We start from the raw sequence: 72,089 nt of genomic DNA on the forward strand, positions 1-72,089 counted from the left end.
TCCGATATTCTTTCAGGAGATTCTTCAGGAAATTCTATAGGAATTTTTCCAAGGGATTCCTCCGGAAATTCTTTCAGGTTTCCTCTAGGAATAAATCCATGAATTTCAACTCCAGGGATTTCTCTAGAAATCCGTCCAGGAGTTATTTCACGGGTTCTTCTAGAAATTCCACCAGGAATTCCTTCAAGAATATACCAGAAATTCCTGCAGGGATTCTTCTAAGGATTCTTCCGTGAGATTCCTCCAAGAATTCCTCCTGGAATTCCTCCAGAAATTCCTCTGGGAATTCTTCTAGAAGTTTATCTTGGAATTTCATCAGAAATTTCTCTAATGCTCCAGGCATTACTCCAGGAACTTCTCCAGGGATGCCTCCTTCAGAAATGTATCCATTAACTTTGGAGCCAATGGCTGAAAATCTCTTTAAAAAAGACAAATCAATCAATCAATCCATTAACTTTTCCAGGGAATCCGCCAGGAATTTGTCCAAAAAATTTTCTAGGATTTCCTCCAGAAATCCATTTTGGAGTTGCTGAGAAAATTTGCTTATGACTTCACAAAAAAAAAAATGTGCCTATGATGCTTCGTTCTATGATTTTTCAAAGTAGGTGGTGTCTGTGGAAAATGTTTGATTTTCACTGGAATTTTCCGGAAAATTAGGCAACCCTGATTTTTTTCAATTTAGTTTTTCAAATATACATATATGATCCCTACCTTATTTCATTAACCTTCAGAAACTTCATACCAATTAATACGATAATAAAAAAAATCCCCTAATGCTCCAGGCATCAGTCCAGGAACTTTTCCAGAGATTCCGCATGGAATTTTTCCAGAAGGTTCTCCCGGATATCCTCCAGAAATACATCTAGGAACTCCTCCTGTGATTTCTTGAAGAATTCTTCTAAGGATTCCTCCAGGAATGCATCCAGACATTTTTTAAATTATTCAGCGGTTAGTTGACAAATTTCAGTATTCCGTTCATAATGTTTTTCAGGGAATCACCTCAGTGCTTTTTCAGGATTACTTGTAGATTTTTTGAATAATTTGAAGGATTTCTAGAGGAATTCCTCCAGCGATTTGTATTGAAATTCTTTTAGATAATTTTAGAGGGGCATAGAAGCCAAAAAAATCTCCAAGAAGTCATCCAGGAATTCTTTCACAATTATCTCATGAATACCAAGTCTTTTACAAGTCCAATCATGAATACCTTCAAACTTACGATTACATCTTGCAGCACCAGCTTTTAAATATATTAAAACTTCCTCAATGACCATTTGAATTTGTGCGTTGTTTGATAGACGCAAAAATACCCCTGGCCCACGAAATAAAAGTAATTAATAGTGTTTGACTAGAAATCACCTCCAGCATGGTTTTAATGAATACACTCGCGTTTACGCTTCAGCTACGTACATCTATTCTCACTAGGAATTCATAAACTTTTGCTGGAATTCCATTGCAAATTCAACCAGAGTTTTATTCCCACATGATACTTGATTTCCATAAAGAAGCACTTAACCATATTTTGCAGTAATGCTGCTAGAAAATTCAAAGATTCTTAAAGATACCCATCCAGGAATTCCTGGAAATTATCATTTAGATTTAATTTCTCAGCGATTTAAAAAAGAAGATGTACAAAGTATTGCTTGTCTCCAATAACTGTCAATTTATGTACATATTATGCCAAATAAATTTCTATTACTGTACGTGCAGTTGGAATCCGGAATTTTCGACTAGCGAAGTTGGGTTTTTCTCCAACTTCGGAAGTGGTGTGCTGTATAGCTGTTTGCTATACAGCGCACCACTTCCGAAGTTAGGTCCGACGCACGGATTTGGAGAAAAATCCAACTTCGCTAGTCGAAAACACCGATTTTCAACTAAATTGAGAATATAGATCTATGTTTGTCACCACGACAGTGGTTTTCAGATTTTTTTCTAATTTCCATATATAAAGTCATGAAAAATTTCTGGGGGGGGCCTGGCCCCCCTGGCCACCCCTCTAGTTACGCCAATGCGGAAGCTATACCTACGGTGGCAGCCCCACAACGGTGGATGGGGGGCCTTAGGCCAACAACCTACTGTTTCCGAAACCCAACAAACCGTTACTGAAACCGAAAATGAAAGTTTACGATGCAACGTACCTAGAAGCCATTGTAATGCCAGAAGACAGTGGAAAGAACTGCATGCGAACGACAACAGAAGTTGAACAGAAATTTAAACTAACAAAGGGCCATTGTTGAACAACACAATCAACTCAATCGCTCTGTTTGCGGAATTACATGTTAGATTTTCCAAAACTTATAAAGTTGAGCACTGTATATCCACTCGCGATGTGTACAATCGCCCATGCACTGATATGCTTTGCTATGCGTATACTATACATTAGTATGGGACACGCTTGTATGGGAAAAATGAATCCTCGCTCCAGTCGACTTTTTAGATCCCATTTAGGTCCCATATGAACTGTACAAAATTTCAGCGCAATCGGTGAAACTATAATTTAGCGCAAGCGGTTCAAAGTTTTCATAGGATTTACTATGGGAAAAGTTACACTTTCAGATAAAAAATCCTAGAGGTCACCCTTTGTCTCCTTAATTCAAATCGATTAATGCATCTTGTAGAAAAAATATTTATGAAACTTTCCTTCGAAGACCGCAAAACGATTGGATGCTTGTGGAAAAAGTTATTGATTTATTACCGATTAGTGATCCAACGAACGGCTTTTTGTTTTGTTTTATCAGCAGCACTGCTGCTGTCGTTGTTGCATGGGGTGGCGGGAGGCACCACCACCCCCAGAAACAGCAGCAGCCAAGGCAGCAGCTGCAGTGCTGCTGATAAAACAAAACAAAGTGGAGCGGACCTGGTGTGACGGTTAGAACACTTGACCATCACGCCGAGGACCTGGGATCGAATCCCACTCCCGACAGAACTCGCAAAATGTGAGTTCTTCCTTCGGAAGGGAAGTAAAGCGTGGGTCCCGAGATGAACTAGCCTAGGGCTAAAAATCTCGTTAATACAGATAAAAAAAAAAAAAACAAAACAAAAAGCCGTTCGTTGGATCACTAATCGGTAATAAATCAATAACTTTTTCTACAAGCATCCAATCGTTTTGCGGTCTTCGAAGGAAAGTTTCATAAATGATATTTCTACAAGAAGCATTGATCGATTTGAATTAAGGAGACAAGGGACAACCTCTAGGATTTTTTATCTGAATGTGTAACTTTTCCCATAGTAAATCCTATGAAAACTTTGAACCGCTTGCGCTAAATTATAGTTTCACCGATTGCGCTGAAATTTTGTACAGTTCATATGGGACCTAAATGGGATCTAAAAAGTCGACTGGAGCGAGGATTCATTTTTGTCCCATACTACTATACATTGTATACATACAGGCTATAATAACTTTTTAACGAGTTTTCGCATCAATAAGGTAGTGCCATTCCGGGGTCTGTGACATAGTTGGCAGCATGTTCGCTTCATAAACGGACGGTCATGGGTTCGATTCCCAGCACCGACAAACGACGAGAGGTACTCCCAAGTAAATTTTTTTAGTCATATAGAATGGAAGAGGTTCTTAGAACCATCATAAAACCAGAATGAACGATGAAAGGTTTTATGACGGTTCTTAAAACGTCTACAAGATTGATTAGTCATCAAAATTTTACTTGAACTGACACTATGTGATATTTTGTACGAATTGACACTGCGGTAGACCCCATCCCTGCTTTTTTAATGTTACGTTATTTTTTACCGGTTTGTGGGTTCTGACTTTCGGAATCAATGAACGATTTATGCCGTACATGGAAAAATATAATTTATTTTCTTCTCAGTCTTGATCTATAATACATGGGTATCAAATACACACGCACACTTCATCTAAAGGAATCGGTCAAATTTTAAATTCATTTTCTTCAGGGCACACCAATCAATAATTCCTTCCAGGTAGATACAATATACATCTGAGCTCCCGTCCTCTTTTCTCTAATCACAAAATATATACAGTAAAATACACGCGCACACAGTCTTCCAGTCTCTGAACTTAAGCACGAACCTAAACCATAAATACCACAGTTAATCTTCAACTTGCTGTCCACGAGGCCAGACTCCGTCCGTTTCATCTTCCTCATCGATAGGACGCCCATGATTGGTTTTTCTCGTTCTCGTTCTCCACCATGCAAATTTGAACTCGGAACAAACCGCCGCTGCTGTCACCGCCGCCGTCAGTGCCTTTGTCAGTGTGCTCATCCAGCGGCGATCCTCCATCGGAAATAGCTTCTTCTGCTTTGGCGTGCCCGTCGGTCACAGCGGGATCCGCAGCGGACGTCGTCCCTCGCCCAACGAAGTTGTAATGGATTTCCTCGAAAACGGTGACATTGAGCCAATTTTCCGGTCTCGATTCGAAGAATTTCACCACCGACTGAGGATGGACACTACTGACAGCGCTGTTGTGGTTGCTGCAGGCTGACCTCGGCTTTTGGACGGCCGTTGCTGGATGGTAGCCAGAACGTGATTGCTGCTGCTGGCGGACGATGTGGCGCACTGCGTCCTCGTAGCTGGGCAAACCGGATGCAATTGTGTAGGAGGGTAGGGTTTCAATGTCGTACGGGGGTGGCGCCTCGATGTCCACGCTCGTAAGGGTTTGGCAGGTGGCCGACGAAACTGCAATAAATGGGAAACAGAATAATGGAATTTAGTATGTTTAAGAGGAAACTTTGTGCAATACATGCTATGCGCTGAAATATGAGTATTGTGGGTGTGCCAAATGATATGTATTTGGCGCAAGCTTGTTCTCTATTCATTGGATAATGGTAGGATTGAATCAATGTTCATAATTTAACGAACGTTTGGCAGCCGATATGGTAATGTGTAGTTTGAAACATAAGAAATTCAATGTAAATGCATTTAATATTTCAACTCAACAAAACCTGATGAAATTTTGTCACAAGTTATAAAAATCACTTTAAAGGAATGATAAACCACTAGAGTGCAGGTGGACTCAAGCGATTGCTAACCAGACCTTGTGTTTCTCCGAGGCATTCAGCTGCCCTTCTTTGGTCTCAAACTGGATGAATAAGGGTAGGGATATGAAGATGTTGTTAATTAGTTTAAATTATCGCCCATATGGTTTCGCATTATGCGATTTACACAGTGTATTCTGTGTATCCTCGCCTTGAGCGTTTTCCAATCAATCTGGTTTTATTGCTGCTTTTCTTTGTTGTAAAGAGTTCAATCTTGCCTAATTTGGGTAGTGACTACGGTTAGGATAGCTCAGATCAATATGCGGCATAAAAGAACAGCAACGACCAATCTTTATGCAAAATGGTACAGCTCAAGTGGCCTTGATTCACTTTTGTAAGGGGAATTTCTATCTAGGAAACCATGAGAATCCAGTGTTTGCTGCTTTTGGTAAAAATGAAATGGCAAACTCGCGTGTCATGCCTCGAGCCTGTGTGCTTGTCAACATCGCAATTGTTGCTACACTCATCTCTGAACCAACCACCAGAGATGTATGTGCTATCACAATTGATGTATCTGTTGGAAACCTCAGCAGGAAATACGATCGGTTTATTCAATGCATGATGAACCATCCCCTACGGATGATTTCAAACAAGTCATCGCATACTGTACTTCAGAAGACCTTCCGCTAATTGTTGGCAGTGATGCTAATGCTCACCATATCATCTGAGGCAGCTCAGACATTAACTTGAGAGGCTCCAGTTTGATGGAGTACTTAAGTAGTACAGATCTTGCATTACTTAACATAGGCAACCGCTCAACCTTCATGGTATCTGCTAGAGAGGAAGTGTTAGATATAACGCTTCTGCTCTAGCAGAATTAGTCACGAGCTGACCAATTGGCATGTGTCAGATGGAGAATCTTTATCTGACCATCGCTACATCTTTTTTGAACATTTAAATGTTACTTCGCAAACATTGCGTTTCAGGAATCCCCGGCCATATTTTATGGATACTCACCATCCATTGACACTCCAAGTGATTTAGATGATGCCGTTCATCATGGAAGCTTTTGAAGAAGCATGCCCTCTACGGTCTGTGAAGATCACAAGAGGAACCCCTTGGTGGAACTCTGATCTGGCGAAACTCAGGTAACAATGTAGAAAGAGTTGGAACAGACGACGTTCGGCTGGTTCGGAGGCTTTCAGGTCGGCTCGCAAGGCCTACAGGAAAGCTCTCCGGTCTGCTGAACGATCCGGCTGGAAAAACCTTTGTACAAATGTTTCCAGCTTGAGTGAAGTCAGTCGGTTAAATAAAATCCTTGCGAAATCTAAGGATTTCCGAGTGAACGAACTTCGTTCGCCAAATGGCGATCTGACTTCCTCTGATGAGGAAGTTCTGGAATGCTTATTCAGCACACACTTCCCTGGATGTGTGGATATCACATCTTCGGATGAACCTGATGTCTTTTCTTGTAGTTACGATTCCCTGGCTTCGGCTCGGATTATCGTTACTATAGAATCGATTGAGTGGGCATTTAATAGCTTTGTTCCTTTCAAATCTCCTGGGGCAGATGGGATTTATCCTATTTTGCTTCAGAAGGGATTTGATCATTTCAAATATGTTTTGAAAAACATACTTGTTTGCAGTTTTGCTACAGGGTATATTCCCAAATCCTGGTGGGATATTACTGTGAAGTTTATTCCGAAAGTGGGTCGTGCGTCGTATGCAGAAGCAAAGAGTTTCAGACCTATCAGTTTGACCTCTTTTCTTCTGAAATGCTTAGAACGCATTGTGGATCATCGCGAACGTGCCTCTTCATATGAACCAACATGCCTACCAACCTGGTAAGTCCACTGTGACGCTTTTACACAAGGTTGTTTACGATATCGAGAGAGCATTCGCTCAAAAGCAATCTTGTTTGGGTGTTTTCTTAGATATCGAGGGTGCCTTTGACAATGTGCCTTTCGATGCCATATTGGAAGCCGCACGAAGTCATGGTATATCTCCAATGATTTCCAATTGGATTCATCAAATGCTCAAAAACCGACATCTCTCTAGCATTGCGTACAGCAGGGATTAGGAAATTGAGTGTGGATGCCCCCAAGGGGGAGTCTTGTCACCGCTTTTGTAGAATCTCGTAGCAGTACGCTATTGAGGCAACTCAATAATAGCGGGTTTCCTACTTATGGTTTCGCCGACGACTACCTAGCATTGTTAGTTGGTATGTGTATCACCACCCTTTTCGACCTGATGCAAAGCGCCCTTCAGGTAGTTGAGGGTTGGTGTCGCCTATATGGCCTATCGGTTAATCCGAGTAAAACATCTATTGTTCTTTTTACGGAAAGGCGAAACCGTAATGGCGTTCGACCTTTGCGTCTCTTTGATTCTGAAATCGATGTGACTGAACAGGTAAAGTACGTTGGAGTCATTCTTGATTCTAAGCTTTCCTGGACACCTCACATTGAGTTCAGAATCAAGAAAGCTTGTATGGCCTTCGGGCAATGCCGGCGAACCTTTGGTACAACTTGGGGTCTAAAACCCAAGTATATCAAATGGATCAACAACAGTTGTGTATTGTTCGGCCAATATTGGCCTATGGATGTCTTGTGTGGTGGCAAAAGGGCGAAATGAGAACGATCCAGTCAAAGTTAGGCCATCTGCAAAGGATGTGCTTAATGGCGATGTCTGGAGCGTTCTCTTCAACTCCCACAGCAGCGCTCGAAGTTCTCTTTGACGTTGCTCCACTACACATTCATCTCAAACAAGAAGCACTTTCTTGCACTTATCGTCTACGGGTACTCGGTCTACTAGAGGATACTCCTGTGAACCGCACATCAACACACACCTCGTTGTTTCCACTTTTGGTGAATTGGGACAAAATTGTCCTTGCTCCAAGTGATCTTACAAATGCTTGTATTTTCCATATAGGACATTTTCCACGAAATTCCCTTCCCGGGAAGAATGGACATCTGGATATCTGGAAAGAAGTATTTCAGACGGTATCGTATGTTAAACTGATGGCTCGCTCCTCGAAAGTCGAGCAGGTGCTGGTGTTTATTCTCGTGAGCTGAGGCTGTATCAGTCTTACTCACTTGGTAGACACTGCACCGTTTTTCAGGCCGAAATATTTGCTCTTATATGAGGAGTGTAATCAGCACTTCAGCAGCACGTAATGGGCAAAGTAATATACTTCTGTTCAGATAGCCAGACTGCTATTGAAGTATTGAAGGTCGAAGATAGTTATCGCTTGTCGAACTCTAATCGAGGAGCTGAATTCAGCAAACGTTGTTCACCTTGTATGGGTACCTACACTGAACGAAATCCCCCGCCGTATAAAGAATGATTCTTCATTCGGTACGGTTCAAATCTGCAGAATCTGAATTTTGAATGATTTCAGTGCAGAATGATTTTACTGCGTGTTATCGAATATAAATCATCCTGTCATAATATTAAAATTAACACAGACAATGAATGATTTCTTGCTTGGGGTTTGTTGTGACTGATTATCATCACAAAAACATCTGAAAGCATTTCCATCTATGTCCTATATCGAAAATCATTCAACTTTAGACCAACAGCTGTCTTTCTTAAAAAAAAAAAACAGTATGGCGATGTTGGAGTTTGTCAAAAGTATTTTGTTTCCGGAGAGATCCGTTGGTGGAGGAAATTCAACAAATTGTAGCCCACACGTCAAGAAAGGTAAGAATCGACTATTTTGCCCAAGTAACCACAGTGCTGAAGCCTTATTGCATGCAGATATTCGGTGTATTTAGTGCAATCATTACTTTACATGCAAACTTAAAGTTGATTTAAAGTGGAAGTGGGCAATTATAGACTCAAATTAGGATTATACTGGTATAATCTTGAAGCAGTCGCATAATTGCCCATTTCCACTTTAAATCAACTTTAAGTTTGCATGTAAAGTAATGATTGCTCTAAGTACACCGTATATCTGCATGCAATAAGGCTTCAGCACCGTGGTTACTTGGGTAGGCCTATCAAATCATTTTCCAGATATGATTGGGCGAGTAATTAATATTTATTTACAGGAGGTATGCGTCCAAAATGACATCCAGCGATATGGCCAGATCCACCGAGGGATCCACGCACGTATATTCTCGCGTTTATTAATGTATTTAATAGTATAATATAGTAAATGAATGAAGTGAAGAAGTCTATTTGAAATTGGTGTTTTCAGTTTACTTTTCAATAGTTAAATATTTGTACTATATAAAAACAGAACCCATACCAAAATGAGCCGGAAAAGGAATGAATATCATTCATATATTGGCTTCATAAGTATCAATGATAATCACCCTTTTTCAGGATGGTAAACATTCAAATTGTTTTTACTTTGATAGAAGCTGAATCGAATGAAAAATCATCCAAGTCTTGGCTGATAATAGGCATGGGGCTCGGATGAGGCAAAAATCATTCAATACATGGCGGGAGTTTTCGTTCAGTGTAGCCATTCTTCCATCGCTGGAAATGAAATGGCTGATGAGTTAGCTCGCACTGGAGCATCACTTGAATTTATTGGTCCTGCCTGAGCCAAGTATTCCGGTATCGAAGTGTTGGATAAATCTTCAAAATTACACCTTGGCTGCCACTCAACACAAATAATACTGGAATAGTTTGGAGTCATGTCGTTAAACTGTACTGCACCATCTCCAAGGGTGGGAATAGTAGTTTACGTAACAAGGTGCAGAATGACGATTTTTACAGCACGTTATTACGACGAGTTCTGCACCGAGTTGCGTACAACGTTTTTTTGCAATTTCATAAATTACCCTTGAGGATAGTTTTCAACAATACTTTTTCATCAAACTGCACACTTATGTTCATAGCCAATGTTTAAGAAAATCTGATCATAATAGGTTATAGGGGAAAGAGGGGCATAACGCCCCGGCTAAGCATATGTTGCCATAAGCCTCAAATGATGCTAATTTAATGGTCATATTCTGCTTTGGAGAGCAGTTTACTTCATTGCCTAAGAGACTTCAACTTTTGACCTGCGTGCCCTCAAAATTTCCCATTCAAATTAACAATTCGAAAAAGTGTTACTTTTTAGGTGCCGGAAAACTGCAGGAGGCAAAACGCCTTTTTGGGTGAGGCAAAACGCCCGCTGGCATTTCCCGCTTTGACTTATTGTGAAATACCAAGGGTCTCCATCGAACTCTTCCCAGCAGCAAATGAAGGAGTAGGAGGCGCGTGGTAGTTTCATGGCTTGATTCCATATAATCAGCGCGCAATGTCTTAACTTCTGTGCGCTGCAAATTAGGAAATCTTTCCAAATGTGGAAAATCGTCGTTTTTCACGCTTTTCTTTCGACAATAGCAGCTGTTCTTGGGCTTAACCTGCTCAGTTTGAGTTCTAGTTTGCTTGCATCTAACGAAAACCTCCACAATATGATGAAATCGCGTGAAGGCGTTTTGCCCCCGGGGGGCGTTATGCCCGCAGTTCCCCTACTGTGCAGTTGTCACAATTTTTCAAAACTGCGTCCAGAAAGCATCAAGAAGTTGACCAAAACTGAAAACAGTGCTGTAATGGTTCATTACGCAACGCAAATCAGTGCTGTAATGAATCATTACAGCACTGTTAATTTGGTGTGGGAAAGTAGGCCTTTTCCTGTCAGATTTGCGTGAGGAAAACAGCCTATTACGATGAGAAATTGCAAAATAGTAGTTTACGCAACAAGGTGCAGAATGAAGATTTTTACAGCACGAGTCGTACATTTGTCCAACGAGGCTTGCCGAGTTGGATAATTACGACGAGTGCTGTAAAAATCGAGTTCTGCACCGAGTTGCGTACAACGTTTTTTGCAATGTCATAAATTACCGCTTGAGGATACTTTTTAACAAAACTTTTTCATCAAACTGCACATTGATGTTCATAGCCATGTTTAAGAAAGTCTGATTATAGCATGTTACACTGTGCAGTTGTCACATTTTTCAAAACTGCATCCAGAAAGCATCAAGAAGTTGATTAAAACTAAAAACAGTGCTGTAATGGTTCATTACGCAACGCAAAACAGTGCTGTAATGAACCATTACCACACTGCTCATTTGGTGTGGGAAAGTAGGCCTTTTCCTGTCAGATTTGCGTGAGGTAAAATAGCCTATTACGATGAGAAATTGCAAAATAGTAGTTTACGCAACAAGGTGCAGAATGAAGATTTTTACAGCACGAGTCGTACATTTATCCAACGAGGCTTGCCGAGTTGGATAATTACGACGAGTGCTGTAAAAATCGAGTTCTGCACCGAGTTGCGTACAACGTTTTTTGCACCTTCATAAATTATCACTTGAGGATAGTTTTTAACTAAACTTTTTCATCAGACTGCATATTGATGTTCATAGCCATGATTAAGGAAGTCTGATCATAGCAGGTTATACTTTGCAGTTGTCACAATTTTTCGTACCGTCCAGAAAGCATCAATAAGTTGATCAAAACTGAAAACAGTGCTGTAATGGTTCATTACGCAACGCAAATCAGTGCTGTAATGAACCATTACAGCACTGTTAATTTGGTGTGGGAAAGAAGGCCTTTTCCTGTCAGATTTGCGTGAGGTAAAATGGCCTATTACGATGAGAAGTTGCAAAAAGTATCTTACAAATCTGTCAAAGCAGAACTGCATCATTTTGGTCAAAGGGTTGACTGGCCACTGTCGACTCAGCTATCACATGTGCTGGTGATGAGGAAAGAGTCACCGATGTGGAACATGCGGGAATCGCAAAATCCCTTAGCGTAGGACGGTGTTCCGAACTTGGCCTTAGAAGTAGCTATCGCAGAGGCTCCCGGGATGTTCAGGTCTGCTATGCTCAAACGCCTGGACGAGGGAGTTTTACCCGAAGGTTTTTTAAGCGAAAGAGCCTGGAGAACTTACAAAGTTATTAACTGAGAGTTTTCATTGCAAATAAAGTTTAGCATTTGTATATCTTGTGGCAGTTACTGTTGTAGCAGGAATTATGCCGCAAATTTATCAATTTGAGTAATCTACTGTAATTCACTACCTATGATTCCATGACCATTCCTTTATTGGAAGCCCATTTAGATTAACCAAACAATGATGGATGCCCTTGCTCACCACTCCCCACCGATAAGCCCACAATATTGGCATTCCGTGCCCAAATGCCGATGTTATTACCAAGAATCGGTCTCACTCGCAGCACGATACGACCTCCCCTGTTGCAAGGATAATGTTCCCGTTTTGTATTTTTTTTTTGTTACCCACATGCCACAAAGACATGCATCGCAGCGCGGCGGCGGATGAGATGCTTCTGCTGCTGCTGCCGCTGCTGCTGCTGCTCTGGCACGGATCGCTCATGCATAAAAGATCGAACGCCCCCGATTGCCGCTTTTCAGGATTCAGGCCACCATGTGCACCGAATGGGAAACGAGTGGAAGGAGCGACTGGAATGGGAAGGGAAAAACCTGGCAGGATAATGCACACGTTGGTCGCATATTTGCAATTGCTCGAAGTGGGTTCCCAACTTCTGGGTCATGGGATAAAGTAAAACCCTTAGCGAAAACGCAACATTAGAAGTTGAGAACCACTGACTGTACAACATCATCTGTATGCTTATAAATATTTGTATGCATCATATGAGTGAGAAGTTCTGAGGCACACGGTGCTGCTTGCATCGATATCAATCATTTCACCCTCGCTGGGAAACTGCGAAAAGAGGGTCGGTTTTAGAGACGACCCAACCATGCGGTTTTTCTATATCCCAAGGAGTACAACATCTTTAAGATGAATAAAAGCAATATCTTCGGTAAGGAACCATTTATCACTCTTTCCATTGGACGTAGGTATGGAGGTGCAAGGTTTAAAGGAAATACGATTTGATGGGGGAGAGATTACATATGAGATGTGGATGTTTTGGCAAATCAAATGGATTAAGGAATTGCAAAATAGGTGAAGAGGATTCATGGATGCCTTCGGATTACATGCAATAAATTTTCATGCTATTTTCAGAATCTACAGGGGATGGCCAAAATGTTTGGGATAGGCAACTTTTTTTTCTCTCACAAAAAAGTTCAACATGCTATAATTTCATAGAGCGCATCAAAAAATCTCAAATTTTGACTGTTTGTCAACCTATTATGTGTGCATCATCGGTACAAATTGGGCTTGATTGATTAATATTTCGCAAAGTTAGAACCGTTCGAGTAAAACACTATTTTTTAGACAACTCATTTTTGAGCTGTCATATCTCGGAAACCAGTGAACCGAATTGAATGAAATTTTGAACGTACACTAACAATATGTAAATGCTTCACAAACTATTGAAACAGGTACTTTTTAAACGTTGAAAAAAGTTATAATAGATTGACACTTTTTGGATTTTTCTCGAAAAAATGTAATTTGTTTACATGAATGTCAATAAATTTTAGTGTTGATATCCAAAGATTTTCCACTTCTGTTTTCAAGTTATCTCTAATCAGATATATTAGAGCCAATTTAGATTGAAGGAAGAACACATTTAGTAATTTTTGTGTGGTATTGTAAATTTGACCTATTTTCCTCTCTATGGATAAAAATTTCAACCTGGTATAACTTAATTCGTTGTGAGAAAATATTACATTTGATAACGCCGTATTAAGTATCAATATATTGTTGATAAACGTTAAAAAATTCATTCAATTCGGTTCACTGGTTTCCGAGATATGACAGCTCAAAAATGAGTTGTCTAAAAAATAGTGTTTTACCCGAACGGTTCTAACTTTGCGAAAGATTAATCAATCGAGCCCAAATTTGTACCAGTGATGGGTTGACAAACAGTCAAAATTTGAGATTTTTTGATGCACTCTATGAAAAGTTACAGCATGTTGATTTTTTTTGTGGGAGAAAAAAAAGTTGCCTATCCCAAACATTTTGGCCATCCCCTGTATAGGGATTGAGTTTTGGACGGTTGAATTTAAAGGAGTGGGTATTCAGCATGGCCATGCTGAGGATGACGGGTTCGATTCCCGATCTGGCCAGGAACTTTTCGTAATGGAAATTATCTTGACTACCTTCGTGTCTGCCATACGATGTATACATGCAAAATGGACATTGCACTATGGGTCCAGAGATGCCTTAACAAAGACAAAAATGTTTGTACATCAACCTTTAGTTTTAGGTGCATGGTGTCTCTGGGAAAATTTGTATCTTATTTTTGGACCCTTATCTTCATCATTGTGGAATAAGGGTTGTTCCTCTAGTTTTGCTGATCCAAACATCTGCTTTTTAATATTTTTAAAAATGTCTATAAAGTATTCCACAAAGTGTTAGAAGAACTTGTTTGGAGCAACTTTGCCGAAGAAAACATTTTGCTATCTCTTATGGTTACAAACTTAAGCTTATTTTAAATAAGTATGTTAGGGTGATCCCCATAATTCAGATTTTTTACAATAACTTTTGATACATTTGTTTCTCGTAAAAGTGCCCCGAGCTATTAACGATGCTTTTTTTTCTACAAAGCTTAATATTCAATCTACTATAGTGAAATAGTTAACTGCTTACTCTTTTTCAATAAGTTATTTTAAAAAAGAGCAAACAGGTTTTCAATCGCTTGAATACATTGGAAAACACACTCTGTTCTATTCATGGTTGATTTGATTGATTTGTCTTTATTTAAGAGACTGTCAGCCCTTAGCTGGTTCGCTATATTCTATTCATGGTGAAAAAACTGCGAATACGTTTTTATTTTTCTTTGAAGCTTTTAATTTAATTTTGAGTGTCCAGAACAAAGTATTGCAAAAAAAGCAACACATAAAATTATATTGAATGAAACCGATTTTCATATGGACAATTTAAGCAAATTCAGCTCGTCTTAGTTAGATAGATTGAAGTGGCCTGGTCGAAAACAGTCCGAACTTGTTTATATTCCTAATTCCGTCAATTAACTTAACTTAAAACGTGATTTTGAACTAATTTCCATTAATTTTCCAAAAGTAAGAAGATGCTTTTCCAAAGACACCATGCACATAAAATTGAAGGATTAGGCACAATTTAATTTTATCTTCATAAATACGGCTCTGGATGTGATATTCAGGGTGATTTTATCCAGAGAAATTTAAAGGTGTTTAGGAGATTTCAAAGAGGCTCTCGGGTGCTTCAGGAGATCTTGAAGTAGGTTTGAGAGGGTTTTCAAGGCGTTCAAGCATGTTAGAAGGCTTCAGAAGGTTTTATTGGAGTTTTAAGGGATTCCACAGGCTTTCAGGTGGAATCTATGGCAACAGGTCGCAAGAACAAGCAGTCGAAACGACAAGAGGATGAAAGTACAAAAGGTCCGATGGACAAAAGGTCGAAAGGATAAAATGTACTACATTGTAGTTTCAAATAGCAGCCCACAAATTGGAGAAAGTAAAATAGTTTTATTCAATTTGGTTGAACATAACATAGAAAACGATATTACTTGAAAGAATAGCCTATAAATAAAAGAAGAACAAATTGATTAGAATATTTCCATTGAAATCATCAATCATATCTACGAAAAAAATATGTTCAAGATCAGCCCTTGAATTTGAGAAGCACAAACATCTGGGAGAAATATTAACAATCAAAACGCAATTATTAACTAATATGGTATAATTCGGAGGAACTGCTCATCAATCCAAGAAGAGATGATTACAAAGCACATCTGTTGTATGTCAATGAGTACTTCTGGAAGAACAGCTATTAAATTCAAAAAGCTTACTTCAGCAACAAAAATGAAAAAAAAAACAGCTCATAAATTAAAAAATGAAAAATATAGATTAAAAATAACCTAAAATGCCGATAAATACCACATTATCATAACTTTAAAGAACAGCCTATGAACAGAAGCAGGATTAAACTACAGGGGATGGCTAAAATGTTTGGTATTGGTACCTTTTTTTCTCCCACAAAAAAGTTCAACAAGCTGTAACTTTTCATAGGAGGCATCAAATATCTCAAATTTTGACTGGTTGTCAAGCTATGTATTAGGTTAGTAGACGTATTTTGGCCCGGGGCAGGTGTTTTGGCCCACCTTGGGAATTTTATTACATTTATCATATAATCTCTAAAAAATCTTTGCAAATAATTATTGGAAGCTCTAATAATAATTTGCCAAGATTTTGTAGAGATTATCCACTACCCTATATGTGCATCATTGGTACAAATTTGAGCTCGATTAGTTAGTCCTTCTCGTAAAACACTATTTTTAAGACAACCAATTCTTGAACTGTCATATATTGGAAACCAGTGAACCGAATTGAATAAACATTTTAAAGTTTATCAACAATATATTGATACTTGAAGGTTCTAGGGGCTCCTATACGAATGATGTTGAGGAGCACTTCTCGATGGAGGTGTGTGTCAAAAACGCAGTAGGCAGGAAGTAACGTTTGCATTAAAAAAATAACTTTTTGCTTCCATTTTTCATGAAGCTCTTTTACACTACTGTTTTGTCACATTAAAAAAATCCCCGATTTCAAAACTTGTTTACTACTTTCACTCCAATTTTTATAACGATATATGCATGTATTGTGAAGTTATTCTAATGAATGTGAAACGGTGCTGAAAAATCCATGTTTTTTTCCAATAATTTTCTACTAATCACATACAATGCATTGAAGTATATCTCTGTGCTCCATTGAGATAAACTCGTCCAAAAAAATATACGAATATATCTATGCATGGATGATAAAAAACATGGAAAATATAGATGATTGTAATCATTTCACAATATAATGGCGCTTCGAAGAAGAGCAGCACTATTAAGAAAATATGATAAAATCATATTTTTTTTCGATAGCAAAATCTCCTTTAAAAATTTGGTAATTTTTTGTATTAATTGCACCAAATGATCACGGATGATATCCTAGTTCATTCGCAAATATCATGGGGATGATGATATTCTATTTTGGCATGAATCTATAGCGACGATTAGCGTGAGATAATTATAAGTCGAAATTTGCTGTTTTTCATACTTCAGGTAACATGGGATCGCTATCCCCAATAAAGAATTTTTCCTATAAGCGAAACATATAACCTCTTCATACACAAATTTTCTTCATTACACATCTGTCTCTTCGACCTTTTATCCATTCTACCTATGACCTTTTATCCGATTGCTTCCTGGTGATTCTAGGAGGCTTCACAGGCAGCTTCAAGGAGGTTTCAGAAGGACTTTAAGTTGCCATAGGGCACTTCCGTCGGTTTCAAGGGGTTCAAATGGCACTTGAAACTCTATATGGGTTTGTGGGCATTTCAGGAGGATTCCTGGAGGCTTCAGTAGATTTTCTGTTGGGTTTGCGGGGGTTTATGGGACTTCACAGAGGCGTTTCAATGCGTTTCAGGGGGTTTCAAAAGGGTCCCAAGACGTTTCAGACAGCTTTCGCTGGTGGATTCAATGTCTTTTACTTATAATGGATTTTTGGACACCCTTGAAAAGGCAATTAATTCGCTACTTGATAGATCATAATTAATCATAAAACTCTTAGAGACAACTATAGCAACGTTTGTAGATCCGAGGACCTATACTCCGGGGACTTCTTGGAGATCCTCAAACATGAGCATGAGCGGAGATGTCCGCACAGTTGCTATTCCGTAATTGGCTTGGGACGAGCTTACCATACAAGGGCCCATATAGCCGAGGCGGTAAACGCACGGGTATTCAGCATGACCATGCTGAGGGTGACGGGTTCGATTCCCGGTCGGTCCAGGATCTTTTCGTAAAGGAAATTTCCTTGACTTCCTTGGGCATAGAGTATCTTCGTGCCTGCCACACAATATACGCACGCAAAATGGTCATTGGCAGAGGAAGCTCTCAGTTAATAACTGTGGAAGTGCTCATAGAACACTAAGCTGAGAAGCAGGCTTTGTCCCAATGAGGACGTTACGCTAAGAAGAGAGAGAGAAGCTTACCATTGTCAATGTACATAGTTCGTCGGCCACGTCCTTACGGTCATCGAGGATAGTAAGGAATGTTAGTAAGACAAACATTGTTATATAAACCGAGAATTGCTGCATCTGAAGAGTACATTGTCAGATCTGAGAGTCACCTGTGGTTGCTGATGTGATCTGACAAACAGATATGCACAAACCACTGCGCATAGTCGACTATTTTCCACGGGGAAACAAACGAAAATCCTATCACACAACCCACTCTACCAGGAAGCAGAAACCTTTAGTACATTCCACACAGAAATAAACTGAACGCGACGATAAGCTTTTAGCATATACGTACTTGGGAAGGAATCGTTAGGTCAAGATTCACCTTAATAAGTGGTATAACCTTTTGATTTAGAATCATATCATGCAGACTGCCGCGCTATTATTCACTTCACACATGAAGCAAACAATCGATCATCAACGTCAGAAGGTCTTTCAATATATAGTAGTTCATAAAGTCCTCCAACATATGTACCATGAACTCACCACTAGACAGCACATAGAGGCAAGAGGTTGTGTAAGCCTGAGTTTCATTCATAATGCTGCAATATGTCACTGATCACGCTAGTACATCTGATGTTCAATACTCCAGGAAATTCTCGTATACTCTTGCCTTTGAAAGAGGTGTGAGCCTGTGCGAGTATAAACTTCATTCATAATAGAGCGAGAGGTCTTAAGTTCAGCATGTAACTTTGTTGGCTTGCTCAAGTAAGCTTTTGGCAAATATTTTTGAGGAGCCCTAATTGCCGCAATTCTGCAAAGTGACGTAACCGACGTTTTAAATTCCGACTTCTTTAGGTAAATATCTGGTGACACAGTGCTATCTCTGTGTTATGCCAGCTATATTAGGATGTAAAATTTAATAGTAATCTAGCATCAATGAAAGAAAAGTTAAAGAATAACCTAGTATTTGAAACATAATACAGGTATTCTTCGATATAACGTACCCTCGATATAACGTACCCTCGATATAACGTACCCTCGATATAACGTACCCTCGATATAGCGAATTCGATATAACGTACATTTTGCTTCGATATAACGTACAACATTGAAAAATTTTATTTTTCCCACGAATAACCCTTAGATAAACTACGAAATTACTTAAATCAATGTTTTGTTGCAGCATTAGTCTTGTTACCCAGAATTAGCGCAATTTGGGGGAAAATTTAGTGTACGTTATATCGAAGCACAAAAAACGCAATGATTTTTTTTGTCAAAATTCAAGTTTTTCATTATTGGTTTTGTGAATTCCACCGAAATCATTATTTTGGATTAATTTCACATCGATACTAGCACATTCAATACTAGCATAAAAAATAATAAATTTTTCTCTGCTTCGATATAACGTACACTTCGATATAACGTACAAAAAGAAAACTTTTTTGTACGTTATATCAAAGAATACCTGTAACCAAAAATGTATTAAAATTGTCTATGTCACTTTGCAGAATTACGGCAGTTAAATAGTAATCTTTTGCTTACAATTATGTGTTCGATAGATACATACGTATTTCGACCTCAACTGCAAGGTCGCTTTCAGCTACTCGTGAGTGATTTTCCGGCGAATCTAATTAGGCTGATACGTGCCAAGATACGTGCAACGCAGGATGAATTAAAATCATGTAACCGTTGTTACAAGCTTCAAATAGTTTTTTTAAATGCACCATGTGGTCGAACATTCAAATATTCGAACATCATCGGCAGTCAAACTCACTTAGCAGTCCGACACGGCCATATGTAACGGCCGTTGTAACATGGCGTAACACAATTACAACAAAATGGGTCATGGAGTCTCGAGTGGGCTGAAGGGTTCGAAGGATGATTGTTGGGCGGCCATCGCCCACTTATAATCAGGCGAGCGTGTAGACCAGAAGTGCTCTGTGGAGTTGAGAATTTTTAAGAAAAACTAGTGCGAGTAGTGAATCGAGTTACGTTGGAGAGACCGTTCACCGCAGTTCAGGTAATTCAATAGCTCGAACCAATTTATGGAGCAATTATCCTGATTATTTCCTCGCCAGGACCTTTTGTGTGCCTTTTAAACAGTACGTTCTGGTTGGCGCGTCTGAAGACCGCCATTGCACGCCGGTCAAGGTGACCTCGTAGTCGCCAAGACCTAATTGTCAAGGACCCCAATACCTCTGGCCGAAGGCCATCCACGTCAAGGAGGACTGATCTCGGGCCGAGGCCCTAAACATCAAGGAGAATTCCCTTCACGGTTCGACAATAGGGCGGCCTTGCCGTCGTCGACCAGTTTAGTCTGAAGGAAGCGCCTGATCATCCGAACCAACTCCACATCGCTGAATACCGCCATTCCAGCCCACCGAAATCCGCCATTGTCTCCAAATCCCCGTTCATCGGTATCGGGGCCATCTTGCCGATCACTACAGCGTCTGAAGGAGTGACCGTGCCGCCGGAATTAGATCCGGAAACCCATCGCGAGCGCTCGCAGGACTGCAGATCATCAGGTACGTGCCAGAAATCCAGTGAAACACCCGTGAACAACACAACAACAGTTTGGCCAAATAAAAAGTGTAATTTGAACCGCTCGTGTGATAACAGATTACTTGAATGATTGAGTGCCAATTTTGATCCCGCGAAGCCCCTCCGGTTGCCCGGTAGCGCGCCGACCCTGTGACTACGTCCGAGTCTCGCGCTGCTGAGTTGTTGTCGGGCAGAACATTAGTTTCAATTGGCTCCCAGCCAAAATCGCGAAAGGCAAACGGAGGATCGAGTAGTATAAAAAATTGTTTGAATTTTTTAACACGAGCGGGAGGAGAATACACATTCAGTTTTTCACTGATTGTGCAGGATCCGCGCATTACTCTTTGCCAACACAGATTTTTAGATTGATTTGGAGAAGTTTAAAGGTGGTGGCCATTGGAATCGGTTTCGGAAGTGCTGAAAAATTTGAAGTTTAGAGCACACTACAGTCGTTAGAATTGAATTGGATTACTGACTGATAATCAATTGAATCGTTAAGCGACTAAAAGTAAAAAAAAAGGTCCTGAATGAGCACTAACACTATACACTAAAACACACAAATTAACACCATTTATTGAATTCGTATTTCCTTATTTCGATTTTTAGTTTTAAAGTTTCCTAGCGTAAGTTGATTGAATTTTTATTTGTATATATTGTGCTACTGTTTTTTGAATTTCCTTAATGTTTTATTGAATTGCTTAGTTTTGAATTACCTATTATTGAATTTTCCTTACTGAATTACTACTCAATTAACGTCACAATGAATGACGAACACGTGATGATTTATCAATCGATGAACGTTGCGCACTTACTAGATGATGAGGTCGAACATGAACTCGTCATCCGTCGGGAGAAGTTTTCTAGTGGTGATTCGAGGGACGTGAAGAGACGCAAATTGCGAGGAGTGATGAAGCTGCAAAGGGATAAGAACGATTTTACTATCTGTTTGTTGAAAGACGAGCAGATTGAGGCAGAGTTTCAAGAAATTGACGAAAAGTTGGCCAAGATTCGCGAGGCGTTAGAAAACAGATTAGTGAAGAAGGTCGATATGCCACCGTTGAAAACGCGGTTAGTTCATTTGCTTTTCCGGTTGCGTAGGTTGAAAGAAGGAAAGAAGTTCGATACGCAAGGTCTCGAGAACGCGGCGGTTCAAATGCTGAACAACTACTTCTCGTTTCTCTCGACTGACCCAGATGCAGTGTTAGAAACGCAGGAGAGATTAAGGAACGATTTGAGTAGGCTTAGTGTTCAAGGAGGGAAAGAGAATGGAGAGGACGAAGAAACAGAATCGTTGTCGGAGGAAGACGTTGTTGTAGCGCGTAGAAAGGGTAAGAAAAGGCGGCCTACAAGTACGCCTAGGAAAATTAGAAGGAGGAAGATGAAAAGCCCCGACAAAATGATGAAGATGATGATGAGCAGAATAGATAAGTACCTTGAGCAGAAGTTGAGCAGTTTGAATCTGAGTAGAGGGAATGAAATGAGTAGTAGCCAGTCTAGAGGGCCAGGGAATAGCGTCGAGGTCGTAGAATCGGTGAGCGAGGAAGAACAACCGCAAGCTGAGGGAAGCGGAGCGGTAGGAAGAATCCAGGTCCAGAAGAACAGCAAACCGACTCGTAAAACGCAGGTAGACGACCGTGCCGCGAAGAGAAGAGAGGAAACGCGTAGAGCAGAGGTTTGTGACGAAAGCAGTGAGGACGATTCGGACGGTTCCACAAGTTCGAGTGACGAGGAGGAATCTAGCAGCTCGGATGGAGCCCGCCGCAGTAAGAGGAAGGGATCGTCTCGTAGACCGCGACCAGTAGCAGATTGGAAGCTCAAGTACGATGGGAAGGACGACGGAAAGCTGCTGAATAAGTTCATTGCGGAGGTCGAGTTTATGGCGGAAGCTGAAAACATCAGCAAGAGGACGTTGTTTAAGGAGGCAATCCACTTGTTCGCAGGAGAGGTTCGTACATGGTACATGGACGGAAAGCGGAACAAGGACTTCAGGAACTGGAGCGAATTAGTCACGGAGCTGAAGTTGGAGTACCAATCGCCGGACCTGGATTTCCACTACGAACAGCAGGCTACGCAGAGAAGACAGAGGAGATCCGAAAAGTTCTCGGAATACTACAACGCGATCAAGGAGATTTTTGGATATATGTCAGTACCACCCACTGAGGACAGGAAGTTTGACATCGTGTTTCGAAATTTAAGGTCCGATTATAAAAACGCCTTGGTGGTGAAAAATATTCGGACTCTTAAAGCGTTAAAGGTCTGGGGAAGAAAACTGGATTCGGCAAACTGGTATTTATACCGGAACAAGGACAATGAAGCAGGCCAGAAGTCCGCCCAAGTGCATGAAGTTTCGAGGAAACCATTCCAGAAACCAATGGGCACTACTGGGAAGGATTGGAAGCCGAAGTCCTTTGGCAACAGGGTTCCAGAGCAGAAACATCAGGATCAAAAATTCCCAAGAAGACCAGCCGAGAATCAGAAACCACCCACACCTAGGAGAGATCCACGGAGAGAGCCGTCGCCGCAGGAAGGTAGTTCAGCAGGCACTCTAGCGAGGCAGGCTGAAATGTACCGTATGCCAGACAGTGAGGTGTGTTTTAACTGTAGAGGTAAAAACCACCATTACAAATCCTGTCTACAGAAGCGTGAGAAGTTTTGTACAAAATGTGGTTTACATGACTTTACAACGGAAAATTGCCTATTTTGTCAAAAAAACGGACGCAAATCGACGTAGGAGGTCGTCGAGTGCGGACCCAAAAACCTCTAACTGTCTTCGTGCCGTCCAATCCAGAAGTGGAGGAGTTAACTGTTCAGGTAGAAGGTGATAATCGTCCGTTTGTCAAATTTGAGGTAATGGGGATGCAAATGGTAGGGCTTTTAGACAGTGGTGCCCAGGTGTCAATTCTAGGAATCGGAGGCGAGAAACTGTTGAGAAAGCTGAACATGAAGAAGTCCCAGACGAAAACGAAGTTGTTCGCAGCTGGTGGAGAGGTTCTAGAAGTTCGTGGAGCAGTGCATCTTCCAATTACTTTCAACGGCAGGACGAGACTTGTAACGACCCTAATTGCTCCCTCACTGAAAAGAAGGTTTATCCTGGGGATGAATTTTTGGCGTCTTTTTGGCATTGAACCCACCATCAAAGAGTCGTCGGAAGCGTTTGTTGAGGAAGTCGAGGTTGAGCAAGATGAGGAGATACAGTTGACACCAGAACAGCAGGAACAGTTAGAAGCTGTCAAAAAGGAGTTTAAAGCGTTTGAAGATGGTCAGATTTTGGAAACAACTCCGCTTATAACTCACAAAATCGAATTCACCGAGGACTTTCAGGCAGCACCACCGGTCCGACTAAACCCATACCCCTGGTCTCCAGAGGTACAGAAGCAGGTTGACATAGAACTGGACAAATGGATCGAAGCTGGAGTTGTAGAACGATCGACGAGTGATTGGGCTCTGCTGATTGTACCCGTGATGAAAAAAGGCGAGACAACCGAGGGAGAAACCAGCTTGAAGGTTCGAATGTGCTTGGACGCCCGAAAACTCAACGACCGAACGCGTAGAGATGCCTACCCACTGCCGCATCAGGATCGAATCCTTGGACGATTGGGGTCTGCGCGATTCCTGTCGACAATAGATCTGTCCAAAGCATTTTGGCAGATTCCCTTGGACCCTGAATCCCGCAAATATACGGCGTTTCGGGTATTTGGTAGGGGTCTATTCCAGTTCACTAGGCTTCCATTTGGCTTGGTGAATAGCCCAGCCACTTTGTCAAGGCTGATGGACCAAGTGCTTGGATACGGTGAATTGGAACCAAAAGTGTTCGTGTATTTGGATGATATTGTCATCGCGAACGACACTTTTGAGGACCACATCCGCAGTTTGAAGGAAGTTGCTCGAAGGTTGAAGGAGGCGAACCTGTCCATAAACGTGGAAAAGTCAAGATTCTGTGTTCCTGAACTGCCATACTTAGGGTTTATCTTGTCTCGAAATGGCGTAAGGCCGAATCCGGACAAAGTTGAGGCGATAGTGAACTTCGAACGCCCAACTTCCGTTCGGTCTCTCAGGCGGTTTTTGGGCATGATCAATTATTATAGGCGGTTTATCGAAGGATACAGTGAAATAACAACGCCACTAACCGACCTGTTGAAGGGAAAACCAAAGGTGGTTAGATGGAATGAGCAAGCAGAGACAGCATTCATCAACCTGAAGGAGAGATTAATCTCGGCACCAATTCTGACGAACCCGAACTTCGAGTTTCCGTTCACGGTGCAGACCGACGCCAGTGACAGTGCAATCGCAGGAGTATTGACCCAGGAGATTGAAGGAGTAGAACAGGTGATCGCATATTTCTCTAGGAAGCTAACCACACCACAGAGAGCCTGGAAAGCAGCTGAAAAGGAGGGCTTGGCTGCCATGGAAGCGATCGAAAAATTTAGGCCTTATATAGAAGGTACTAGATTTACCCTGATCACGGATTCCTCAGCATTGTCGTTCATCATGAACACCAAGTGGAAGTCCTCTTCCAAGCTGAGTCGCTGGAGCATGCAACTGCAACAATACGATATGGTAGTGCGCCACCGAAAGGGGAAGGAAAACGTGGTTCCTGACGCCTTGTCCAGGTCCATGGAGGCTTTAGAGGTCGTCGAGCAGGATGGATGGTATGCAGGCCTGATTCGTAAAGTTGCCGATTGTCCCGAAGATTACGCGGATTTTAAGGTAGAGAATTCCAAATTGTACAAATTTGTGTCTTCTCCAACGGATTCACTGGATTACACTTTTGAGTGGAAATTGTGTGTCCCGGAAAATCTGCGGAGGTCAGTCCTTGAAGAGGAACATGATGGTGCGATGCATCCAGGCTACGAGAAAAACATCCAGCGATTGAAATGTAGGTACTACTGGCCACGGATGGCAGTGGATTGCAAGAAGCACATTAAGAACTGTAAAACTTGCAAGGAATGCAAGCCTTCAACTGTTTCCACTGTACCGCAAATGGGTAACCAAAGGCTCACCAATAAGCCGTTCCAAATCCTAGCATTGGACTTCATTCAAAGTCTGCCGAGAAGCAAGCAGGGTAAATGCCATTTATTGGTCATGATGGACCTGTTTTCGAAATGGATTCTGCTTGCCCCATTGAGGAAAATTGAAGCGAAGGACGTGTGTAGGATTGTGGAGGACCATTGGATGAGGAGGTTTGGAACACCAGAGGTAATGATTACGGATAATGCGACGACATTTGTGGGAAAGGAGTTCCAGGGACTGCTTCAACGTCGAGGGGTTCAGCATTGGCCGAACGCTAGGCACCATAGCCAGGCAAACCCGGTGGAAAGGGTAAACCGGACGATAAATGCGTGCTTAAGGACCTACATGCGGGAGGATCAACGCAACTGGGATGCGAAGATCTCTGAAGTGGAGGAGATGATCAATACGACTGTGCATGCCTCCACGGGATTTTCGCCTTACCGTATCCTGTATGGCCACGAAAAAGTCGCGAAAGGTGATCACCACCGGCTTGAAAGAGAGGAAAAGGAGATTTCAGAAGGGGAGAGGGAGCATATTCGCGCACAGATTAACGAAAAAGTGTTTAGAATTGTAGAAGAGAATCTCAAGAAAAGCTATGATAAAAACTTGAAGAACTACAATCTGCGCCACAAGAAATTTGCACCGACTTACCAAATAGGACAGCGAGTTTTTAAAAGAAATTTTAAGCAGTCGTCGGCGGTGGAGAAGTATAATGCCAAATATGGGCCAGTTTATACTCCATGCGTCATCGTCGCGAAACGAGGGACGAATGCTTACGAGGTGGCCGACGAAGAAGGTAAAAATCTCGGTGTTTTCTCAGCCGCCGATCTACGACCTGATGACTCCAATTCTCATTAATTGGGACGTGAGAACCTAAAAGAGAAACGGAGTGTTAAAATCATTTCAGCAATCAAAGATAATGAATGAATATTCACCATAGGGAAAGGAGCTGCACTGTTGCACCTGCAGAGCATCATTAGGAGGCATCGGATAGGGTCATCATTGTTCCTCGGTCGTATGTACCATCGCGCGGTAGTTCGCTCGTGAGGTAGTCAGGTCGTGAGAACGTAGGATTCATTATAGCCCCAATGTAGTGTAGGAGCCGTTCGTCCAATAGAGCAGAGAGTGAAAACTCTCTTGCTCAAGGTTGAGAGGATGAGTACCATGAGTATCCAACCTGTGAATCAAAGATTAATGACGTCATCAATTAAGAAGCTGCGCAGCGAGAAAGAGTAGGAAAGTAGGAAACAAATTTAACCCTTTTGTCGGTGAAGCCGATTACAAAAGAGGTGATGATAGATGAGGGGAAATTATAGGATAATAGAGTAGATAATAGGTATTTATAGATTAGGTATAGGCTTAAGGTAGGAAGATAAGAAAATTTAGGCTAGAAGAAGAAATGGTGTCGTTGAACTGTTGAAAACTTACCCGTTACATGTTTAGGATATCAAATTATAGCATTTTACAACGCGATGAAAAATGCTCGTTTTCAGGTTCGTTCCGCAGGAAAACCGTTGATAGGATGCTTTCAATGCGCGCCGAAAGCTTGACCAGCAGAATAGGGTCTATGTACTTCGTAGACAAAACCTGTTACGACCAGGAAGGCCACCTGGTCGAATAAACCTGAAAATAAACATATTCGTCCAGCTTAACGCATAGTAGATACATCATGAAATACTTATCGTAATAATTCCGTCCATAGCATCACCATTCGACAGCGTCTATTCCGTCCGTCGTTGTTTGTTTTGTAGCACATTTTAATCCGTAGTCCTTTGTCCAGTTTTAATAAAGAACTTTTGTAACTGTCCGGTCAACTAGAACGTATAATCGCGATCGCGTGTGAGAGGAGACTGATTGGTCATCTCAATCTCCTACTGTATGTAGGCTGATTTGTAGATAGGCTCAGAGAGAAGGAAGTAGTAGAACGAATTCACCGTAGGTGTTCATTGACATACTTACTCACTACAAAATAATCTCACGTGCTCAATTATAGCAAGTTTCTTAAGGAAATTCATGCTTTTAGTTTGCCGAAGATTTTAATGTGTTTTGATGTCCAGATGATTTTAATTGAATTTTAACTACTTCGCGTAGCGATTAGTGTATGTTTGTAATGTGTATGGCAACCCCCTTATAACTTTGATAAAGATATTTGAATTTCTGTGTGGGATTAAATAATTACGCAGTAATTATTTAACCTCGGCGGGGGGATAGTGTAACCGTTGTTACAAGCTTCAAATAGTTTTTTTAAATGCACCATGTGGTCGAACATTCAAATATTCGAACATCATCGGCAGTCAAACTCACTTAGCAGTCCGACACGGCCATATGTAACGGCCGTTGTAACATGGCGTAACACAATTACAACAAAATGGGTCATGGAGTCTCGAGTGGGCTGAAGGGTTCGAAGGATGATTGTTGGGCGGCCATCGCCCACTTATAATCAGGCGAGCGTGTAGACCAGAAGTGCTCTGTGGAGTTGAGAATTTTTAAGAAAAACTAGTGCGAGTAGTGAATCGAGTTACGTTGGAGAGACCGTTCACCGCAGTTCAGGTAATTCAATAGCTCGAACCAATTTATGGAGCAATTATCCTGATTATTTCCTCGCCAGGACCTTTTGTGTGCCTTTTAAACAGTACGTTCTGGTTGGCGCGTCTGAAGACCGCCATTGCACGCCGGTCAAGGTGACCTCGTAGTCGCCAAGACCTAATTGTCAAGGACCCCAATACCTCTGGCCGAAGGCCATCCACGTCAAGGAGGACTGATCTCGGGCCGAGGCCCTAAACATCAAGGAGAATTCCCTTCACGGTTCGACAATAGGGCGGCCTTGCCGTCGTCGACCGGTTTAGTCTGAAGGAAGCGCCTGATCATCCGAACCAACTCCACATCGCTGAATACCGCCATTCCAGCCCACCGAAATCCGCCATTGTCTCCAAATCCCCGTTCATCGGTATCGGGGCCATCTTGCCGATCACTACAGCGTCTGAAGGAGTGACCGTGCCGCCGGAATTAGATCCGGAAACCCATCGCGAGCGCTCGCAGGACTGCAGATCATCAGGTACGTGCCAGAAATCCAGTGAAACACCCGTGAACAACACAACAACAGTTTGGCCAAATAAAAAGTGTAATTTGAACCGCTCGTGTGATAACAGATTACTTGAATGATTGAGTGCCAATTTTGATCCCGCGAAGCCCCTCCGGTTGCCCGGTAGCGCGCCGACCCTGTGACTACGTCCGAGTCTCGCGCTGCTGAGTTGTTGTCGGGCAGAACATTAGTTTCAATCAAGTATTGGGATCACAGACGAAGTGTTTTGCTAAGAAGTTAGATAAATAATCAGAAAAACCATATTCTTATATGAAAGAAATGGGAACAAAATGCTCAACTCAACATATTTTGCCATGAACACTTATGTTACACCTAAAGATTGGATTAACGATGTGAAAACTATTCGATATCTTCGAAATATTAGATAAGAGAACGAATTTCTCTTACGTGCATTGGTTAAAAACAGTCTCATTCGATTCTCTAAGCTTTTTCCTTCCGGAAATGATACAGTTTGATGCTTATTGATGGCATTTATAACACACTCAGCGAAGTAAACTACCGAAATTCATCAAAATACCTTATGAAATTAAACCATAACAGTAAAGTATGGATGCCATAAGAATACCTTATGAAAATTGAACATGCTTATTATGACCTAATTACATAAGATAAACTTATGAAAAGAGCAGAAAAATCACAAAATAATGCAGACTGGGATCGATCCATGAACGTCGAGATCACTGAGCTCATGCCCAACCCATGCTATCGACGCTTGAGAATATCGTGTTTTTTTTTACTTTATTAAAGAGACTTTTAGCCCTCGGCTGGTTCGTCTCTAGGGTAATATCGTGTTACTAAATGTGTATAAAAGCCAAAGTGTGAGTCGATTCTGCGTCATAGACCGACCTTATGAAAATCGTTCTAGCCGTTATGAATTGTTTAAAGGTAATATCATAAGTTAGACCTTATGATAATCTTAGGTTTATTTGCCTGAGTGCAGAAGCATTGTTCGTCGATTCTGCTCAGCTTCTGCCCAGTGAACCCCATCTTCAATTTGACATTAACTGTTGTCCACTAGATCTTCAGGTTTGCAAAAAATATGAAAGTCACGCATCAAATAAATTACTTTTCATGGATTTGATTTCACAGAAAAAAAAAAAACAGAAAAAACTCAGTCTTTCGTTCCGAAAATTCATTTTTGATTTAAAACAGCTGGTGAACCGTTATATGCTCTTACATATGTCTGAAATGATCTACACATTCGCATCAATAAACGTAAGCAGGCTTGCCATTTCAATATTCTCATTAAAACATTTGCGGCAAATCGTTCATTGACACAGAAATTCACTATCAACCAAGCATGCAACAACTATCCAGATATTCTCGGTATCACTGCACCGAAGCATGAAATTACAACTCGAACGGGTAACAAATTGAATCATAACACTCACCACACTTTTGCCATCTCCGGTATTTATAGTACAAATAGCAGGAACAGACGCAAAACAGCCCGGACAGAATCAGCAACACCATCACGGCACCAATCCACAGTAAACTCGGATCCACAAGTGGCCCCTCAACTTGACTCCCCCCACCACTGCTGGGCCCAAAGCTCAAGCCCCAGCCATCGACCCCACCTCGGGCGCCGGCAAAGTGCTGCAAACTGCTCATCAGACTGAAATCACTCGAGTTACGGTCGCCCTGCACTGTCGACGGCGCCAACGGGTCCACTGATACACTCTCCCGGTCCCGGCTGTTCGACTCACTGTGCAAATTCTGCCAAAACAGCGTATAATTATTATCCCGAATCAACTTGTCGAAATCCAAACTGCTAGGCACTTCAAACGTTATGCGCGATTCCATGGCAGCAGCATCCAGCATAGCGGGATCGGATCGTTAGCGGCGAAGCACTTCATGGGAAACACGAACGAGAACTCTCGCAGCGCGCGGAATGTGAGAGAAGACGCGCACTCTTGCTTCAGATAAATATTATAGGTGGTAGATTACCGCGCGGTTGAACTTGAAACTCCACACGAGGGATGAAAGGAAAACACATCCGACCTTCACGGCGTTCGTTGTACGACTGAACCCGTCCCGTCGACGGTCGGCCCATTTGGGATTGGGAGGTGAGCATAAGAATGGATGAAAGCATGCGAGCATATCGATTCTCCCCCAGCAGCGGCACTACTACAGTTATTCAATCAGCTGATCGGAGCATAGAACGGGAACGACGACGACGACGGCGAGGGAATGCTCGAATCAGAACGTGGAGGCGCGTAGTACGTTTCTGAATCGGACGTGTTGGTGTTGGTGAAGGATATGTAAGTTGAACATTCCGAGAAGGGCGAGGGTGGGTGGTTTATGCTGTCAGTTTTGGACTCGGTACATCGGTGTATGTGAAGTTATGCTGCTCAACCGTAAGACGGCGGGTGATGATATGCTGTCGGTTTGAAAATGTAGTCAGGCATTGGAACCGCCTGAGGTTGAGAATCAACCACTGAAGAGGTAATGTAAGATGCACAGTTTAGATAATGATGAAATACGAAAAAAGGAGACCTTCGTGACGAGCGGAAGTATTAGCTGTGCTGCATCTAGCGGTGCAGTGATGAGTGCATCTGGTTTTAGGATGCATGAAAGAACCGTGAAAAGGGAACTGTTGTGTAAGGAAGATAAAGATGATCGTTAAGGGAACTTGTCAACGTGGAATTGTCGATGCGTCTTAATTAATCCCTGCGGGGACATGTTTTTCCTGCGTTTTGGGATAATTTGAGAAGTCAAATAAGGAAAAAAAGATGGATTAGATTAGGAAAACATGGAGACAGCGGAGTAAAATTTGATGTTTTGCCACATAACACTGTTCAATAATTACCAGGTGATCATTCTATGTAAAATGACAGCCAACCAGAACCGTGTGCAGCATAGTTGTCCCATGCTACTTTTTGGCGATTTTGACTTTTTATCATCAAAGGTCTATTTTTGCGTAAACTTTCAGAATTCACTCTTGATTAGTAGTATACTTTGTTCAGAAACTCCTTGAAAACAACATCAAGTCAATTTGTCCCATGTTCAGTTTAGTCATCATAAGTTGTCTGAGACATGAGGCATGGGAACACTCACTTGGAAAGAGTTACACTCACTTGCAATTTTCTCATCTCAGAAGCATGCTATCAAAAAACAGTGTATGGAGCACTTTTACCTTGTGGTTTTATCTCAAACTTTCCCGAATAAGGTAAGGGTCGCACACCCATACCAAAATCGTGACAGAGCGTTGAAGACAACTCTCCACGAGGTGAGTGTAATTTGCATTCACCTCGTGGAGACTCGTCTTCATAGCCCTCTCACGACTTTGATATGCTTGTACGACTTTTGATGTGTTCGGCAAAGTTTTAGATAAAACCACAAGCTAAAAGTACTCCATACACTGTTTTTTGATAGCATGCTTCTGAACTGAGAAAATACCAAGTGAATGTAACTCTTTCCAAGTGAGTGTTCCCAACTTGTCTCATGCTCCATTTTGCAGCATAAGCTGTCCCATGTTCATTTATTTTTTTTTCTTAAAAGCTATTCTATGTTCAATTTATGCGTATAAAAAGCTATCCGAACATTTATTGGTTTGTTTTGCTAACGTAAGAACTAGGTACACGACATTCACAAGACGCGACACGCGAGACAAGACATAACACTTATCATCCTTACAATCGTCAAAGGGTTAAAATTACCTTTGTTGTCGACCGGTTTCGGGTGCGATGTTACCCATCCTCGGGACAATGTCCGACTGGCTACGTTGAATGATTGTACGTTGTTCGCACTATTAACTTTACTGTCGAGAAGGAGGTTGATGGAAAATTACCCTTCCTAGATCTACTGATCAGTAGAAACGATGACGACATGCTAAAGTTTGGTATCTATCGAAAGCCAACATCAACCGATCGATACATTACTGCCGATTGTAACCACTACGGTACACAGAAAAAAGCTGCATTTCATTCAATGGCACACAGACTCCACAACGTGTCCATGGATAACATTGAATTTAACGAAGAGAAGTCTCGGATCTTTAAAGCAGCTGAAATTAACGGCTACGATAAGGGTTTCGTAGACAAAATTCTCCAAAAACATAAACGAAAAAAACGCCGGCAGAACATCACGACCCTACAACCTGCAACAGAAGAAGTTGAAAGAATCAGTCTCCCATTCTACCCGAAAGTCACAAATCCAATTAAAAACACACTCCGACGACAAGGACTTCATGTTGTACATAAGAGCGACAACACGTTACGCAATCTACTGTGTAACTTGAAGGACAAAGTACCACCGGAAGAGCAATCTGGCATATATCAGGTACCTTGCAACGACTGCCCGGCGGTTTACATCGGTCAAACACGCCGCAAGGTCAAGGTACGTTTGAAAGAACATAAAAACGCAGTGAAAACCAACAAACCCAACGAATCCGGAGTTGCAGCACATACGGTAGCTTCTATGCATAGCATTGACTGGAAGAATGCGAAGCTGATCAAGGCAGTTAGAAAGGCTTCGCATCTCAATGCCTGGGAGTCTATGCTCATATCAAACGAAACGCAGCCATTGATGAACGAAGATGACCCCCCTATCACATCAGGTCTTTTTGGCCTGGTAAAAACGACGACGATCAACTGATTTCTCTTCATCTCGGACGAGTACGAACAACGTACAATCATTCGACGTAGCCAGTCGGACATTGTCCCGAGGATGGGTAACATCGCACCCGAAACCGGTCGACAACAAAGGTAATTTTAACCCTTTGACGATTGTAAGAACGATAAGTGTTATGTCTTGTCTCGCGTGTCGCGTCTTGTGAATGTCGTCTATCCGAACATCTCTGAGAGAATTCTGAACATTCTCCGGAAATCGTGATATAATTTGTAAAATTCAACATGGGACAGCTTATGATGAAAATTACAACAAGGGACAGCTTATGCTGAACATCTCACATGACATGAGACACATTGGGACAGCTTATGCCGAGAAAATCCCGAAAATTGCTAGATTTATCGGCATTACAGTCCCACCAGAGTTTTTCTTTAAAAAATCAAAGCGAATAGAATGTTTATGAAACTTTTTGTTCATACTTCAATGATAAATACCAATTCTAAGGCTATGCTGAGGAATTAACTTTGTGTTTTCATTGCACTTACCCGTTGAGATGGAAACAAGGATGAAACTTAAAACGCGGTTTTCTCAGTTTGCTGTTATGGAACATGGGACAACTATGCTGCACACGGCAGTCTGTGTGAGTGTATGTGTACAAAAAAAAAAAACTCCCATCACTTTATGGCAGTAAACCTCAACCGATTTTAAAGACCGATGGTTCATTCGACGTGGAATTTGGTCCCATTGTTTCCTATTGAAAATGGTTCAGATCGGTTCAAGCGTTCCGGAGTTATGGCCATTTGGGAGTTTCGAACCGGTGCCCCAGGAAGAAACCAGATATGAAAATGCAACAAACGCATGCATGCGCTCCATCAAACCACGGGATTTTCGATAATCTGATGAATGGTAAGCAGGAAAATAGTCTCAGACTATATCTGAACCGGTAGTGTTCCAGAACCGTTTCCGAGCGTCCCACTGGAAGTGGCCAAATATTGAAGCGAACCAAACCCATGTATGCGACACGTCAAATCGTGGCCCTTTTGATAGGCTACTGAACGGTTAGCAAGAAAATAGTCTCAGACCATATCTGAACCAGTGAAGCTCCAGAAACGGTTCCGAGCGTCCCGCCGAAAGTTGCCAAATATTAAAGTGAATCAAACCCATGCATGCGACACATCAAATTGTGGCCTTTTCGATAACCTAATGAACAATTAACAGGATAATAGCATCAGACCGTAATCTGAACCGGTAGTGTTCCGGAACCGGTTCCGGGTGTCTCGTCGAAAGTGACCAAATATAAAAGTGAACCAAACTCATGCATGCGGCACATAAAATCGTGACCGATTAGCAAGAAAAAAGGCTCAGACCTCATTAGAAACTACCGGTAGTGTTCTGAAATTAGACCGGATTTCCCGGTGAATGTGTTCAACATTTTAAAGGTAGCCAAACCCACACATGTGTCACATCAAATCTTGGCTCTTTGGGTGATCTGATGAACGTTCAGTAATAAATTGTATCAGACCATATTTGGAACAACCAGTTGTGTTCCGGAACCGGTTCAGGGCATCCCGCTGGTAGTGGTCGAAAGTGGTAAAAGAGAACTGAACCAATACCCGCGACACTCCAGTGGCTTTTTAAGTAACCTGATGAACGGTTAGCACGAGAGAAAATCTCAGATCGTAATTGGGAAAACTAGTAGTGTCCCGCAATCGGTTCCAGGTGTCCCTCCGGAAATGGTCAGATCTAGCAGGGAACCAACACCATGCATGCGGCAAATTAAATAGCGGCTCTTTTGACAACTTGATAAATGGTCAGCAAGAAAAAAGTCTCAGATCACATCTAAGACTAGCGGTTATGTTCTGGAACCGGTTTTGGGTGTCCCGCTGAGTGTGGCCAAATGTAAAAGTGAACCAAACCCCGTGAATGCAAAACATCAAACCCATGCTTGCGCATCAAATCGCATTTTTTTTAGTAGCCTGATTAATTTTTTGATGATTGACTTTTTTTAATTGACATGAATCTTGTACACTGAAACCTCCATTTAAGTCGATGCATGGCTAATCGAAAATATTTTTTACCGTGCAAGCAATTACTAAACTATACAGTTTTATATTTTTTGATAAATCTCATTTGCCATGCGATGTGTTAAAAAATATAAAAGTCTTTAGTTTTGTCATTGTTTGTACGGTAAAAATTATTTTCGATAAGCCATGCAGCGACTTAAATGGAGGTTTCAGTGTAATCAATGATAATTAAGTATAGCCTAAAGTCTGCTGAAAAAAAAAAACTTTGCTGAAGACCGTAAAATGATTTGTAAGAAGCCAGATCGGTGATGTACTAGATTTGTAGTAATGAGCTGAATTTTAGTATGGTGAGAAGGTCAATTCTCCGTTTCTGCAATGAAATGGTTCGAAAAGCGTGGGTATTATGTTTCCTTGCCTAATTTGATACTGTTTGAGCAAAACTTTGGGCAACAGTGTTGTTGTTTTCTCCATTTCTTGCAACATAAACAACATAGTTATCCAAAGTTTTGCTCAAACAGCATCAAATTAGACAAGGAATCATAATACCCACGCTTTTTGGACCATTTCATTGCAGAAACGGAGAATTGACCTTCTCATCATACGAAAATTCAGCTCATTACTACAAATCTAGTACTACACCGAACGTGCCCCATTGTGAAAAAGTTTAAATCTTAACTTGTGATTATCGTCTTGATATTGATCGGCATCCAGTGACAGTTAAGGTGGTCAAGCAGTCAACTGAGAGGTCTGATATTTTAAAAGTTTTCCCGTGAGCTCGTCCTTACTATTCTTCTGTTTATTGATTGTATTCAACGTTTTGGGGTTCCACATCTTGTTCATCATCACTGATCCTGGATCTGTTCACCATCATCTGATGCGTTAACTTTTTCTCCTTACAACAAAGTCTCACAGTACTCTACACTAGACGGCTACCATAGTTTTATCCGCCAGCGAGATACGTTTTCGAATAATTCCGTAAAATTTCCGCCTATCCTTCTATTCCATAATGTGTTGCACCCTAGAAAATGGCATTCTTCTCATACTGTTTTTTTCCTGCAGTAATTTCTTTTCTGGGCTGCTCTCACTTCCACCGATCTATATTCTACAGTCCCGATTCGTTCGTTGGCGGCTCGTTAGATGGGCTGTCTCGATGCGATGGTTGAATGTTCGCTGGTTGTGGCAGATCCCAACTAAAAAGCACTGTCAATGTAAAAATCGATGTCAAAACGAGTTTGACGTCTGACCGCCGTTGCATGCAGCTCTTATATACAGAACGTTTGTGCAAGTATGTGAAAGTTTCGTGACGTATTTCTCGTCCCTTGCGTGCGTCTAGAGCATTTTGATCAGTTGTCAGTTGCCCCAACGAACGAACACGATTCGCTAATCGGGGCGCAATCGTGACCCAACGAGCGAATCCTCACTGTACTAGATAACAGACCTCACAATCTGGCTTCGTGCGACGTTTTTCCCATGCATCCCCTTCTGGGCATACTCTACACAAACCCAACTGTTTCTGAATCGTCTGTGAGCAGCACCTAGGGAAGTGGAACCATCTCGGAAGGGGTCCTATTTTGGGCACTTTTCCGCTATAACTCAGCCAATTCTGAACCAATTGACACAGTTTTTGGAACGCGATGAGATACGTATAGTATCTAGCCGTTTACAAAATTTCAACTCAATTGGTTTGGAATTGACTGCGTTAAAGCGTAGAGTGCCAAAATATCGGCCGCTGCCCAAGTGGTTCGGTACCCTATTGCGGTTTGAGCCGCATCCGCTTGATGAACAGATGCTTCGGAAGTACCTTCTCAATCTAGCTGAAGTGACGAAGACAGCAGTGCCCAGGCTGCACTACCAGCTATGCAGTCATCAGGTTACCCGTGATGCATGAACTTGTGACGACCAGGGCTATGTTGGACGCTCCCTTCAGGTAGTCGACCGGTAATTTGGCAGCCCACTGAAAAACAGAGAGGATTCATTAGTCTTTTTGAGTATCAGAATGGAAAGCTGTATAACACGGAGCTTTGCTATAAATAGTCATGACGGAACAGTGCACCTATGTCTCCTATGTGCACCATTGAAAGCCTCTTCCAACCCAATTGAGACATTTCGTCCTTACAATCTCCCATCATCCATAATCACAGTTCGGCTATCATCAGCCATCGATCTTGGAAAGTTCATTAAGTAGCTGCCAAAAGTATAATCGAATATAATACGTAAACGTGACGACCCTCACTGAAGGATGACGACGCGACGCCGATATAGCCAATGTCCCCATCCCCAGTTCCACCCCGCCGTGTAAGAAATGGAATTGAATATGTAAGTCCCCGATGTCTACATGTTCCGTTCCGTCTGCTACTGCAGCTTATCTTTCCGATCGGACTTACGTGCCAACTGCCAGAGACAGCAGTTGCCTTAAGCTCGAGGCGGATGGCGATTTGAATCAGCGATATGGCTCCCCTCTTTTTCCGGATGAAAATCTTCGAATCATGGGGAAATGATGGAATGAATTCTTTTCAACTCCACCCACACGTGAAATATCTACCTACCTACCCACTGTTATACCAAGAAACAACAATAGTGACAATGTTGCATGAAATCACTCCACCCTGAACGGTTTTTCTATTCGGAGGGTGCACAGCTGTGTTTGATATCTTGCGGTTCGCTAGGCGGTTATAATATTCTTTTTCTTAGAATTGCATGGGGTTTCGTGGATAAATCCTATAATTCATACTTTTCCATCACAAGTCGTTGTTGAGTTGAATGCACTCGAAAGGATCCATCCTGGATTTATTGATTTTGGTCTTTCGATCCATCACCCGATGTGAATGAAATTGAGCTCTGCGTTTTCCCACGTTTGACTGCGCTGGCTGCCGGAAAGCTGGGTCCTAATTTACATGTCCATTTATACAAAACTCGGCAGCCACCCGTCGAAAGAAGCATGATATGTTGTGCATGGTTCAGTGGACGCGTAGGGTTTTCCCGTACCCCCGAAGGGTTATTTGCTTAGGAGTACGTGCTCGAAAGGCAAAACAAAATATTATCTTCAATTATCTTCCCCGCAGGCATTCTCGTCGGGTGGATCATTGAGCCCGCCAGGATCGACGGTATTTAAAGTGTGTAGGTTAAGTGTATGGGAAAGCAGTAAAGCAGGGCTGTAAACTTGAGAAGTGGTTCGCTGATTTTCGTGTCGATGGGAAAAAGGGTGCACTGCTGACGAACCAGACGACGCGACTCGTCGGGAAACACCATCATCATCGGTGACGGTGGGAATCAGTTCATTGAGAGGGGTCACCTTACAGGTGATTGAAGGGATAATTGCTACTGGAAAATTACCATTATGGGAAATGGAAAACCGGGTTTGCATGAGGGGTTCGAAAAAAAAACGGATTATGTTGGGTGTGGTCCATTAGTGTTGTAGAATGCTACCCAAATCCCAAATCCTTATTCAGGAAGGCATTTTATTGGTTTGTGAGAATACAACTAAAAATAATTCAGTGAAACCGCTATGTAATATATATCAGAAACAAATAAAAATGTTGATTCACACAATAAACTGGGCCATGGATTTAGAAACCAAAAAAAAAACTTTACATATTTGCCATATAGATCTTCGGAAAAAAAGCAATAGAATAGGGCATATGTTGCCAATTCTATGATCTGTTTTAAGTGTGAATTCCAATTTAGTTTGGAATCTACCGCGATTCCCAGGTATTTAACTTCATTGGATAGTGACATTAATGCTCCTTTCATACGAAGAACAGATATTTTTTAACTTCTGCCTTTTTGTAAAGAGAATTAGGGTGATTCGCTAATTGTTGAACACTACCCAAATGTTGAACAGTTTCTGAAAAAAATCATTATAAATCTAACTTAAAAAATTCCAGCTCAATGTTAACGTATGATGTAGATGCGTATACATGTTTGCCTTGATATTACACCAATTAATTTAAAAAAAATATACATATTTTCCGGCAAAAATTGTTAATGAAAATTTTGTTCCGTTGATAACACGGAAGCTGCATAATTCTTAAGATTAAATCGACAATGATTTTTCATAAGGGCCCAACTGACTTGATCGATTTCTCTTCGTCGACTCTCTCTTTCGCTAATAACCTGATCAAAACAAACAAAATCATTATTCTTTTTGTTTCTACATATGGCAACATTAGGGCAGTTCAGACTTCAAACATGTTAAAAATTCAAAGCTCCCATATGTTCATTACAATCCTTGGTGCAAAACTAGAGTCCTGTCAAATTTTCAGCCATTTCGGTGGTGATTTAATGGTGGCCCAAGAGCAAAATAGGTTTGTATGGGAATTACTATGGAGAATTTTCAAAAAAAGTTCTACGCGTTGTAGAGCATTCACACATGGATAAAGTCATAGGGTCAAAGTCAAATTGAATTCTTCAGATCTCAATGATGAATGTTGCCGAAGACCGGAACATATTTCGACAATCGGCAAAAAAGATATTAAACAAATTCTTACTCGCATGCGCATCTTCTTACACGATGTCCTGCAAGGTGTGCAAGAAGCTAACTCGCATACTATGATTGCGTGTCAAGCGTGTGGTCGAGCTGTGGTCTCTTTCCAGCATGCATGGATGAATATTGATTAATAACTTTTGTCTCGTGAGTCGAAATGAGTTACAGTCTTCGGCAACATTCATCATTGAGATCTGAAGAATTCAATTTGACTTTGACCCTATGACTTTATCCATGTGTGAATGCTCTACAACGCGTAGAACTTTTTTTGAAAATTCTCCATAGTAATTCCCATACAAACCTATTTTGCTCTTGGGCCACCATTAAATCACCACCGAAATGGCTGAAAATTTGACAGGACTCTAGTTTTGCACCAAGGATTGTAATGAACACATGGGAGCTTTGAATTTTTAACATGTTTGAAGTCTGAAGTGCCTTAAGCAACATGTAGTCGTCTTCTTCGCATTTCAACCAAAAAATCTTTGGAAAACTCAATACACATTCTGTGAAAACACAAAGAGAGGATCGATGAAGAGAACTGTAAAATGAAAGATTTCACTTATTTGTGTTCCGTTCCGAAAGGGATATAGAGCTTTGGAAAAAGCAATGGAATAGGGCATATGTTGGCTTATCTATGATCTGTTTTAAGCGTTCCAATTCCAATTTATTTTGGAATCAAACGCATGATTCCCAGGTAAAATTTTCCTTTTTTTTAATTCTTCAATCACTTAACCTAATTTACAGCTCTATTGTCCACTAGGGCACTGCGTGAGCGATTCCAATTGGAAGCTGTACATATACTTTGTACAGCGCCTAAATGTATTCTATTTTAATTGTACTATATCGAACTCAGCCATGGGCTCAGAAGAGGGTCAGTGTCAGCTGCTCTCAGGGAGAAAGAGCAACTGACGAAAGTGTCGGGGCTGGGATCGAACCCATGACCATCTGCTTATGAAGCAAACGTGTAGCCACTACGCCACGGACCCCGGCAATTTTCTATTTTGTAAAGCGAATTAGGGTGATTCGCCAATTGTTAAACACTACCCAAATGTTGAACAGTTTTCAAAAATTCATTATGAACCTCAATGTAAACGTATGATGTAGATGCGTATACAATACATATTTGCCACGATATTACACCAATTAAATTAAAAAAATATACATATTTTGTGGCAAAAATTTTTAATATAAATTTTGTACCACTGATTACACGAAAGCCGCATAATTCTTATGATTAGGTTTAAGAAATGAGTGTTACGAAATAAGCTTTGCTGGCAAATCGACAAGAAATATCGAAGCCACACCAAAGTTACAAGAACTGGAAGGGTGTCCTTAACTTTTTAACATTGCTTTAAATGACATTTTCATTATTGGGTATTTCATTTAAACAAAAAAATCATTCTGTCATTATGCATCTATGATCCAATGTTTGAACACTGACATAATCTTCCAGGGATGTTCCGGAGATGTTCCAGGGGTTTCAAGGGGTTTCAAGGGGTTTCAAGGGTGTTCCAGGGGTGTTCCAGAGAGATTCATGTTATGGGGGCCCCAAGCGTATTTCTGGACGTTCCAGGGGCGTTCCATGGGAGTTCAGCAGCGATCCTAGGGTATTCCAGGGGGTTAAATGGGTTGCCATTTTTCGATGGTAGTCCGTGACATTTACTTATATATTCGTAAATGAACGGTTTTTCTGTGACTTTCTTGTAGAATTGGTCTAGCCGCACAAGTTTTTAATTTACCATATTCTCAGGTTCAGCTTCTAAAACCTCGAGGTTTAGGTGATTGAATTTAGATATGTCGAAATGACTTTTTTAGCACTGGTCTGAAGCCGCCCAGGATCTGAGAAACCAATTGGTTCCCGCAGCCTCGTGTTTGGGAAGGCATTTCAAACCCACGACCGGGTGACGACCCTTACAAAAAATATTGAGATCCCATACAAAAACTGTGACATAGGGGGGAGGGGGGGTTGAAAAAGGTCGAATTTTGCGTGACATAATTTGTGTATCACCCCCAACCTCATGTCTCGAGAAGGCGTCCAGTACCAACGATCGAGGCTCAGTGGGCAGATCATCAAGCCTGGGCTCGGAGGCCCGAAAACAGTTGAGAATCGGGTTCAGAAATGTTCTGATCAATCACGGAGGAGATACGGGGCCGTTCATAAACCACGTAGACCTCTAAGGGGGTGGAGCGGTGTGGCCAAAGACTACGCAGTACGCACGATACAAATTTTAAAATTTTCATATGAACAAAAGTCTATAAGGGGGGTGTCTGACATGACCAAAAATTGGTCTACATTGTTTATGAATACTGGACTACTTAAGCAGACCTCTAGAATGGTCCAAATTAACTCTTTACCCAGCTATTTATATACCTGCCTCTTCGGGGAACCAACCGGAATACGGTCTAACTTTGTTGAGCAGCAGATCTCTAAACTTCATCAGGAGCACCTGTATACTTCAATACGATGTATTGAAGGTCCGCGGGTATCCCTTTGACGTTTTGTCCTTTTGACGTTCTTGTACATGGGAAATAAGACCCCTTCCTTCCGCTTCTCCGGTAGCAGTTCGGTTCTATAGGTCAACTTTTCCGGGCCAGTCTTGATGGGTTTATCCCCCAGAGCATCCTTACCAGCTGACTTATTACTTTGAGCTGCTGGATAGCATCTTTAACTTTCCTCAACGTGGGAGTTGACTCGTTCGTTGATGCTCCCTGATTTGCAGACGTTATTTCTTCCGCCGACTTGGCCCTCCATGTTTTCGCTGTCCGCAGAATTAAGCTGCTCGTCGTAGTGCTGCTTCCACCTTTCGATCACCTCACATCCGTCAGTCAAGATGCTCCCATCCTTATCCCTGCACATTTCGACTCGCGGCACGGAGCCTTTGCGGGATGCGTTGAGCTTTCGGTAGACTTTCTGAGTTTTTTATCAACGACACAGAAGTTCCATTTGTTCACACTTCGCTTCTTCCAAGCGGCGCTTTTCTCCTTGAAGAGGCGGGTCTGCTGTTTCTGCGGTCTTTTGTATCGTGCCGCGTTCTGCCGAGTCCCGTGCTGCAGCATGACCGCCCTCGCTGTGCTCATCTTTTCCAAAATCTCTCTACACTTATCGTTCCTTCGGCTGCGTACTTATGGTACTCCAGCAGTCCTCGAGAGGGGCTCCTTCAAACTCATCCTCGTCCGGCAACGCTGACTCGAGATTCTGCGCGTAGCGATAATGATGGGGGTTTGAAATCATGTACTTTAGGAAAACGGATGAACGGCGATATGCTACTTGAAATCTGAACGATGACGCGGTAAAGTATCAAGAGCAGCCAACCAACGGTTGTTCCGTGGACCGAAGTCTCTGTACGATCCCTTGAACATGTGGCAGAGACTTAAAGAAAGTCCTTGTCGTCTGTTCACGTGTAGAAGTCCCATGATTCTTAATCCGGTAAGCTTTACTTTCAATTATTATATAGCTTCCCGACTAGATACTCAACGGTTTATTAGACGTTTGGTTAACATCAATTGGTATTATTATAAGCACAATTGTGAGAACAATAAGCCCATCCTAAGTTTTCAATATCCCGTAAACCTAAATTAAATATTCATCGCAACCTTTAACTTCCTTGAAATGCGTAAAAACTTCCGCCTACACCGGAGAACGTGAAAGTCACCGAGGAAATTGATTAATATTTCCTCCATCCTTCCGGCAGCCTCTGATATCCCTATATTAGACTAGGTATCTATCATTGCTGATGCTGCTGTGAGTACGGAATTCCATTTCCCAGTAAACCCCTCTCCATTGGATCTGGCTCCGGAAAGTTTTATGGCCAGCACGCGTTCCAAACGATACGCCACCGCTGCTGGCTGTCGGTCTCGCTCGGTAGATATTACCTACATATAGGCACCATGACTAGGCCAGCACTTGCAACTGCTTCCTAAATGAATTAACTTCTTTTCATGCAGCATGCCAGTGCGGCCGCCAGCTAGGCACACTCAGGTCCCATCGCATCCAGTAAACCGACCGGGTAAATAGTCAGAATTAAAAAAGGGGAGAACTGCTGGAAGATAGCTCCGTATACGCGTTGCGCCGTGAATTGGCTCTATTTATCATTGGAAAACAAACAGTGGGGCATTTTAAAATGAGATGAGTTTTTTTGCCTTCCCCTCAGGAACAACGCAGGTTTTTCAGTTTCCCCCTTTCTCCACACAGCCGACTTAGGAAATTATGTTCTTACGCGCGCTCTGTTGTAAATAGGTACTTCGCTTCATTCACTTGGTTCTATTTTTTTTTCTCTAATTTAATGACTATCTAAGGGGGCGCCTGGTGTTTTTAGTTGCTGGCTTGGATTATCCAACCGGTTGATGTTTTATGGGTGAACTGAAAAAAGCTAATAGAAGCATCATATCAACAACGGGATATATTGGAGGCAATTAACCGAGCAGAAGTTTGTCGGAGATAATGAAACATTACCTTCGTTTGGTTTTCGGAGAAGAAAGGGGGCTCTGTTCCGAAGGGATTTACAGCAAAATAAATATTATCATTAGGCATCTGATTAATTATGTGATGAGCAGTGAAGAGAATTGTCAGACAAAAGAGGCACAAAACAAGCAACAAAGAAGGTGCGACGATTACTCTTTATCCCTACTGGTAACAGATAAGGACATGATCTCGTATTTTTTTGTTGCAGACAAAACGGAAGCTGAATTTGTTGCGTACTTTTCAACTCGTGAATAATCAATTATTGCTAACCCAAAGTCGAAACTGTTTGATGATAGAGCTTCACCAGAGTTGCAGTGTTTACCGACTCGAAGTTACCGTTCAAAAATCGCAATTCAAGGCTTCAAAATCTCTAAACTCGTGGTGTACGATGTAAATCCCATTATTTTCAAGTTGGGACAAACTTATGTCGCATGGGTTTGTTTGTCGCAACAAGTACAGGTTGCGACATTGTCATTATTGTTGCGCGATGGTTGAATTTTGATTCACTGGTGATGAGAATGTGATGTGGCGAGTGCCACAAGCAAGCGCGAGCGCAAACATTCACAAGAACTTGCGGTAAAAAGATGTTTGATGGGAATTAGTTGAACCTTTTGTATAACGCTTTTAGGTAAGCGTTATTTTACCGGATATTACTAATGTCATGGTGAATGTGTTAACCAGCTTTTCATAAAACCTGCCCTTTCTTTGCTAATTGCAAATTGCTTCACAAAAAATCGGATTCTCGAATCTTCTAGATAAAGACCAAAACCAGAAGCAGTGTAAACATGAAGGATGTCAAGAGATTGGCGTTGTACGAAACGCATACTTGAATGCCTAAAACAGTATCTTATATTAAGGTGCAACTATCACACAAACTGAATACGATAGAGATTCATTGGATCGTAGTTAAGTGGATAAAAATGTCATTTTGAAAAAGTTGAGTACTAGGTCTGTCCACTTTTTGTAAAAGTTGTTTGATTCTCAATTTCCCCCTTTTATTTTGATTGGCGTCCAAAATGAAGTCAATGGTCGAAATTTCAGCAAAATTCACCAAAATTGAGTGGTGCATCAAATCTTTTTTTTTTTTAACCTAATTTACAGCTCTTTTGTCCACTAGGGCACTACGTGAACGATTCCAATTGGTGGCTGCACTTGCACTTTGTACAGCGCCCAAATGTATTCTCTTGTTCCTTTTCCAGTCCGATTGGGGGTCCATTATGAGTTGCCGTTAGCCGACATCCAAGTTTCCGGGTCCGTTAGAGCATATGCTCAGAAGAGGGTCAGGTGTCAGCTGCTCTCGGGGGGAAAAGCAACTGACAAAAAATTGCAAGTGCCGGGGCAGGGATCGAACCCATGACCATCTACACTTATGAAGTGAACGTGTAGCCACTACGCCACGGGCCCCGGCTAACGAAATCTACTTTGTGTTTTTAGTCTATTTTTGAACTTCAAAAAATCATAACTAGACTAAAAGATAAATAATTAAAAAAAAAATGAAAAATCTTTGCTTTAGCACGAAATGGAAGATATACTTGTTTGCTTCAAGTTACAATCGAATGCATGTTCGGTTTTGGTTTTGGTACATATGTATATGCATTTGCATTCGGCCCGCCAATTACAGGAAGAGAGGTAAAGGAAAGGAAAGCATTTTCAACGCTATCAGTTAATTTGGTGAGATTTTTCCGAAACGATTTTTTTAAATAGGTATTTTAAAAATCATTTGGATATGATATATTTTTGATAATCGCAAAAAGAAATCTGTTATGTTTTCATGAAAACTCATATATTTTGTCGAAATCATAATTTGTAGTTGATTTTACATTTCTGTCTACTTTCTCTCTCTGTCTCTTCTCTACATAAATATACAACTCATGATGATGATTAACCTGGGCTTGTTAGGGGAATATCTGTAAATAAAAGAAAATCGCGTTAAGTACTGTTCCTTTGAATTCCACTAAGAATTTGCATCCTTTGACAGATACGTATTTCGACCTCAACTGTAAGGTCGTCTTCAGTGTCTTGTACAAGTCGAGTGTAGTCGAGTCAAGTACAAGACACTGAAGACGACCTTACAGTTGAGGTCGAAATACGTATCTGTCAAAGGATGCAAATTCTTAGTGGAATTCAAAGGAACAGTACTTAACGCGATTTTCTTTTATTTATACAACTCATATATATTCATATGTTCGTAGTCATCGCTAGATCGTATCGTATTCGTGATCGATCGATTTTTCATTTCTGTTCCGATATAACGTACAAACAGACAATTTATTTGTACGTTGTATAGAAGAATACCTGTATTTATACACTAAAACCTCAATTTATGCATGTTATTTTTATGCACTCTTTTTTATGCCTTTTTTATGCCCTGCTTAAAAAGAGGGAAAGCTAATCAGAACCAATATTAAGCATAAGAGTATTTAATAATGACGGTAACTATTGCTACGGTGGCCAGAGGGTGTTAATAAGGATAAGCAAATGGAAGTCACAGGAGAGTTTCAGGGGGTCCTAAGGGGTTTCCGAGGAGTACCAGGGGTTTCGGGGGTCTGAGGGGGTTTTCGAAAGCATTGCAGAGAGTTTCAGAGGATTTTCGGCGAGTTTTGGAGGCGGTACAGGTACGTTTTCTGGGGTTTCAGAGGGTCTCACGTACGTTACATGGGGTCCATGTGGATCTTAGCGGGATTCAGAAGGGTTAGGCAGGCGTTTTTGGGGGTTCAGATGCATATAGGGTCCGAGGGGATTTGGAGAGGATTTGGAGGCATTTCAGGAAGTTTCAGAGCATTTTCGGCGGGATTCAGAGGCGTTTCGAGGGATTCGGAGGGTCTCAAGTGTGTTACATGGTGTCCGAGGGGGCTTAAGGGGGATTTTAGAAGCATTTCAAGCAGTTTCAGAGCATTTTCGGCGGGATTCAGGGCGTTACGGAGGAGTTTTCGGGGATTTTGGAGTGTCTCATGGGGTCCGAGGGGGTTTTAGGAGGTTTCAGTGCGCTTTCTGCGGGATTCAGAAGCGTAACGGAAGCGTTACGGAGGAGTCTTAGGGAGTTACTGAGCATCTCTCTGAAATGCTATCATACGCCCCTAAAATCTCTAAGAACACCCTTAAAAATGCTCCTGAAACCCACCGACATTCTCTGAAATTATTCTGAAATGTCGTGAAACGCCCCATAAACCCCTTGTAACGGCTTTTAGAGGCTCCTGAGATCCCCTGAATTGCCCTTAAAGCACCTTGAAACGTCCCTGAAACCACCTAAATTCTATTGAAATGCCCTTGAATTTCCCGTAATCCCATGAAAACGCCACCAAAACCTGACAGAACGCCCTTTAAAGGCATCCCAAATTCCCTGAAACGCCCCTGAAGCCCCTTGGAACCCCCTTTTCTGGGCTCTCTGGGAACTTTATGGAAACCGCCTTAGCCGCACCGCAAATGTCCAGGAGCAAGACCTGTTCTCACGAACTAGATTGCCTCATTAAAGCCCATACTTGATTTACGCACAAATTTCCCTTATTTTATGCCTTATTTAATTTATGCACATTTTTATTTTATGCACCCCCAGCCATGTGCAGAAATTGAGGTTTTAGTGTAATAACAAAAATGGAGTGGTTCTGGTGTGATGGTACAAAACTCGTGCATATCACGCCGAGTATCTGGGATCAAATTCCACCCCCGACAAAAGCACAAAAAATGAGTTCATGCTTCGAAAGAAAAGTAAAGCCGTGGGCCCGAGCTGAACTACCTCCGGGCTAAAAATCTTGTTAATAAAGAGGAAAAAACCCAGATTAATCCACCTAGTGGTGATAGTGCCTTTCTCGTCGAGTATGTACTCATGATCCTTCCGTCGATATACATAAGCCGAAGTGTTCCTAAATCCTGAGAATACCTTAATTAGAACAGCAAGAATTTTACCGAACCTATCTTCGAGCAGGGAAACTTTTTTATGGCTCATATTCTGATGTTATGTGCAACGTATAGGCAGAGCTGAAAAATATCAGACCTCTCAGTTGATTGCTTGATCACCTTCACTATCACTGGAGGCCGAATAATATGAAAACGATAGTTACAAACTAAGATAATTTTTTACACAATCACAGATCACTTTGCGGTCTTAGACAAAGTTTTTTGCATGCGTTTGGTTCAATTTCACATTTAACCACTTCCAACGGGACACCCTGAACCGGTTTCGGGACAGTACCGATTGTCCCAAATATGGTCTGAGACTAGTTTCTTGCTAACTGCGCATCAGGTTTCCTATAAAGCTGCGAAATGATGTATCGCATGCATGGGTTTTGTTAATTTTAACTTGTGACCAATTCTGCCGGGACACCCGGAACCGGTTCTGGAACACAACTCTAACTAACATTAGTCTCTATTAATGTGATCTGAGGCTTTTTTTCTTGCAAACCGTTCATCAGGTTATTGAAAAAGTCACGATTTGATGTGTCACATGCATGGGTTTGGTTCAATTTTATATTTGACCACTTTCGGAGGGACTCCCGAAACCGGTTCCCGAATTCTACTCAAATGTGATGTGAGACTATTTTCTTTCTGACCGTTCTTCAGGTTATCGAAAATTATTAATGTGCCGCATGCATGGGTTTGGTTGGCTTTTATATTTATCCGCTTCCGACGGGACACACGGAACCGGTTCGGGAACATTACCGGTTCAGATATGGCTCGAGACTGTTTTCCTGCCAACCGTTCATAAGGTTTTCGAAAAAGCCGTTAGGGCTTGTTCACAAATGTCTTAACGCTGGAGGGGGTGGGTGGGTGTCCTTCATTGTGTTACAGCCCGTACAAATAAAATTTTTCCCCATATAAATAGTGTTACGAAGGGGTGGGTGGGTGTCAGGAAAGGCCAATTTTGGCGTTATGAAATTTGTGAATGAACCCTTATTTGATGTGTCGCATGCATGAGTTTGGTTCACTTTTATATTTGGTCATTTCCGGCGGGACACCCGGAACCGGTTCCGGAACACTACGGTTACGATATGGTCCGAGTTTATTTTCCCGCCAACCTCTCATCAGGTTTTCGAAAAAGCCGCTATTTAATGTGTCGCATGCATGGATTTGGTTTGCTTTTATATTTGGCCACTTCCGACGGGACACACGGAACCGGTTCAGGAACATTACCGGTTCAGATATGGTCCGAGACTATTTCCTTGCCAACCGTTCATCAGGTTTTCGCATGCATGAGTTTGGTTCACTTTTATATTTGGCCAGTTCAGGCGGGACACCCGGAACCGGTTCTGGAATACCACCGGTTCAGATATGGTCTGAGACTATTTTTCTGATAACCGTTCATCAGGTTATCGAAAATGCCTCGGTTTAATCTGTCGCATTCATGGGTTTGTAGTACTTTCATATCTTGCCCCTCCCTTTGGTACCGATCCGGAACATCTAAATGGCCATAACTCCACAACGGCTGGACCGATCCGAACCATTTTCAAAAGGAAACAATTGGACCAGATTCCGCGTCGAATGAACCATCGGTCGTTAAAATCGGTTGAGATTTAGTACAAAAAAGTGATGTGCTTGGTGATGTGAGTTTATTTTGTACACACACATACACACATCCACACACAGAGACATCATCTCAACTCGTCGAGCTGAGTTGATTGGTATATGTGATTCGACCTTCCGGGCTTCCTATCAAAAAGTAATTTTTGGAGTGAACATATAGCCTTCCCAGTACACTTAGTGTACGAGAAAGGCAAAAAAAAGAAGTCGGTTTTATATTTTTTGGGATTCTTCTAAAAGATGGGTGTGTGTAGTAGACTACATTGGACTAGACCATATGTTCTTAAACATTTAGATGTGCGACCCTCTTTTGCCAGCAGATGTACTTTTCGCGAAATAGAAAATCCCTCTTTTGTTGTTTGTTACAGTAAACTAGTAGACTGGTCCTCGCGACCCCCTGGATGAAAGCCGGTGACCCAAAGTTTGGGAAACCATGGACTAGACGAGACTAAATCTCTACAAGTCATATACATTTTGAGTTATTTGATGTTTAAAACTCCTTAACCTTCCAGGACGCGCGCCATCAAGCAACCGAAACTGCACCGCGGTCGCGCTGTATACTAAAAGCGAAGTTTTTTGGTAGTGTTGTACTTTTTACAACAGCGCGCGCGCTGAAGGGTTAACTTAGCTTAGCTTTGACTGACTGACTGCACATGTTAATGGTTGCTCCTCCGTGATTGATCTGAACTGGTATAAATTGCACTGAGATCCACCTAAAAAGGGGCCAGAACACTCCACTAATTCTCAAAGTGCAATTTCAGCAGGTCATGCATGTTTAGATCAAAACTAGCGCCGGCCAAGTCCTTACAGTCAATTGGAAATGGAAATGAATGTTAGAGTTTGAATTAAAGTTTTGTCACCTTCGGAACACTCGGAATACCAAAACGATCGGCGCAATCTGTGGTAATATCGAAAAATTTGAGAAACACGAAATATTGAGAAAACATTCTTCTTTGCACGCTTGAATTATTTTTAGTTTGAACGATTTGCTGATTTTAAAAGAGGGCCAACTTAAAACGTGTTCATATTAAATGCGGTCAAATCAACAAGGGTACACGGTACGCAAACCATTTTTTTTCCAGGCCATTAATTGAAACTTAAAACCGCCTTTTTCTGCCCATGGGCGTATGCGTCAGTCCAATCATCTGTAGAAAACTGAAGAACAGAAAAATCTATACTAGGACTCAGCCGCGGAGTGCAACCATGAAGAAGCAATATATTATGCCCAAAATCGATCCGCTCCAGAAGAGATGAAAGAAGATCCCAAAAAAAATATGTTCAAAACACTTTCCACTTGCGTGATGCTCGCGGTGCGGGTGGGATAAGGATCATCAGATTTCTTTCTTTTGTTCGGCGGACGGACGGACGGACGGACATCTTTCTATATAAAAATCACTGGGTTTGTTCGGTTTAAGGACAGATTATGAACCTGTTCCGATGCGCTTCAATTGATCCTCTTCCATTCCATCACAAACATCGCCGGTCCGAATCGGAGGCTATTGTTGTCGTTTTCTAGGAAGAGGCACCTCCGGGTGGAGTTTTTTTTTGTGTTCGATGAAGGAATACCGGTGAACTTGTCACGTTGGATTTCTGGCTGTGAAAGAATGGGTGAATAATAACTGGTTCGGTTCGGGAGAACAGGTTGAGGGGTTGCACGAGCAATTTGGGAATCATGGAAACATGAAAGGCGGTTGTTGGTCGCTTTATGTATGATAAATCGTTTCACTGGAACCAGTCAGTGCGGGTGACCCCTTGTTGCGTTTTTTTGTCTGTTCTGCAGAACTTCCCACTCATCAAGTCAAGGGCCACGCAACAAAGGCAACACCAATAGCCAAGGAGGGTGCGGTTTTTGTCATGGGCCTGTCTGTAGACCGACGACTTCCAGCCGAGGGTCGTCTTCATAAAAGGAATCAACCGATATAGTGCAAATTCCTCCAGAAGCAGGCTCATTCGGGCGTATCGCAAATTGCACGCAAAATTACTGTGCACTCCGGGATGGAAACAGAAGGGCATGCCATTCATGCGAGGAGGTTCATTGACTGCCGCCGCTCGGTCGTGAGAATGAAGATGGGTTCATATGCTGGGAGGGCCTGGAACGGAAAAGGGCCATTGTGAAGATATCCTCAATCGAATCGTCGTTCGACTGTCATGATTACCCTTCCCGGAGTTCTCTGGGTGGTAATGGTGAAGTCGGCAATCGCCATACACAGTGACGGAACGCCTTGCACATGTGGTTTCACAAATCCAGAGATTCACAACCAGACCCTAACTTATGCTTCAGTGGAGGACATATTCGATTTGCGCACGATTTGTCGAGAAACATTGATTACTGAGACGTGAAATTATTCAATCAATATATGGACGATTTTACGATGCAACGAAATGTAAACCCTACACCAGTATGAGCAATGCTATACTGCGAAGCAATTCGGTGAAACATCGAGAAAGGGTGCATTTTGGCTATGTCGATGGAAGGGATTCGAGCTACATCCGTGCCGCCACAACAGAGATGTGTGGTTTATAGTTCATCCAATTATGGACATGGGAGGGTTATGGATTGAAAATCCATTTACCTCTTCCCACTATATTAGGGCAGCTCGCAGCAAAATTGCCAACGGGCTAGCGGACGACAGACGACAGTCGCTACAGTCCTCTGCTGGCTGAATGATGATTTTAACTACATCGGCCAGGATGAGAATTGACAAATTTTCACCAACCGGCAATTTGCTACGGATGTGATGAGCGATTGTTACATGCAACTCTGTTGGAATACCGATGCGGTCACAAAATGCAGTTGATGAATCGATTGTAATGCGGGTTGCATGCGGTTTATGTGGCGGCATTCGATGCTTGTCACTGTTTACATGTAGGCCATAGTTATTGATTTTTTTTATTTAATTTTTGTAATAAAGTGTTCAGAAAAACGCTCTTGTAAACGCCACAACCACATTTGCCAATAAAACTGCTTAATTATTTTATTTTAAATTTGTACAACAGTTTTCTATGCTTTGAAGGAAATTTGAATATTAACTAATCAAGCATCTGTAGAGATGTTAAATGATTCCAATATATGTATTCATAAGTTCATGCTGGTGAAAGTTATTTGTTCAGTATTTCTGTGAAGCATATTATTCAAGTATATTCGAAACCGTTAGAAACGCTTATAAAACGCTTTATAACGCCTTTGAAATCCTCTTGACGCTCAACTAAGAACAGTGTCTTCTTCTTCTTCTTCTTCTTCTTCTTCTTCTTCTTCTTCTTCTTCTTCTTCTTCTTCTTCTTCTTCTTCTTCTTTATGGCTCGAAGTTGACATTGGTACTTGGCCTGTCTCTCTTCAACTTAGTGTTCTTTGAGCACTTCCACAGTTATTAATTGAAGGGCTTTCTTTGCCTGCCATTGCATGAATTTGTACATTGGGTAGCAAGTACAATGATACGCAATGCCAAGGGAGTCGAGAAAATTATCTCGACCGGAACGGGAATCGAACCCGCCGTCTCCGGATTGGCGATCCATACCCTAACCACTAGGCTAACTGGAGACAATGATACAAGCTTAAGGTCACAAACTTTAGATCCTCTGAAGCCCCCCAAAACTCACTGTAACGTCCAAGAGACCCTCTGGAATCCTCATAACACCTCTGAAACTCTCTTACATCCCGTAACACTTTCTGAAATGCCTGTAACGCACTTGAGACTCTTCCAAACCCCCTGTAACGCCTCTAAAACCCGCTGAAAATCCTCTGAATCCTCCGGGGCGCCACAAGAATCTGTTGTCGAAAAAGATTCACTCTCGCACCAAATGTACAATGTACAAAACGCTAATTAAGACCTATGGTTCTCTACGAACACGAGACATGGACTATTTTATTTATTTTATTTATTTATTCATAATAATTCTTGTGACGTAAGACTTCGTCTTTTTTTGCTGCCACAAAAGGATTTCAAATGGAATATTACATAATTCATTTCTTAATGGTACACTAATGTGACTATGCTCGAAGAGAATAGGCAAGCACTCGAAATGTTCGAGCGTCGGCTGCATAGGATTATCACAGACAAACCGACGTATCACTTGGAACAAAGTGCGATTAAAACCATCTTTTTTGACGATAATCGTCCAATGCTAATTACGCTGTGCTTCGCAAACTCACTGAGTAGATGGCGGTAGTGAGCAAGCGTCAAACAGGAGCAAAAACGATACGAGCGCCATGAGCGAGAGATTTGCCAACTACAGAATATTTGAATAGTCCGTTAAAAAGCGAAACGATGGGAAGTAGATAGAGTGAGACGTCTGTTTGTCTGTGGGATTATCTGAGGCGGTGCGAAGGAGAATGGTGCGGGCGGCGAAGAATGAAGAACCGCGAGCTCGCTGCATTTTACTACGAACCTAGCATCCGGAAGGTGGCAAACGCTGGAAGGATATGATGGACAAGGCATGTAGCAAGATTTCCCTACGAAGCTGATGTTCGCTAGGGTTCCGGATGGTACATACGATGCCCAAACGTTTTCCTAACTATTTTAAAGCAGCCTTTATTTGAACAAAAGCTGAGCACAAGAGGTACGATCCCTTATTCAGCTCTGAAACATCCTATTTTGGTGATTTTATTCAACCTTTAGCTGATTTAAGATTCATGGAAAGGCTGATTTAAGGCTCAATATACGCTTTATCAGTTATCCACCCAATTTATGTATTGTATTTAACTTAACTTTTTAACTTAAAAAAGAAACACTTTCGTAAGCCTATTTTTACCATTTGTGGCTTTTCATTTCCAGAAGAGATATGCAGAATTGTATAAGTTAATCTATGGGGGGATCTGGGAATTGAACTCGGACCTCCTGAAGAAGCTTTGTGGACCCTACGAATACATTTCTTAGGCCAGCTGTCAAAAATTATTTGATTAAAGGTTGAACAACAGATGAATAATTCGGCATGTTGGTGAGTGTTTTAAAGCTGGTTACATAGATGAATAATATTCTATTCAACTTCATATTCAGCCATCTATGTCAAGCCATGCTTCAGACCAATATTCAGCTATCATTTCAAGCCTAACTTTACCAAACACCGTATGGAACATATGTAAACATAAAAGAGATTTTCACATGAGGCGCTGAATTCCATTGAGGACTTCTTGAATCACTCTCGATTGGGGATGATTTGTGAAAAACTACCCGGATTTTTACCGTTTCTGAAATGCTCAATGTATGAGTAGCTATGGGAGCTGCGAACTTTTCCTTCATTTCTCTCCGTTCGTTGATTTTGTTAGATACGGTGTTTGATAAAGTTAGGCTTGATTTATCAGTTCAGCCACTGGCACCATTAACCAGCCAAAGTTAATCTACAGTTTAAAGTTTTTCGGCTACGCAGTCTTTAATAACCAACGGCGTTTGTTGTGATCCCAACGTTTCGATGCTTGGTGGGAGTCTTCCTCAGGGGGTAAATACTTGTATCGTTATTTGTCTAATGTTTTGTCTAACTATAACTGTCGGGTATGTTGAATTTTGGTACATGACTTTAAAATCTTTCACTTTTTTCCCCGCACAACTTGTAACACTGGCAATGGCGAGTATAAGTTTTACTAAAAGTTCCATAACTTTCAGAAAACTTATTCGATCTCGCTCAAAATTTGACAAATGAAGCTTTAATATATGATTCATGATTGATCAAATTGTCAGTGTTTCTGATTGACGCATAAAAAAATTTATAAACATTTGAATGAACAAATATTTTGACAAAAAAATTGCTATACGGCCAATTGTTTGATACACTGTATAATATTCTCACTGTTCAGTATTTATTGTTACATGGGTGGTTAGTGGTTACATCATAGATCGTGTCCAAAACAACTATTGGCGCACTCCCATGCGCTTCCCGCGGACCTTCAGTACATCGGAAAGCATGCGGGTGCTCCCGATGAAGTTGAAAGATCAGCTGTTCAACAAAGTTGGATCGTACCCCGGTCGGTTCCTCGAAGAGGTATATACACTCCCGATCAAAAGTTTGGGGTCACCCCCTCAAAAACATGTCATTTTTTTAGGCCCATATCTTTGCCAATTTGCGTCCGATTTCAAAACCCTAGGTTTCATTCAAAAGATAATAAGTCAAAGAAACTTAGAACATGATTTAAAAGAAACTTAAAAAAAAAATTGTATGTAAACTTAACCCAAAGTGACCAAATTTTCTGAAAAATGAATATAAACTTACGGCAGTGTCGCTGGAAATTGTGTCGACCAAATTTTAATATGAGAGCGGTAATATGACCCATTTTCTATTAGCTTTCAACTACTTTTTACAGAACTTAGCTAAAAAATCTAGAAAAAAAGTTATTAAGTAAATTAACTCTTCATGTCATCGACCAAAAGTTTGGTGTATCAGCCAAAAGTTTGGGGCCACTTTCGTAAAACATGGAAAAGTGATTTGGTGATATCTTCGTCATCTATAGTTCAATTTTATTTCTTTTTGGCTCAATTCAAAGATAATTAGCTAAATTTACGTTTGATGTCTTTAACTTAACGTATTTAACGATTTTTGTATATAAAAATGTTATGTAAAGTTAACGTATTTCACCACACTTCAAAAAATGAGGCAACTTTACGTTAAGTTTTAGTATGTAAATTTCAACAAATATGTGTGGTTCAATGTCTATGCAGTAAGTATCATTCATTTTGTTTCAAATAAGCCAAGAATAATCAAAATTGAATGAAAGATGACAAGGATATCAACAAATCACTTTTCCATGTTTTACGATAGTGACCCCAAACTTTTGGCCGATACATCATTTTGAGGGGTGACCCCAAACTTTTGGTCGATGACATCAAGGGTTAATTTACTTAATAACTTTTTTTTCTAGATTTTTTAGCTAAGTTCTGTAAAAAGCAGTTGAAAGCTAATAGAAAATGGGTCATATTACCGCTCTCATCTTAAAATTTGGTCGACCCAATTTCCAGCGACACTGCCGTAAATTTATATTCTTTTTTTAGAAATTTTGCAACTTTGGGTTAAGTTTACATACATTTTTTTTGAAAAAGTTTCTTTTAAATCATGTTCAAAGTTTCTTTGACTTATTATCTTTTGAATGAAACCTAGGATGTTGAAATCGGACGCAAATTGGCGGAGATATGGGCCTAAAAAAATGACATGTTTTTGAGGGGGTGACCCCAAACTTTTGATCGGGAGTGTAAGTAACTGGGTAAAGATACTATTTGGGCAATTCAAAAGCTTTATTTAAATACTTCAGTATGTATTCATAAACCATGTAGACCAAATTTTGGTCATCTCAAACCCCCCTGCCCCCTCGTAGACTTTTGTCCATATGAATATCTGAAAAATTGTATCGTGCGGAACGTCTTCCCGAGACACGAAGTTGCTGAATCTTATCGTGAAGACTCCGATTTTCCTGCTGAGATACCCTGTCGTGAGTATCGGACAACTTCCTAAACACGAGGCTGCGGGAACCAATTGGTTTCTTAGATCCTGGTGGACTATTGCTAACTAACAGCACTAACTTTTGCCAGAACACTTGAAATGAATTTTTGGAAGCATGTGTTGTCGCCTTCGTCGTTCGGAACTAAGAGAACGATCACAATCGCTGGTTCTGGGACTTTAGGTTCTTCCTCTTGAAATAAACGGTGATTTTACCCCTTCTGAACCTCTTTGTAAAACGGTTAGTGAAAGGAGTAAACGAAAACAGCACCGGTCGGGTCCTTCCAGCCATCAAAGAAGGGAAGGTTTCGAAAATCATTGCCACTACCGAGGAATCTTCTGTATCAGAAGGCCGGCTCCAGAGGCGCGTTATCCTTCATTTGGGACATTTGTGCCATAGTAGTGTAAGCTTAGCTGTAGATCTGAGAGTCACATAATATGTAGATAAGGAAGAAAGTTTGGGACTATGTAGCAAGTATTGACAAACAAAATTTAGTGTGTATTTCCCTCTTCTTGGAAGCATTTAATATTAATCATCTTTCGTGGAAACCCTTGTTGGCCAAACCATCATGCAGCCGGAAAGGGAGGAGGAAATTAAATTTGCCACTCTTCCCAATTTACATGTGGCCCGGATGTGATCCCAAGCTGATCCTGCTAATTATTACCAATTTATACTGCTGTAAGGGATACTTCAAACTCGACACCTCCTTCATAGCCAGACGAACACGAGAGAAGAAGTCACACACACTGACTGAGGGAAACCCCTTTTTCTCGCCCTAGGCAACCGTCATCCAAGGGAGCGGAAATTACGTGATAGATCCTTCCCTTCTGCAACAACTGCATTAGATATTAAATATCGGCGGTGCGGTGTTCTTTCAACAGCCGCAGCGGAATTGCGTTTCCCTAGCAATTCCGAATCTTTGCTTTATCGTAGGAGGAGCGTTGCAATGAAAATCAAAAATCCAAATCAAAACATACCAAAAAGCAGCTAAGCGATGACGATGGTAAGCTACCTTACTTATTTGGAAAGGAAATAGAATCTTCGGAAAGCCCTGTGGCGAAGAGAGGGATTGGGTAAAATGCGAATAGCACAAGATGCTTTGGTCATCTCTGCAGAGAGAATTGGCAAAATATTATATCATTTTCTTGTGCATTGGACCATTACGGGTCACTGGCACTGGTAGATGAGCGTTTTACCACAACGAAGCATTTTATACTGATTCACCCCACTTTCATCATCATCTATGCAGTGTTTGTTCAAGGAATTATGATACAGAGAAAGAGAGGAAATCATGCTAACGATACGTGGATGAAAAGAACATCTGTTCGGCGCACGGCATAGAGGCGTTCTGTTGCAGTTTCGGTAAACTGATGCACTTGCGTTCCATCTACCGTATGGGGCAATAGAAGGTCGTAATTTGATACAAACATTTTTATGGAAGGGTAATTTTTCCGTTGAATGTAATTTTTCCATCAGGCTATAATTATCACCCCATTCGATTTTTGATGATCCAATAGCCAGTTCGGTTTCAGCAACAATTCCACTCCAGAAAAATTGCCACCAAATTGGATCACAATTTAAAGGGATAGTAAATCCATCACGAGCATCGGCAGCATCGCCCATCATCGTTCCAGGAACTCATTTCGGGTCGTTATCGAATCAGATTTTGGGCAACCTTTTTCTCAGCTGGACGCCTTTGGTCCGGTCGTCGGTTGCGGAGGATGACAACGGAGAAAAATATGAAAAGAAGTGGTTAGACAACCCGTTGACAACGGTGAAGACTCTTCGAGTGTGTACGCAGTAATATAAAAAAAAAGGTTTTGTTTTGGGTCGTCCCAAACGTGGAAATTCGAAACTTTTTTTTTCGATAGGATCAGATGACAAGTGTGCTCTAGTATAACCTAAATAGATAATAATATTTACCAATTTATCGTGTTGTTATTAGACAAGTTTTTGACACTTGCTTGCATATGATATATGTGAAACAGAAATATAATAAATCGCCAATTATTGCACACCTTAATATCTTGCCACTGCACACTCCATGCTTTTCTTATGAGGTGTGCAATAAATGGCGAGTTTTTAAGATGTGCATCAATTGGTGATTTACCCTATTGGCTTTAGTGAATAGACGAATTTCGCCTCAAATCGTATTCTTAGTTGGTAGCACCCTCTCAGACTACAATGAACCTTTCTGGGCGTATAGACCTTGACTATAGTCTATAGATAAGCCACTTGTCATAGGTACTTAGTTTCTCCTAAATTTATGTGGACTATCTTTTGAAAAGGGCTAAACTTTATCACCTTATATTTTTACAAAATGTGTATAATAAAAAAAATGACTACCGTGTACCCCCGTAGGTTTGGCCGCATCTAATCTGAACACTTTTTATTTTGACCCCCGCTTATCTGCACATCGTTCAAACTAAAAATGGTTCAAACGTCATTCTGCTCATGGAACGGGAGGAAACGGAACGCACAATCAAAACAAAACAGCAAAAAGGGTTACCATCAGTGTGTTTTTCGATGCCCACAGAGTTACGAGAAGTTCAAATTTAAAATGAACCCCGTTGGTTTGCATGAGGTGTCGTTCAAACCAACGGGGGTAGACGGTATTTCTACAAAAAAGTGTTGTATGAATGATTATCACTACACTCGATTCTTTTTTTTTTTTGCACGGGACTGGTTTTTTATATAACTCAGTCAATTTTTAACTAATTCTCGTAAAATTTTGTAGGCACTATAGCAAAAAAAAACTAGTGGTGATAGTGCCTTTCTCGTCGAATATGTTCTCACAATCTTTCCGTCGACGTAAGTGAAAGTGTTCCTAAATCCTGATACTTTTTTAAAGAAAAGCAAGCATTTTATCAAAGCCATCATTGAATTGACTTAAAACTTATTAATGGGACATGGTCCGACGTTATGTTAAACGTATATGCAGAACTGAATAATATCAGACTTCTCAGTTGACTGCTTGAGCACCTTCACCAACACTGGAGGCTGATCAATATCAAGACGATACTAACAAGCTAAGATATAAGTTTTTACACAATTACAGATCACTTTGCGGTCTTCGACAAAGTTTATTCTGCATATTTTAGGCTATATTTAATTGACCGTTGAAAACAAGAACGATAGGTAGTAATTATAGTGAGACGTCGGTTTGTATGTGGGTTTAGTTTTTAAGAATTTGTTCTCTTACACATATTTATCGCTTGCATGGAATTTATTTACTTTCGTAGTTCCGTCGAAGTACCAAACGCTGGTTGTGCAACTCTACCGGCAGTCTCTAATGTGATATGAGCCTATTTTCTAGTTAACCGTTCCTCAGGTTATTAAAAAAACCGTGATGTAATGTATCGCATGGTACATTTGATTACTTTCGATGCGGTACCGGAACAGGTTCCCGCACTACCGGGTCTCCCAAATATAGTCTGAGACTATTGCATTGCTTACGAGCATTAGGTTACCTAAAACACGATTAGCTTTATCTAATACATTTGACCACTTCCATTGGGACACCCAGAACTGGTTTCGGGACACTACCGGTTGTCTAAAATATGATCTGAGGCTAAGTTCTTACAAATCGATCATTGTGTTATCAAAAAAGCTGCTATTTCATGTACTGTCAAACCCTGCGCATTCATCACTCTTTAATACGACATTTTTTAATTCGACAATGTCACAATGTACCGTCAAGGCGCCATTCACCGTGGGGGCTCCATTCACCGTGTGCCTTCGAATATTTTTTCATTATTTCCATATTATGATTGAATGATATGACAATTTCCCTTCAATTTCACCAATACAACATTGTATTGGTGAAATTGAAGGGAAAATGTCATATCATTCAATCATAATAATATCATTCAATCATAATATGGAAATAATGAAAAAATATTCGAAGGCACACGGTGAATGGAGCCCCCACGGTGAATGGCGCCTTGACGGTAATACACTGTAAATACGAATGATTCGATATTGTGCTGTTACTCACACCCGTAGCGGCTCCTCGTGCAGCTACTACTTCCGAAAGTTCAAATTTGGTGCTTTCCGACACCTGATCCGTTTTGTGACCAACTTCAGTGAACTTCGGAAGCCAACAATCGTAAAAGGATCAAGCTATCAATTCGTACCACCACAATATCTGTAGGATTTGTATTCAAAAACCAATCCTACAATCTAAACAAAAACTAAAATATAGTTAGTTTATCGAATTAAGGCTTTTTACGGCATCATCAGCATCGGCAGCCATGTTTGATGTTTGGCTCGAAATTTCAAAGTGATAATTCTCTGCTACCAAAACGAATATTCATATGAAAAAGTATCATCCTATTTGCTCACTCGCAGTGATTGTGATGATACTTTTTCTGCTGCGTTGGTACAGAATTGACAGTTTTTTATCACTTCAAAAACGCGAGGCAAATAATCATTGAAAAGCAAAAAGTCAATGATTCGTTTGAATACTTAGTGATGCAGTAAGACACCTTAAAAGTTCACCCAGGTAATCTGACAGCAATCATTGTCGAATTAGCGTGGTTTTATGGCACCACACGCATGGGTTTGCTTCAATTTCACATTTTACCACTTTCCAACGCAATTTCGGTTCACATTTCATCACTTACCGATTGTCCCTGAGGCGGTCTTAGACTAGTTTTATGCAAACTGTTAATCAGTTTCCCTAAAAAAGTCGCGAATTGATGTACTGCATGAATGGGTGTGGTTCATTTGTACATATCGCCGGTTCCTGCGGCTGCGAGACACTCGAAACTGATTCCGGAACACTAACGTTAGTCTTAAATGTGGCCTGAGACTATTTTCTTGCTGACCGTTCTTCGCGTTATCGAAGAAGCCGTTATTTAATATGCTGTGTGTACTTTTCTTGGTTTCGTTCTACATTTTGTTGGGGCACCTGGAACCGGTTTCGGCACACTATTGGTATTCCAAAGTATGGCCTATGGTGGTCGGTTGTGTTTTGTTTTGCTCGTCAAGTTTTTTTTCGAGCTCCTGTACTTTGGTTTCGCGCAGTGGATAATGATTCGGCGGGTGCTATGCCACCCGGGTTGTTCACAAAATAGAAACGAAATTCTGTCGGGTGTTTGTTCCGAAACCAATTGTTGCAACGTTCGGTACCGTGTACCCTTCCTGTGTGTGCGAAACCGCTCGACCTTCCTGTATAATAGTGTCGCGTTAAAAAGTGAAGAATAAAATTGCCCAATAAACACGCTGCGTAGTCGAAACGTCCTAGCTGGGTAGTGAAAATTTAATGAACAGTGAATGCTTTTGGGTGTTAGGTACAACAGCCAGATAGTCCACATGTCACAAAGGCTATTCTGCAGTTTTTGATTTTCGCGATGAGGAGTGGCAATAACGTGGAAAGTGTTTTCGTAGTCTGTGTTTGTGTTCTTGAGTTCCAGCGCTCTTCAGGGCAGTTTGTGGCAATGCGGCAATTTTTTGGTAATAAGTTGGAATTCGTGTCCGTGGAATGACCGGTTCCGATCATGAAATTTGGTGTAGTTAGTGGCACTATCACCCTAAATTATTGCCAAGTGTGCTTCGCAAGCACTGCCAGCCTGTAAATGTCAAAATTTGAAATCAAATAAGTGCCTACTGTGATGCGGAGAAGAAACTGGCAACAGGCTACTTGTAAAGTAGAATGTGCGTGTGGGAAGTGTTAAAATTTAAGCATTTTAAATGAAACGAAATCAAAAGCCCACCTCAAAACAAAAAAAACAACAAGGTGCAAGAAGATGGTGCTGCGATAAGGATGATTTTTCGTGAATATTGGGATTGCAGTTTCCTGACAAATTGGTGAGATCGTTTCAAGCTACGTTTTCTTCTCTTTTTTTATTTCTAGCGACAACGTTCATGAACCATTCCAACTTACAACAACCACTCATACTCCCAGAGAACCATATTTTGTTTCATTTCAGAGAGCGCGTAAAGGCGCTTAAGCCTAGGCACAAGGGCCAGGACACAGACCAAATACCTGTGTCCCATCCCAGGAATCCAAGGACCAAGGGGCGACATTAACCTTCTTAGCTACGTCGCCCCCACCGATTTTTCACTTTATGCTATATGCTATATAAAACTGAGCGGTTGGTACGAGATGTCCCCACTCAATAGTTTCATTACAAAATACAAAACGCTGCACAGTAGGCCTGGCCGCTTTAATGCTTGTAATACATTACCGATGTGCTGCAAACATTAATAATGACAAGAAAAATGATAGAAATAGTCGATTCTATCATTTTCCAGGATTCTTTCAATGAATGGCTGTGTATGTGTAGACTAGACTAGACTAGACTAGACTATTGGTATTCCAAAGTATGGCCTATGATTTTTTTTTCATGTTAACCGTTCATTAGGTTACCTAAAAAGTCATGGCGCACCCGTAATCGGTTGCGGAACACTATCGGTTGTCCCAAATATGGCCGGAAACTTTTTTTAGGCAACTCGAGATACCTAAAAATCCGCGATTTGATGTGTTGCATGCCTGGGCTTGGTTCACTTTTATATTTGGCCATGTCCAGCGGGACACCCAGAACCGGTTCCGGACATTACCGGTTCTGATATGTTCGGAAAATATTTTCCTGCTTACTGTTCATCAAAACAACAAAAAAGCGACTATTTGATATGTCGCATGCATGGGTTATACTTGGCCATCTCCGACGGGACATCTGGAACCGGTTCCGGAACACTACCGGTTCCGATATGATTAAAGAATGCTTTCCTGCTTACTGTTCATCAGATTATCTAAAAAGCCACGGTTTGATATGTCGCATGCATGGTTTTGGTTCAATTTTATATTTGGCCACTTCCGGCGGACACCCAGAGCCGGTTCCGAAACACAACCGGTTGAGATATGGTCTGAGAATATTTTCCTGCTTACTGTTCATCAGGATATCAAAAAAGCCACTATTTGATATGTCGCATGCATGGGTTTGGTTAACTTTTATACTTGGCCACCTCCGGCGAGACATCTGCAACCAGTTTCGGAACACTACCGGTTCCAATATGGTCTGAGAATGTTTTCCTGCTTACTGTTCATCAGGTTATCGAAAAAGCTGCAGTTTGATATGTCGCATACATGGGTTTAGTCCACTTTTATGTTTGGCCACTTCCGGCTGAACACCCGGAACCGGTTCCGGAACACTACTGGTTCAGATATAGCCTGAGACTATTTTCCTGCTTACCGTTCATCAGGTTATCGAAAATCCCGTGGTTTGATGTGTCGCATGCATGTATTAAATGCAATTTCATATCTGGCCCCTTCCTGTGGTACCGGTCCGGAACACCTAAATGGCCATAACTCCGAAACGGCTGGACCGATCCAAACCATTTTCAATAGGAAACAATGGGACCAGATTCCCCGTCGAATGAACCGTCGGTCATTAAAATCGGTTGAGGTTTACTGCCAAAAAGTGATGTGAGTTTTTTTTGTACACACACACATACATACACACACACATACATACACACAGACATCACCTCAATTCGTCGAGCTAAGTTGATTGGTATATGTGATTCGACCCTCCGGGCCTTCTATCGAAAAGTCATTTTTGGAGTGAACATATAGCCTTTCCAGTACACTTAGTGTACGAGAAAGGCAAAAACGACACATGCAAAAAAAAGAATCGGGTGTAAATTTGTCCGGCTTTCAAGAGAGCCTCAGCCAGTAATTCACAGTACAGATTAGGCAGCTGAACCTGAACCACTGTGACGCGGCCCAGCAACTGCTGTCCATGGCATGGCAAGTGCATAGCACGTACTGACCGGAAACGGTAATTGGATTGTGAGTGGGTTCAAAATGGACAACGGGTAAACACTCAGCCCAGGGATTCGTGTTAACATTTTCGTAGTCGCCAAGTTAAACGCGGTCTTCTTCTGTAGCTCAAGACATCATACATGAACGACGCGGTATTTGAGGAGTTATAGGTGATCTGTGATGTATGACCAGATGGTATAGGTGCTCTCCGATGCATGCGATGCCATCCTCTCACGTGCATGCGATGCCAGCATTTCTAGGAAAGGCCACTTCATGAATAGGAGAACACCGGCATACTACTGGTGGACCCAAGCTATTGCGCACCTGCGACACGCCTGTCCGTGTCCATGGGTTAGACGACGGATGCAGCGAGCGCGTACTGATGAAGAGCAGGATAAACGACAAGTGTCAGGCTGTCAAAGACGCGGCTGTCAAAGTCGGCTTTTGCGGCTGTCATAGTCGCGATCAAAACTGAGATAAAGACAAGCAAAAAGGCCTGTAATCAGGAGGGCCTATGCCGGAGCGCCAATACGGACCCGTGGGATGATGCCTACAGGTAGGGTGTCCCAAAATAGAAAAAATGTCAAAAAGTTAACTTGCTCACCCTTAGAATGATAGATAGATTAGTTCCATACATGAAAGCTCAATCAAAAAATATTTAGAGGTTGCACGCATCGGTTTTATGAAAAATGGACGAGTTTTGGTATTTTAACCAAAAAATGCTAATATGAGTTGAAAAATAAAAGAAATAAAAGTCATCAATTTAAGTAAATCATAGTTCTGGGTCCCGCATACAAAGTTTGGAGGGAGTTTAGGTCATCAAAGCTGATTTTATATATTTGGTAAAGGTTAAAATATCAAAAAATCGTGATTTTTCCAAAAATGCTCAATTATAAGGATATTGGAATTTTTCCTGCGATGCGCAGTTCCCTTATTTTATAGCAAATTTTAGGTAGATTATTTCGGCTGAAGACACTTTTGAGCTATCTCTTTCATGAGTTGAGATCAGTGTTGAAAATTTCATTTCGTCATATCTAAATTCAATCACCTACAGCTCATTTTAGAAGCTGAACCTGAGAATATGCTATATGAAAAACTTGTGCGGCTAGATCGGTTCTGCAAGAAAGTAACGGAAAACCCGATATTTTTCGAATATTTAAGGTAAATGTCACGGACTACCTTTGAAAAATGCCAAATGTTATTCACCGTGAATATCATTGGCATTTTTCGAAGGTAGTCCGTGACATTTACCTTAAATGTTACAAAAATAGCGGTTTTTCCGTGACTTTCTTGCAGAACTGGTCTAGCCGCACAAGTTTTTCATATAGCATATTCTCAGGTTCAGCTTCTAAAATGAGCTGTAGGTGATTGAATTTAGATATGACGAAATGAATTTTTCAGCACTGGTTGAGATATCGGTATAATAATGATAACACAATCAATGAAAAAATCAGATTTTCTTATGTTATTTGTTTTTGTTCATTAATTTCTATGACTACCATGAAAAAAGCAAATAACAAGTGTTTGACATGTTACGTTATGCAAGTACACATTTTTGAAGATTTTCAGGAATAATTGGGTTACTTTGATAATTTTACATTGATATAAGTGATCGCAAGTCAGACGATCAAATTACATGTGTGAAGTTCTATGATATATTTTAAGTGATGTGTAGATCACTCAACAATGTTTACCTTTTTTAAATAGATTTTGGTGCTCTTGTTAATCAGACATACAGGTTATTTCTAGTTATATCAGAACTACTACTCTAACATTGAAAACAACTAAAATGAAAATAAAATAGCTAATAAAAACTGTAAGAAAGAAAAAATATAGTTTTATAGTTTCAACCAATCGACATAAAAATTTTAATATGTGCATGGAAATGCAGGTATTTTTACGACTATAAGGATATTTTTTCTTTTTTTTTTATTCGCGAATTTTGACTAAAGCTAATTCTTTACACAATATAGAGATCAATTATATAATTTAATTTGGAAAGCAAACCATTAGCGCACATATTTGCAGCTAGGGTTGGATTTCAGAAAGCATCAGGATGTTTAGACTCCACTATTATTTAAAAAAATATATATCTTAGTTACTAGCCTAATATGCTTCAAGAGGTGTTAACCTAAGAACCTAAGTCAATGTTAAAATCTTTCTGCTGCGCAGCTTATAAAATTTATAAAAATCCTTATAAAATGAGCATTTTTGAAAAATTTGGTGAAAAAAATTACGATTTTTTGATGTTTGAACCTTTGCCAAATATTTAAAATTAGCTTTGATGACCCTCCAAACTTTGTTTGCATGACCCAGAACTATGATTTACTGAAATTGATGAATTTTATTTCTTTTATTTTTCAACTCATATTTGCATTTTTCTGGTAAAATACCAAAAATCGTCTATTTTTCATAAAATCGATACGTGCAACCTCTAAATATTTGTTGATTGAGATTTCATGTATGGAACTATTGTTTCTAAGACCCTAATCTATCATTCCAAGGGTGAGCAAGTTAACTTTTTGACACTTTTTCTATTTCGGGACACCCTACTACAGGGTCGTGGTGGCTAAGACACGAAGTATAATGGCGCCCAACGGGCGGGCAGTCTCCAGAGATGCTTGAGAGGACCATCGAGGTTATGTTCCCACCCTAGTCCCTAGCCTCTTTTCGTAAGACCGCAGGGTACTAAAGAGAACCTCCGGAAAGGGAGGTCGAACGTAGGCGCTATCTTATGGGTTTCTAAAACTGCCGAGGTTGCTCTTCAGCGTTAGAGAAGTGGAATTCGTTACTGTGCAGTAGTGACTTTCGATGTAAGGAATGCGTTCAGCAACACTCGTCGGGTAGCTATGGCTAGAGTACAGTGGGTATACCCGAGTTCCTGTACAAAATTTTCGGAAAGTACTTCCAGAATTGAGTGCTGGTATATGACTCAACGGTGGGTCGGTAGTGATTCGGATGTTCTCAAAGTTTCATGTTAAGTTCTGTGCTATGGAATGTCAAGTACGATGCGACGTTGAGGTTGAAGTTCCCAATGAGCGTAGCCAACATCGGCTTAGCTGACGATGTTACGCAGGAGATCTACGGTTAATCGTTTGAAGAGGTGGAGTCGCCTGCTATCCAATGAATCGTGGTTGTGTTGTGAAGCAGTGCATGAATTTCAGGATACTGGAATCTGTTAACCATAAAACTGAAAACGTTGTTGCGAAAGACCGGAAGTCGGAGTAGCAAGCGGTAATTAGGGGAGGTGATTGCATTATCGCTTTGAAGCGCTCCGTCAAACACTTGAGAGTGATGATTAAGGTGGCCCACACTTATATGAAAAACAAAAATTTCGAAAAATGTCAAGTCTTACCTCCTAAATCTGTTGTTTTGGACTCCCAGAAGCTACGTTCAAAATTTGAGCAAAATCGGTTGAGCCTAAGGGGGCGCTCAAAACGCTTGAAGTTTGTATGGGAAAACTTGGCCAAATGTATGCAGAAATTTTAAGTTTTCGAATTTTGCCGCTAGGTGGCGCTGTAAGTGTTCAATAATCAAACCCTTTGGTATTATTGTAGGTGACTATATACCAAACAACTTTGTCGAAGACCGCAAAGTGATCCAACGTCTGTGAAAAAAGTTATATCCTAGGTAAAGTGAGGATAAACTTTATTGTTGTTTTTCCAATACATGTAAAGGAATAATATCAATAATGAAATCTCAATACTTTGCCTCACTTTGCCTAGGGTATAACTTTTTTCACAGCTGTCGGATCACTTCGCGGTCTTGGACAAAGTTCTTTGGCATATAGTCACCTACAATAATACCAAAGGGTTTGATTATTGAACACTTACAGCGCCACCTAGCGGCAAAAGTCGAAAACTTAAAATTTCTGCATACATTTGGCCAAGTTTTTCCATACAAACTTCAAGCGTTTTGAGCGCCCCCTTAGGCTCAACCGATTTTGCTTAAATTTTGAACGTAGCTTCTGGGAGTCCAAAACAACAGATTGAGGAGGTAAGACTTGGCATTTTTCGAAATTTTTGTTTTTCATATAAGTGTGGGCCACCCTAGTGATGATCGACGATAAGCTCACCAACCTTAGCCACGTTGAGTACGCCTGTAAGAGAATCTCCGCAGCTATAGTGGCACTTTCCCGGATGATGTCCAAAAGCTTTGCGGTGTATGCCAGTAAGCACAATTTTATGGCCGCAACGTGCGTGGGGAATCGGTTGAATCGAGGGTGGAAACACAGAGAAACAGACGTACCAGTAGGTCGGCTCCAGAGGCACGTTCTCCTCCATTTGGGAAATTCGTGCCATCGCCATGAACACGAGCCTATTCATCATTTACCTGAGGAAGAAGGAAAGGAAAAAAGAATGGGACAGGTAAGGGAATAGGATCGTCATACACGCATAAGCATACCACAATGGGTTCACACTTGGATACCGGAATTGCTGGCTCAGGGCCAATGAAGTCATGTGATGCTCCAGTGCGAGCTAACTCATCGGCCAATTTATTTCCAGTAATGGAAGAATGGCCAGGTACCAATATAAGGAGAACAGCGTTTGCTGAATTCAGCTCCCCGATTTGAGTTCGACAAGCGATAACTATCTTCGATCTGGAATTGGCCGAAGCAAGTGCTTTAATTGCAGCCTGGCTATCTGAACAGAAGTATACAACTTTGCCCATTACGTGCTGCTGAAGCGCTAATTGCACTCCGCACATAAGAGCAAAGATTTCGGCCTGAAAAACGGTGCAGTGTCTACCAAGTGATTAAGACTGATGCAGCCTTAGCTCACAAGAATAAACACCAGCATCTGCTCGACCTTCGAGAAGGGAGCCATCAGCGTAACATACGATGCCGTCTGAAATACTTTTCTCCAGATATCCAGATGTCCACTCTTCCCAGGAAGGGAATTTCGTGGAAAATGTCCTATATGGAAAATTACAAGCAATTGTAAGATCACTTGGAGCGAGAACAACTTTGTCCCAATTCACCAAAAGTGGAAACAACGAGGTGTGTGTTGAACTGCGGTTCACAGGAGTTCCCTCTAGTAAACCGTAAGTAAGTTTAGACCCTTGTTTAGACCCCAAGTTGTACCAAAGGTTCGCCGGCATTGCCCGAAGGCCATACAAGCTTTCTTGATTCTGAACTCAATATGAGGTGTCCAGGAAAGCTTGGAATCAAGAATGACTCCAACGTACTTTACCTGTTCAGTCACATTGATGTCAGAATCAAAGAGACGCAAAGGTCGAACACCATTACCGTTTTACTCGGATTTACCGAAAGGCCATATTGGCTACACCAACCCTCAACAATCTGAAGAGCGTTTTGCATCAGGTCGAAAAGGGTGCTGATGCACATACCGACTAACAATGTTCGGTAGTCGTCGGCGAAACCATAAGTAGGAAAACCGCTAGTTGCCTCAATAGCGTATCTGGTACGAGACTCCACAAAAGCCGTGATAAAATTCTCCCGTTGGGGGCATCCACAAACACAAACACTAATCGCCGCTTGACGCAATGTCGAGAAAAGATGTCGGTTTTCGAGCATTTGGTGAATCCAATTGGAAATCATTGGAGATGTACCATGACCCCGTGCGGCTTCCAATATGGCATCGAAAGGCACATTGTCAAAGGTACCCTCGATATCTAAGAAAACACTCAAGCAGGATTGCTTTTGGGCGAATGCCTTCTCGATATCGTAAACAACTTTGTGTAAAAGAGTCACAGTGGACTTACCAGATTGGTTATCATGTTGGTTCACATGAAGAGGCACATTGCACATTGGAAACTCTTTGCTTCTTCATACGCCTGTAAGAGAACCTCCACAGCTATAGTGGACCATAAGCAAAACAAACCCGATGTCGCAGCGTGTATGCGACAATGCGATGATTGTATCAACTCTTGTATCGTGTGCACATGCCGTATGCAACACGACCATGTTGATGAAGTATGGAATAATGGTATGTTGCGATGAGTATTATATTGCTCTTTTTTCAGTGTTGGTGAGCAACATTTCTTACCCTGATAGTGGCACTTCCCGGATGATGTCCAAAAGCTTTGCGGTATATTCCAGTAAGCACAATTTTATGGCTAGAGTCAACGAGGTACTCACTGCCGCAACGTGCGTGGGGATCGGTTAAATCGAGGGTGGAAACACAGAGAAACAGACGTAACTCTTAGAACAAATTCCATTGAAAAACATCGTCACCAAATCATAGCCGCCCAATGCTAAACGTACTGTGCTTCGCCGGGCCACCACCAGGTGGCGGTAGTGAGCAAACGTCAAACAGGAGCAAAAACGACGCCAGTGCAGCGAGTGGTCAATCGACCTACTACTGAGAATTTGAATCAACGGTTAAAAAGTTGGGACAATATGCTATAAAGGGTAGTAGCATTCCACCTTACTTAGGTTCTTTCTGAGCATGGTTGCTTTAGACAGAATCTACTCCATTTTAGCTATTCAGGTTGAAGCATAACCATACGATTTCCACATGTGATAGTGACACGACTCTGGTCAATCTGTCCATAGGCCACTGCACTGTTTTGATTTTGTATGGGGCTTTGACGTTTCTTGCCCTTGTTGTTTACAAAATTTCTGTAAGAATGAAAGAGAAGGAGTGAATTTCATGCAGTGCCCTATAAAATGTGGGGAGATGTTTTTACTGACCGGGAGAGGTTTTCGGCTGAAAAGCCGTTTCATCGGCTATTACCTATATCGTCTCAGAGATGCACGCACAGGAGGTGGCGCGTGGACTCGAGGAGTGACTAGAAATTTTGTAACCAAAGCTGATATCAGGGTTCGGAAGTCAGCTACGCAGGTTATGCCAGTGCCGTGTGGTCAAACTCGATGAGGTCCGGAGTAGGTGGAGGGTGTCTGTTATGTAAATTCTCCCCCTCCCCCATTGCTTAGAGAAGGAAAGAAAATACTACCAAGAGCAACTGAAGTAGGGGAACAAAGCCCAAAATGCCAAGATGGGGTAAAATGGCCCAACTCATAAAATCATTCCTGGATGGGACTTGATCAATGCTATAGGTAAATGGTGTCAAGATATGTTTGCATCAAAGATTCTTCTAGAAGCTAGGCCACCAAACCCACGAAAAATCCTTTGATTTCCCAATGAAAATTGGCAACTTCCGGTTTTTCGTGCTTGCAATTAAGGTTTTCTGGTGATTTTATTACCAGTCAAGTGTTTCCAACGAGATTGAGACACGCATGGAGACGCATGGTTGTTGATGTCTAAGCTTTCCATGTTAGGGGTCATTCAAATATTACGATCATCGTTTTGCGGGGAGGGGGATAACACTCCATTTATTGAGTATACGAAAAAAGCGGGACAGAGGGGGGGAAATGAGTCGGAAATGCCCGAAAACTGATGGACGTAATTTTTGAATGTTTTCATGAAGTGGC

General features: G+C 41.4%; 2 protein-coding genes across 2 annotated transcripts; one reads left to right on the forward strand and one right to left on the reverse strand.

Moving 5' to 3' along the window:
* Nucleotides 1-3,791: 3,791 nt before the first annotated feature.
* On the reverse strand, nt 3,792-30,662 carry LOC109621486 (protein commissureless 2 homolog). The gene is made up of 2 exons (XM_020075515.3): nt 29,845-30,662; nt 3,792-4,653 (listed from the first exon to the last, which is right to left on the reverse strand). The coding sequence occupies exons 1-2, from the start codon at nt 30,272-30,274 to the stop codon at nt 4,118-4,120; spliced, it is 966 nt and encodes a 321-aa protein (XP_019931074.3). The 5' UTR covers nt 30,275-30,662; the 3' UTR covers nt 3,792-4,117.
* LOC134289848 (uncharacterized) lies at nt 18,348-23,163 on the forward strand. Its single transcript, XM_062856482.1, has 2 exons — nt 18,348-19,819; nt 19,878-23,163. The coding sequence occupies exon 2, from the start codon at nt 21,101-21,103 to the stop codon at nt 23,069-23,071; it is 1,971 nt and encodes a 656-aa protein (XP_062712466.1). The 5' UTR covers nt 18,348-19,819; nt 19,878-21,100; the 3' UTR covers nt 23,072-23,163.
* Nucleotides 30,663-72,089: the final 41,427 nt, after the last annotated feature.

Source organism: Aedes albopictus, chromosome 3, assembly GCF_035046485.1.
Source record: "Aedes albopictus strain Foshan chromosome 3, AalbF5, whole genome shotgun sequence".
NCBI classification, from domain to species: domain Eukaryota; kingdom Metazoa; phylum Arthropoda; class Insecta; order Diptera; family Culicidae; genus Aedes; species Aedes albopictus.

Bases quoted from the DNA above. Each gene is read 5' to 3' on its own strand.
- LOC134289848 (XM_062856482.1), top strand. From the start codon at position 21,101: ATGAATGACGAACACGTGATGATTTATCAATCGATGAACGTTGCGCAC.
- LOC109621486 (XM_020075515.3), bottom strand. From the start codon at position 30,274: ATGCTGGATGCTGCTGCCATGGAATCGCGCATAACGTTTGAAGTGCCT. The intron at 4,654-29,844 runs GTGAGTGTTATG...CATTTATTGCAG, and splicing joins CCGGAGATGGCAAAAGTGTG to TTTCGTCGGCCACCTGCCAA.